At 37.6% G+C, this 71547-nt stretch overlaps 7 protein-coding genes and 1 pseudogene across 17 annotated transcripts; 6 read left to right on the top strand and 2 right to left on the bottom strand.

Annotated features, from left to right (window-relative positions):
- The first annotated feature begins 2779 nt into the window (after positions 1–2779).
- Positions 2780–22105, top strand: LOC110618879 (acanthoscurrin-1). Its single transcript, XM_021762153.2, has 2 exons — positions 2780–3461; positions 21923–22105. Exons 1-2 carry the CDS (start codon positions 3152–3154, stop codon positions 22021–22023), a joined length of 411 nt encoding a protein of 136 aa, XP_021617845.1. The 5' UTR covers positions 2780–3151; the 3' UTR covers positions 22024–22105.
- Positions 8067–14537, top strand: LOC122723948 (annotated as a pseudogene).
- A 13203-nt stretch (positions 22106–35308) lies between the features above and the next one.
- On the bottom strand, positions 35309–38141 carry LOC110618903 (receptor-like protein EIX1). Its single transcript, XM_043958096.1, has 4 exons — positions 37863–38141; positions 37181–37816; positions 36282–37123; positions 35309–36164 (listed from the first exon to the last, which is right to left on the bottom strand). Exons 1-4 carry the CDS (start codon positions 38139–38141, stop codon positions 35309–35311), a joined length of 2613 nt encoding a protein of 870 aa, XP_043814031.1.
- Positions 38142–40307: 2166 nt separating this feature from the next.
- LOC122723964 (receptor-like protein EIX2) lies at positions 40308–42572 on the top strand. The gene has a single exon (XM_043958095.1). It carries the CDS (start codon positions 40308–40310, stop codon positions 42570–42572), a length of 2265 nt encoding a protein of 754 aa, XP_043814030.1.
- A 2493-nt stretch (positions 42573–45065) lies between these two features.
- On the top strand, positions 45066–47687 carry LOC110606280. The gene is made up of 2 exons (XM_043958094.1): positions 45066–46770; positions 46873–47687. The coding sequence occupies exons 1-2, from the start codon at positions 45066–45068 to the stop codon at positions 47685–47687; spliced, it is 2520 nt and encodes an 839-aa protein (XP_043814029.1).
- A 570-nt stretch (positions 47688–48257) lies between these two features.
- On the bottom strand, positions 48258–50138 carry LOC122724061. Of its 2 annotated transcripts, XR_006351269.1 has the most exons (4): positions 49812–50138; positions 48981–49726; positions 48762–48837; positions 48258–48399 (listed from the first exon to the last, which is right to left on the bottom strand). XR_006351269.1 is itself a non-coding variant. In XM_043958463.1 (3 exons), the coding sequence occupies exons 1-2, from the start codon at positions 50073–50075 to the stop codon at positions 48983–48985; spliced, it is 1008 nt and encodes a 335-aa protein (XP_043814398.1). In that variant the 5' UTR covers positions 50076–50138; the 3' UTR covers positions 48342–48837; positions 48981–48982. The 2 variants fall into 2 exon arrangements, 1 of the variants encoding a protein (XP_043814398.1); XM_043958463.1 differs by having other exon boundaries at positions 48342–48837.
- A 5954-nt stretch (positions 50139–56092) lies between these two features.
- LOC122723963 (putative receptor like protein 25) lies at positions 56093–56788 on the top strand. Its single transcript, XM_043958093.1, has one exon. The coding sequence runs from the start codon at positions 56093–56095 to the stop codon at positions 56786–56788; it is 696 nt and encodes a 231-aa protein (XP_043814028.1).
- Positions 56789–57130: 342 nt separating this feature from the next.
- LOC110619813 (phosphoglycerate mutase-like protein 1) lies at positions 57131–62305 on the top strand. Of its 10 annotated transcripts, XM_043958464.1 has the most exons (11): positions 57135–57499; positions 58059–58129; positions 58284–58391; positions 58517–58596; positions 59779–59941; positions 60102–60176; positions 60328–60416; positions 60992–61111; positions 61800–61844; positions 61931–62075; positions 62165–62305. In XM_043958464.1, the coding sequence occupies exons 2-10, from the start codon at positions 58073–58075 to the stop codon at positions 62049–62051; spliced, it is 858 nt and encodes a 285-aa protein (XP_043814399.1). In that variant the 5' UTR covers positions 57135–57499; positions 58059–58072; the 3' UTR covers positions 62052–62075; positions 62165–62305. The 10 variants fall into 10 exon arrangements, with proteins under 10 accessions (XP_043814401.1, XP_043814404.1, XP_021619070.1 ...); XM_043958466.1 differs by lacking the exon at positions 62165–62305 and having other exon boundaries at positions 57131–57499; positions 61717–61844; positions 61931–62073; XM_021763372.2 differs by having other exon boundaries at positions 57136–57499; positions 61931–62305.
- Positions 62306–71547: the final 9242 nt, after the last annotated feature.

Genomic DNA, 71547 nt, shown 5'->3' with positions numbered 1-71547 from the left:
AGATGTTTTGTGTATATAATTGTACTTGATATTCAGGTTCAATGCTATTGAATGTCTTGTCTTATATTTGAAAGTTAATGTTTATCAGATTCAGCTGCAGATATGGATTGTCCAGGTCCAAGATTGTTCCCGTTGCATCGCTGCAAAACTCTTCACCTGGTTGGTATCAAATTTGTTTTTCAAATTATCTGCTGTGTCCATTGTGGATATGAAGTTGCTATATATTTGGTCTGAAGGGTGTCCACCATTGCCTTCTTTCCCGCAAATCAAGGCATTCTGGTCTTATAAAACCATGCATCCAGGTGAGGCATGCACAAGGGATGCACAATGTAGAGTGAGATAAGAATTACAAAGCTTACTTGTCTCCCCAATATTTTGATGCACGACTTACTCAACTTGGTTGGCAGCAGGTAAGACAAACTGCTAAATGCTTAACCCAAAAAAAGAGGAAAAATAGTTCTAGAAATGCTGCTAATGCTGTTCAGGAGAAGCACGGCGGTAATATGATAAAAATAAACATACAAGCCCATATCAAGAGAATTAATATAAAGGATGCTAAGATCTATAAAAAAAATTCAAAAAGATAATATCTTAACACCCTAAATCCATCAAGACCCAATCAACTTGACTGAAGGAAGAACAATTGTTACCGCCTAACTCTAAAGGAAAGAATCTGATTAGCATGTTGGTAAAAATAACCTAACTGAGTAGAAACTCTCAAAATTCTTGAAGGCTATATGAATCTTATTGAGGCGGAGGAGAGGAAAGAACTCAACTTACTAGCTCCAACTTTCATATCAAAGAGAGGAAAGAACTCAATTTATTAGTTTCAATTTAATTTAAATCGAATATTATAATTTTATTTTATTTTTAAAAAAATTTTTAAAATTTTTTAAATATTTAATAAAATTTAATATATTTAAAATGGGTATAAGTGAAAAGTTAATAAAAAATTAAAAAAATTATAAAATAAATGAAAAAACTTCATAGAAAATGTTTTCATTTCCTTTTTGAATTTGAATTATTATTTTTCTCAACGTAATTACACATTACCATTAGCGCCCGTTGTTATTTTCCAATTTCACACTAAAATAATGGAGTTTGAAGCGTAATTTAGGCTATTTTTATTTTATTTTATGTGGACTTTGTTTATTTTTTGAAAAATAACTCATATATATAATAAAATTTCAACGAAAACAGTTTAATTTTTCAATGAAATATATTTTTTTTCATTATATTAAAAAAATATATTAATGAGATCCATATATATAGAAAACTAAGCAAAATAAAAACTAGGTGATTGAAAACTAAATGCTACAGTAAACTTACCTATTGATGACCGTTGGATTCTTTCATCCCGGTCCAGGGCTTCGATCACAATCTAAAACCCACAAAGTAAAGGCCCACGTACTTGGCACCCAAAGCAGGTCCGGCTCATCCAACTTCCAAGGCCGGGCTCGACCAAGCCTCCTCACCCAGATTGACTCAGTCCGCGTAAAACAGGCCCTTTCCTCTCTGGTCCAACTCTCGGCCCGACCCAGTATCCAGAATGATACTCACCAGACAGCCTGGCAGATCCATTCGAACGTACGCACAGGGAGAATCAGAGGCCGTTACGCATGGGGCAGGCGCCTGATACCCTCGTACGCCCGAATCTGTATGACAGAGACGCGTGGCCCAATCCTGGAGAGACCTTTACACATCACCAGCAAGCAAGACGAAATGGATAAAAGGGGAGTTCCCTCCTCAGAATGTTTAAGCTTTATTCTCTAATATAAAAACTCTTGTAAAATCCTATTCTATTAGATTTCAGATCATCACCTAGGCTCACTTTTTTCTTTAATTTTTAGACAATTTTTTTATTAATAAAGTTTTTTAGTGTCAAACACTAAAAGAAAATACTCTTTTTGTTAAAATAAATATTTTTCTATTTTATTCATTCTAAATTGTAAGATGTTTTTCATTAGACATAGTAATTTATTAATTAATTTTTTAATATAAAAAATAAAATTTATGAAATAATACAAGTGAAGGATAATATGAAAAGGAAAATATATCATTTTTATTATTTTTAATTATATTAATTATTTTTTTTACTAATTTACGTGAAAAAAATTTCTATCATTTAGAATATATTAGTATATAACTTTAATGATTAATTTTTTATAAAGTATTAATTAATTTTTTAAAATTTTTTAACGATATTTAATTCAATATTAAAATATATTTAGTATAATAAAATAAAAATAAAAAATTTTAAAAAATTAAAATTTAATATGTCAAACATGATTTAATGTCATTTCGAATATTATATTGAGAAAGTTAATATATTAAATATGCACCGACTAAGAGTGATATATTAATTTAATATAAATTTTAATTTAAAATTAATTATATTTAATTAAAACTAATTATTATTTTATAATATATATTTTTTTTATTTTATAAAGTTTTTATTGTTTTAAAATTATTATTTATTTATTTTAAACTATAATAATATATAAATTAATTATTATAATTTTATTTAATTTTTAAAAAAGTTTTGTTATATTTTTTAATATTTAATAAATTTAACATATTTATAAGAATATACTTAAAAAATTAATAAAATTTAAATCAGAATGTATCCTAAAAAGGGAAATATTTTAAAAAAAAAATGATTTCGGATGACACGGAGGAGGTTAGAGCACGTGTAGACCGAAAAAATAAAACACACCAAAGAAGAAAGAGTCATTAATGGAGTAGGACAAATTTGAATATTGCAAAAAAGTCAATAAGCCAATTTCTAAACCTAATGATTGTTGGTGTGGTTCAAAACTCCTCCTTATCTTCCTGAAAAAAAAAAAAAAACAGGGGATTTCTTCTATATTAACTCTTGCAGGACACCATCTACAATCCACTAGTTCTTTCTTTGTTTCTTGGAAGATTACTCTGTTTCTCTGACACGCCTCGATTCTTGACTTTGATTTGGTTTCGCTCTTGATCAGCTTTTTAATTCTCTTTCATCTCTTATATAAACCATCTTAGTTCCACCCCGGAGATTGTCGTCTTCTTCTGCAACTATTCAAAAACAAAAATCTCTTCTTCATCAACAGGTGTGTCTCGGTTTCTGGGTTCTTGATTTTCTGCGTTTTTGTATCCAAATACGAATATGAAGATGAAGCTCTCAGGCACAAACATTGCAATGATAGTTCTTGTGGTCGCGCTTATTGCTTTGATGGTAACTTCAGCAGATGCTCAAAGGGGCGGAGGTGGTGGAAGGGGTGGCGGTGGCGGCGGTGGTAGAGGTAGTGCAGGTGGGGGTGCGAAAGGTGGTGGCAACAGCGGTGGGAAAAGTGGAAGTGGGAACAGAGGTGTAGGTAGTGGAACTAGAGGCAGAGGAATTCTAGGTGGTGGTGGTGTTATAGTAGGAACAGGTGGTGCTACTGCGGCTGGAGGTGGTGGTACGAGTGTGAACGGAGGTCAACACGCAAGCTCAGCGTCCGTGACATGTGGACCAGCTTCCAAACATGGGTACATTGCAGGGCTACCTTTAATGCTAGTAATTTTCTTGATGGTGTAAAGGTTGCAGACTGTCAGCTGTGCTTTCTTATTTTGGATTGTCAATTATTTCCTAAAATAGGTGAACAATGATGATGAATCTCTTGGGTATTTGCTTCTTTGCAGTTGTAATTTAGAGAAAAGAAATGAAATGTCAATACATACAAGCCAATTTTACCTATTGCTTTTGTATATCTTAACAAGATTATTAATAAAAAATATTTATCTGAATTAAATTTACATGCTTTGTATGAATATATGAGATTTTATATAAATTTTATATTATGGTTTTTTTATATATATTTATTTATATTAATATATAATATTTTATATAAATTTTATTATATATTATATATTTTAGTTTCTTATACATATTTATTTAAATTAATATATAATAAATGTATTTTTAATTGCAAATTACTTTACAAACTCTCCCAAGCATATGCTCCTCAACTATTATTAAAACAATAAAGTAAAACTTTCATTTAAGTTGCGATTTATAATTTTCTCACTTTATTTAGTCTTATTTAAATTAATGTCACGAGCTCAGACTGTGGCACTCACTTGGAATCGTGTAACACTTGACTTGAATACTATCAAGACAAGTTAGCCGATGTATCTACACGTTGATCTGCACAACGAAGTTTGTCGATTAGCTAAGAGACTAGAATATTATTAAAGCAAGCAATATATATATGTATTAAGCGGATTTCAGTATCAAACAAGTGTAATGGCATAAACAATCCAAGTATCGTATATAGGCATAAAAATTTTAATAAAAGAGTTACTCATTTCATTTTAAAGCAAAACAGTCATTACACAAATCGACACAACGATTCTCACACTATTTGCAGACAGGGGAATGCCTACAAGGGTGGAGACACAGTACAAAGACTCAATAGGTCTACGGTGGCCAGCTAGGCATTGGTGGCCAACTAGTCACTCCCCCTAAAGAGTTTTAGGAACAAGTTAAGTTGTGGCAGAAGTAAATATCAATATATCTAAGGTGACACCCCCCCTTAATAATTGCATGAAAATGAATTACAAGAAACTCACACGACTCTTTTGATACTACTATTTTATATTAATTTCTACCCATCTCGTTTCCAAGAAATCCCATGTTGGAAAAATTACATTTTAGTCTCTTAAAATCCTAGACCCCTAACACTCTCCCCCACTTAAATGGTCAACGTCCTCGTCGACTGAACCTATAGGAACTCTTCAATTTTCTATGAATGTTGTTGGAGGTTCAACTCTTTCTCCCAACTGGTTTTTTCAATACTTAGACTGTAACAACCCGGAAATCGGACCGCTACCGGCGCTAGGATCCAGATCGACTTAAGGTCGTCGGGACCCGTAGCAAGCCTACTATGCATCATGTACATCTGATACAATCCCATACATGATCATACATTTTCATAAAAACTTTAAACTTTCACATATACTAAGCTTGACCTGCATGCATTAAACTGTAAACATAAAACCCTTTACTGGAGCCCTCATCAAATGCTCCAGTTGGGTCAACATCTCATACATCAAGTTTGGTTCAACATACCATAACATTAAAACATTTAAATGAAGATCATGTACAACAGGGATTAACCATAAACATTAGGGCCAAGCACAATACTAATCACCATTACAATACTTTACATTATTTCATTTTACATTTCATTACATTACATGCAATTTCATCATGTCCACAACTATTCTATTACATAGACACCTCTTTTACTCTTGACGACCTCCCGGTCTATCTTGAACCTGCAAATCTGGGGGGTTAGGGGAAAGGAGTGAGCTACTAGAGCCCAGTGAGCAGAACAGTAAAAACAATTTATAAAGATATGCCATCATGAAATGCATCACAACACAAGTAAATCACCTTAAAATGGTATTGTCACCAATAGCCCTCTACATATCCAATAAATGCCCGGCCCTCGACGGAGCTCCTCAGGACTTCCTCTTAACATAACATAACATGTCCAACTGTGCCAGGGGCGATTAGGCCACACCTGGTCTTCTCTTACTCTGTGCCAGGGGCGATTAGACCACACCTGGTCTTTCCATCTCATATCATATCATATCACATTGAGGGCTAATGGGTCATCCAACATCCATCCACATCAACAATAAATAATGCAATGCATCATATTCGTGAATTCTAATGCAAAACAACCTAATACATATCATGAAATTCGTGATGCATGAGTCATGCTAAAAAGATTTCATTCCTTTAGAGTAAACAAGTTGTGTTCTACTCACCTCTGGCTGACGCTTTACTGACTCTGTAGCAGCTAGCTCACTGCTGACCTCCTCGGTCTCTCAGGTCCGATCCTACACAGGTGGACTCAAATGAGGGACCAAACATACTCTAACATAACTCTAAACATCTCTCCAAAAACCCCCTAAAACATCATAAAACATCCATAGAAAGCATGCAAAAGAAGGCTGGACAAGGCACTTTCGGCGGCACTTTCGGCGGCAGGTTCGGCGACCGAAAGTCCCTCCAGAGCCGAAACTCATACACTTTCGGCGGCAGGTTCGGCGGTCGAAACTCCCCTCCAGAGCCGAAAGTCCAACTTTCGAGGGCGAGTTTAGAAGGCCAAAACATGCCACCACAGGCAGGTTCGGCGGCTGAACATGGCTTCGGCAGCCGAACCAGAGTTCTTCCAGAATGGGAGAACTCAAGCCTCTCATGCACATTTGCCTCTCAAACCCTCCAAACTCATACATAACACTCCCAAGCATGCATAAACATACAAAAATATATTCTCAAGTATTTAGGGGCTTAAAACTATCCTAAACCCCAACAAACCTCACATTAAACATGCATTTACCATAAAGGGTACATAAACCCTAACACTTTAAATCTACTCTAAACATGCATCATATACCCTTAAAACCCCACAAAACTTACTTAAAACATAAGAGAGGGTGAGGATCTACTCTTACCTCTTGAAGATCGAGAGGAGAGGCGATCCAAACTTGGAGATGTAGAGAAACAAGCTCCTGAGGTCTCCAAGCTTCTAAAACCTTGATCTTAGCTTTAAAATCTTCAAAACATGGTAAAAACTCACAAAAACTCTGGGAGATTTGAAGGAAAACATAAAATCAACCATGGAGGGTCAAGAACTCACCTTTGCCCGAAAATGGAAAGAGAGAACTCGCCCATTTTCGGACATGGTGTAACGACCCGGAAATCGGACCGCTACCGGCGCTAGGATCCAGATCGACTTAAGGTCGCTGGGACCCGTAGCAAGCCTAACATACATCCTGAATACCTGTTAAATCCCATACATGATCATACATATACATAAAACTGTAACTTTTTCTTTCCTTTACCAAGTTTAACCTGTGCATACTCATAATCATAAACATAAACCTCACACTGGAGCCCTCATCAAATGCTCCAATGGGGTAACATATCATACATTAAGCTTGGTTTACATAAAATATCATTAACACATTACATAGATCATGTATAAGAAAAGGGATTAACCATAAATATGCTAGGGTCAAGCACAACTCTAAACCTCAATAACATCATTACATTACTTGACTGTTCAATACTTTACATTACAATAATCTCATGTCCACAACTAACTATTACATACATAAAACCTTCCTACTCTAGCTGACTTCCCGGACTATCTCGTACCTGCAAACCTGGGGTTAAGGGAATGGGGTGAGCTAAAAAGCCCAGTGAGCAGGACCATAATACATTATCATAAATCATGCTTTCATGGAATGCATTGTAATACCCGGCTAGACTCCGGTATCAGAATTCCTACCGTCCGGTGGAATCTCGGATTTTGGAAACCTCTAGAAGGGAAAAACCATGTTTTTATAAAATGTTTTAATGTATTTGATGATTTTAAGTAAGGAAGAAAATGAGTTTTGAATGAAAAAGGACTATGGAGGTATTTCCAGGTTCGACCGCCGAACATTGGATGGTTTAGGGGGGCAAGTTAGGCTTCCGAAAGTTTCAAAGGTTCGGCCGCCGAACCTTATGTTCGGCCACCGAACTTGCATCAAATATTCAATCAATTAAACCAAATCGAGTCAAATCAGTTCAATTCAAATTAATTTCTATCCAAAATCTGTTTAGTTTAGTTTTTATAAATTCTAAATTTCAGTTTTCATTTTATTCCGTTCGATTTGGTTTTAAATTGAACCAATCGAATGCTCACCCAACCTGCAGCTGATTTAATTATGATTTCTTTCTTTCTCATTCCAGACCCATCTCCATTTTCAGGAAACTATTAAGAACTTGATAGAATATGACTCACTTTTAGGTCTTGTTATTTTATTAGTTTCCCCTTTTCATTCTGCCTGCTAAGGGTACTCAAAGTCCAGCACTGCACATAAGAACACTGTTCTGATTAGTGAAAACAATGTGAGATTATTTTATCAGTAAAAGCTGACTCTTTACTTTTGCTGAGGACAATGGAATCTCCTTGCAATTCTGGATTCAAAATAGCCTATATATATATATTGGAATAACATTATTTGTACTCTACAGTCATTACAATACTTCAAAAATCTTATGCATAGTTATGGAGACAATTTCACAACTTCATATTGTATTGCCTGTTATCTGTTTGATAATAGGAGAATTTGCTCTCAATGGAAAAGCTCAAATGGTGGACTGCAATGAATCTGACAGAGAAGCTCTTATTGACTTCAAAAAGGGTCTTGAAGAATCTGAGGATCGGATCTCCTCATGGAGAGGAAGCAACTTCTGTCAATGGTGGGGCATAACATGCGATAACAATACTGGAGCTGTTGTTACTGTTGATCTCCACAACCAATATCCATCAGGTTATGATGCTTCTGGCAGGTATGGAAATTGGAACTTGAGTGGAGAGATAAGACCTTCACTGACAAAACTCAAGTCCTTGAGATATTTGGACTTGAGCTTCAACACATTCAATGGCACAATTCCTGATTTCTTATCCTCTCTGGAGAATTTACAATATCTAAACCTGTCAAATGCTGGGTTCAGAGGTGCAGTCCCTCCAAATCTTGGAAATCTCTCTAGGCTGCAATACCTTGATCTCTCCCTCAGCTTTCCTTATAATCTATCTGTCAATAACTTCGAATGGGTGACCGGTCTTGTCTCGTTGAAATATTTGGAAATGACTGGATCAAACCTTTCAATGGTAGGACTAAGATGGATTGAAGCATTCAATAGGCTTCCTCATTTAACTGAGTTGCATTTATCTTCTTGTGGTTTATCAACTTTCACTTCTACTCTTACTTTTGTTAACTTTACATCACTTGCTGTCCTGGACTTGCAAGGTAACCAGTTCAATTCCATGTTACCTAGTTGGCTTGTGAATATTAGCAGCCTTGTATCCCTTGACATCAGCTCTAGCAGCTTGTATGGAAGAATTCCACTTGGTTTTGGAGAACTGACAAATTTGCAGTCATTGAATCTTGGTAACAATGACAACCTTACGGCTAGCTGCTCTCAACTGCTTGGGGGAAGCTGGAAAAAGATAGAAGTTCTTGATTTTGAACTCAACAAGTTACATGGGAGCCTTCCTGCTTCCCTGGGGAACATGACTTTTCTCACTCGCCTCAACTTGTTTCACAATGGTATCAAGGGCGGGATTCCAGACTCGATCGGAAGACTTTGTAATCTGCAATATATTGACTTATCAGCTAATAATCTGACAGGGAGCATACCTGAAGGAATAGAAAACTGCCCCTCCAAAGGACCTCTACCCAGTTTGCAGCAGTTTATTGCTAGTGACAATCAATTGGTCGGTAACTTGCCAGACTGGTTAGGCCAGCTTACGAGTCTTGTAGAACTCGATTTGCAGTGGAACTCACTTCAAGGTCCCATTCCTGCTTCTTTAGGAAATTTGCAGCATCTATCTGAACTCAGGCTCGAAGCAAATAAACTAAATGGTAGTCTCCCTGAAAGTTTAGGACAACTCTCCAACTTGTCTGCCCTTGATGTTTCTATCAATGAATTAACAGGTGTTATCTCTGAAACTCATTTCTCAAGGCTAAGTAAATTGCAGCTCTTGCTGTTGTCTGAAAATTCATTCATTTTAAATCTCAATTCTCATTGGATCCCACCATTCCAGCTGTGGTATCTTGAACTGGGTTCCTGCCATCTTGGTCCTTTGTTTCCTGAGTGGCTTAGATCTCAAAAGGAGTTGAACTATCTTCATTTCCCAAATGCCAGTGTTTCAGGTTCAATACCAGAATGGTTTTGGGAAATGTCTGGCAATCTATCTGTGTTGAATATTTCATTTAATCAGTTAGAGGGTCAGTTGCCAAATCCATTTAATATAGCTCCTTTTGCACTTCTTGATTTGAGTTCCAACCTCTTCTATGGACCCATTCCTCTTCCAAGTGCTGAAATCAACTTGCTAGATCTTTCTAACAACCAATTTTCTGGTCCTATCCCTGACAACATTGGTAAAATCATGCCAAATTTGGTGTTTCTCTCTCTTTCAAACAATCAAATAACTTCTGAAGTCCCAGTGTCTATTGGAGAGATGAAATCACTTCAGGTCGTTGATCTTTCGAGAAATAATTTGACAGGAAGCATTCCTCCAAGCATAGGGAATAGTTCTTTGCTCTCTGTTCTAGACCTTCAAAAAAACAATTTGTCCGGCGAGATTCTAGCATCTTTAGGACAACTGAATCTACTTCAGACACTTCACTTAAACAACAACAGATTCTCAGGAGAAATCCCATCAACTCTCCAGAACTTGTCTTTTCTAGAAACTCTAGACCTTGGGAACAACAGGTTTTACAGGGAACATTCCACCTTGGATTGGACAGACTTTCCCACATCTTAGAATATTTAGCCTGAGATCAAACAAATTTTTTGGGGAAATTCCTCCAGTGCTTTCAAATTTGAGTTCTGTAGCAAAGACAGATATAAAGCTATATGAAAAGGGTTTAAAGAACTGGAATATATTGGACTTGGAAGCATACTTCTTCTTATTTACCGATGAATATTTATAAGGAAAAAACTATTTAACTACTGCTGCAAATAATCTGGAAAAAATCTAAACTAATCTCCTATAATTAAGCAACAAGTAAATCATGATTAAAGATTAAAAAAATCTATAAAGACTTAGTCAAATACTAAAGGCAAATTACTAACAATCTCCTCCTTGCCTTAGTATTTGCAGCTACAAAATGAACTTTACTGGCACAATTCATAAATCTTGACAGCAAACTTACGGCAAAGGTTATGTCCGGTCTTGTGGCTGTGAGATACATCAAGCAACCAATCAAACTCCTGTACAGCCCTTCATCCACCTTTTCAGCTCCATCTTCTTTACTGAACTTCTCCTTCAAATTCATTGGTGTGCTAATTTCTTTGCAATCTTTCATGTGAAACTTTTTAAGAATTTCCTTTGCAAACTTCTGCCGGCATATGAAGACTTCATGATCACTTTTTTTCACCTCTAGGCCCAAAAAATAAGACAATAAACCAAGATCTGTCATCTCAAAAGCTTTGAACATATCAGCTTTAAATTCATTCACCAATTTTTCATTGCTTCCTGCAACAAGCAAATCGTCAACATAAATAGATACCACAATTATGTTAGTATCAGATTTCTTCACATATAAGGTGGCTTCACTTGGACTTTTTTCAAATCCAAGACTTTGAAGATAAACATCAACTCTGCTGTACCAAGCCCTGGGAGCCTGTTTCAGGCCATACAAAGCCTTCTTCAGTTTGTAAACTTTCTCCTCCTTTCCCTTGACTAGAAATCCCTCAGGCTGTTCAACATAGATTTCTTCTTGAAGAAAACCATTTAAAAAAGCCAACTTAACATCCAGCTGATAAAGTTTCCAACCCTTTTGTGCAGATAAAGCCAGCAACATCCTTATAGTCTCCAAACGTGCAACCGGAGCAAAAGTTTCTGAAAAATCTACTCTGAAGACTTGATTGTACCCTTTCGCAACTAATCTGGCTTTATGTTTGTTTACAGAACCATCAGCATTGAGTTTGGTCCTATAAACCCATTTCACACCAATGATCTTTCTATTTTGAGGTCTGTCCACCAACTCCCATGTGTCATTCTTCTCGATCATTCGTAGTTCATCTTTCATGGAATCTATCCATTTGTCATCCTTCATTGCTTCATTGAATTCTGCAGGCTCAAAAACAGCAACATTACTCCTTGCATAGATATCGGACAATAATCTTGTGCCACGAACAGGAACATCATCTATCTTGTCATCAAGTTCTTGAGAGAATTCTGAAAATTCTCTTTTTATTGTCTCATCCCAAATCCATTGCTTGTCCTCCATGAATTTGACATCACGACTTACAATAATTTTCCCATTTTGAGGTTGGAAAATTCTGTAAGCTTTAGAAGTGCTGCTGTATCCGACAAATATACCAGGTTCTGCCTTCTTATCAAGTTTATCTCTCTTCACCTGTGGCACATAAGAAAAACATAGGCAACCAAAAATTTTTAGATTTTGTAAATCTGGCTTATAACCAAACCAGGCCTCAAATGGTGTTTTGCCTTCAATAGCTCTAGTCGGGAGCCTATTCAGCAAGAACACTGCAGTACTTGAAGCTTCTGCCCAAAGATTTTTTGGCAACTCTTTTTCATGCAGCATGCATCTTGCCATCTCCATGATGCTCCGGTTCTTTCTCTCACTTACGCCATTCTGCTGGGGAGTGTAAGGAGTTGTGAGTTGGTGCTCAATACCTGCATCCTCACAAAATTTATCAAAAATTGCATTCTTGTACTCTGTCCCATTGTCAGATCTTATTGTTCGTATTCTGCAATCACTTTGATTTTCCACCCAATTTTTAAACTTCCAGAATATGCTAGCAACCTCAGCTTTGGATTTGAAGAAGTAAATCCAACAAAATCTTGTGAATCATCAATAAATGTAATATAATACTGATTACCATTTAAAGATGATGTTTTCTGAGGTCCCCCAACATCTGAATGCACCAGCTGCAGCTTGTGTGATGCTCTCCATACGATTCGAGGAAATGGTTTCCTGACCTGCTTTCCATATTGACAAGCCACACAATCAGCTAGCTCTTCTTCGAGTGGTGGGACACCCTTCACAAAATCATTTTTCTGCATAGACAGTAATCCAGCATGATGAAAGTGTCCCAACCTTTTGTGCCACAACTCTGCATTGCTGAGGTGACATACAAGTGCTGCTTGTCTATTTTCCAGTAGATTCAAAGCAAAACTCTTAGACTTCATCATGACCTTAAACACATTTATGCCCATTGCATCTTTAATAAAGCATTTATTATCTTCAAAAAAAACTTTGTAGCCTTTTTCAAGAAGCTGCCCAACACTCAACAAATTTTGGTCAATATCAGGCACATAAAGAACATCAGAAATAAGTTTTAAACCTGTCAAGCTCTCAATTTCCACTGTGCCTTTTCCTTTGACTGGAATAAGCTGGCCATTTCCAATTCTCACTTTAGATATAAAAGTCTTATTGATCTCTATGAAGCGAGTTGGATCGTTAGTCATGTGATTGGTGCAGCCGCTATCTATCAACCAAGAATCACTTGAGTTGTTCTTAGCTGCAAAACACGTTGCCACAAAGAGTTGTTCTTCATCATTTTCTTCTATATGAGCTTTTGCTACTTCGGAATGTTGGGATTTGCACACTTTCTCCATATGTCCCATGATACCACACTTTCTGCACTTAATGTCAGGCCTCCACCAACACTTCTTTGGATGATGATTCAACTTTTTGCAGTGTGTACAAGGTGAACTAGCCCCTTTGTTGACATTGCTGCTCTTATATTTTTCAATAAATTTCTTGTCTTTGCCTCCTGAACTTTCTGACTTGGCCTTCAAAGCATCCTCCACATTTTCTTCTTTTCTCATTATCCTTCTTTGCTCTGATACCACTTTGTAGCAAAGACAGATATAAAGCTATATGAAAAGGGTTTAAAGAACTGGAATATATTGGACTTGGAAGCATACTTCTTCTTATTTACTGATGAATATTTATAAGGAAAAAACTACTTAACTACTGCTGCAAATAATCTGGAAAAAATCTAAACTAATCTCCTATAATTAAGCAACAAGTAAATCATGATTAAAGATTAAAAAAATCTATAAAGACTTAGTCAAATACTAAAGGCAAATTACTAACAAGTTCCCTGCAAGTTCTTGACCTGGCAGAAAACAAGTTGAACAGCACAATTCCTGCCAGCTTTGGAGATCTTAAAGCCATGACTCAACAACAAACTGTAAACATCTATTTGTTCTACGGATCTTACATGACACAATACTATCAAGAAAACTTCGCTGTGAATATGTACGGCCAGCCTCTTGTATACACCAAGACTCTTTCCCTTCTAACAAGTATAGATCTTTCCGGAAACAATTTACATGGCGAGCTCCCAGAACAAATAACAAAATTGGTTGGCTTGGTGGTTTTGAACTTGTCTGGAAATCATATCAGTGGCAGGATTCCCAATAGCATCTCAGAACTACGCCAATTGTTATCTCTTGATCTCTCAGACAACAACTTCTCAGGTGGGATTCCTCCAAGCATGTCTTCAATGACATTCTTGGCATATCTGAACGTTTCAAACAACAAATTGTCAGGTATAATCCCTTACACAAATCAGATGACAACTTTTAATGCAACATCCTTTTCTGGGAACCCAGGTCTATGTGGAGGTCCCCTTACAGTGAAGTGTTCAGATGGTGGAGTGACAGGTGACTCAGACGGCAGAAGGAATGCAGACTCTGACAGGGATGACAGCTTCATTGATAAGTGGTTCTACTTGAGCATTGGGCTGGGATATGCAGCTGGGTTATTGCTTCCTTATTTAACTTTTGCAATCAGAACATCTTGGGGGGACATATACTTTGGTTTTGTGGATAAAATTGTTGCAAAGTTGCTTGAATTCCTGTAAAATCTGGGCAAGTATGTTACTTTTCTTGCTTGTAAACAGATCCCAGATTTTGTAATGAAGAAATAAATCTCACTGTTAAAACAATTTGATTTCGAAATGTCCTGACCATTTTAAAGTATTGAATGTATAAAACTCAATTTTTTATGCCCATTGATTTTTTTATTGGTTTAAATTTAATAGTATTCGCTCCTAAATAGAATTTATTAATTTTTTTAAGGGTAAACTGTAATTTAGTCCCTCTGATTTAGTAAAATGTAACCTTTTGTCCCTCTGTTTTAAAAAATCTTCAATTTAGTCACTGTGATTTTTAAAAACTATGACATTAGTCCCTCCCGTTAGATTTTCAGTTAAATCACCGTTAATTTTAGTTAAAAAGACTAAAATACCCATTCTCTCTTCTTCTTCTCCTTTCCAATCTCTTTCTTCTGCTTCTTTTTTTCATTATATCCATCATTTGCACCTTCTTTTTTTTTTCTGGTTTTTATACCACGAGTACAAAATATTTACATTGACATAATGGAGAAACTCTCCCTGTTGTATACAATACTAGCAAAACACACAACCCATTGGTGTTTTGATACCACAGTATTATTTCTCATAGTACTCTTCATAGAACAGTGAACATCGATCCCCTAACCGATAATCATACAATTAGAAATGAGAAAGAGAAAAAAAGCCCATGAATCCAAAGAGCATTTTGAATTCGACCTTCAATACAATATTGTAACGACCCCAAAATGGACCGTCACCGGCGCTAGGATTCAGGTCAGTTTAAGGCTGCCAGAACCCGTAGCAAGCCTGCTATACTCTCTGTGTCCCTGTAAATCTCATACATGATCAAACATAATCTGTGAAAAAAATACAAACTCTTTTCTCTGTACCAAGGCTTAACCTGTGCATGCACTATCTCAGTACCCTGTACTCTGTACCCCTAACTAGAGCTTGCTCTAGATGGGTTGTATCCTACCTGTTAAGCCTGGTTTTTCACATATTCTGTAAAAACATATACATCTACTGTCACACCCAATCCCCAAACTGTAGAGACTGATATGACCCGAAAAACTGACAGAACTTCCCCTGATATTTATACATATAAAAACATGTAACCTGCTATAATTCCAAATTATAAAACATATAAGAGAAAAACTGATAGTTGGACCTGTCAATCCCTCATATATTTACAATAAACAAAATACATTCTTCACTGGGCTGTACAATCTATACATGATATATCAAAAGTACAAAAAAGAAACGACAAAAGGCCTAGGATTGGTCCGACCTCCTCTAAACTCTGAGTGGACGATGTGGAAGGAATGACAAACTAGGAAATGAGGACTGCTGAGCAGATCACCCAAAAGGAACTGAAAGATGAAAAGAAATATAAGGGGTGAGTACAAACTACTCAGTGAGCGGATAAATAAATAACAAAGGGGAAAAGATAAGTTTAGGTACTTAAGAGTACCAAATATTTAGCTAAAATAAGTCAGCTGAATAAATACAATTTAATTCCATCAACATAAAATAAACTGTGAAAAATAGAATCCGTATACACTCATAATATGTGCCCTGCAGATAATGCTGGCATCTCAGGTGTAATAACATAATAACAGCCTGAGAGCAATGCTGGCATCTTAGGCTCTATAATGACAAGTTTGGCCCAAGAGCAAATCAATTACTGGTCATACACATGTGCAGAGCTACCCCCAAAGGGTGACCACCTGACATACGCCCCAAAGGCTGTCTGTATATCAAGCGCTGTCCCAAAGACAGTATACATATATATCATGCTGAAAATAAATCACCTGTCATCAAGGTGTTATCTGTTCGGTGCATATACAGAGTGTAATCGGCTATTTATTCAGGTGTGCTTTAAATTCAATTTTCATTCATTCAAGACATATAAATTATCTTTATCCTTTCCCAACTTTAAATAAACAAAGTAACATATACACATATAAATATATTTAAAAAAAATATCAATGTTATATATTTATCGACTTAGGTCGCAGGAGGACCCCTAGTATCTATCCTGGAAGCTGGATCCTCTCCTAGAATTAAAAAGAACATAAAATAATATATCAAATAATAAAAAAAAATGCTCTAGAACAATAATATAAAACGTAAAATACGAAATTTTATATATATTTTATATATATTTTAAAACAATTTCGGCAGTATTTCGGCATAGTTAGTCCTCCCAAAAATACCCAAACTCAACAAAAATACTCAATAAGCTGTAAATATTATTTAAATCAACCTATTGGATCTAACTAAAACATATCCTCAAATCACAAAAATCACTATTAAAAGGTAAAGAAAATAAATTATATCGTAAAATTGAATAAAAGGGATAAAACTCACCTACCCAAATTTTGGAGCCTCTGGCAGAAATTATTGAATTTTTAAGCAGAATATAGGTTTAATCAGGATCTAGCTGAAGGATCTTAGAAGTTTATGGGTTGATTGGGTTGAGGAGGTGGAGATTTGGATTTAAAGAAAAGGAAATTTTTTTTTTTAAAACTAACAGACCAAGCTCTGTTTCTGGAGGAGGGAGACAGTGGCTGGGGTTTCGGGATCCTTCCCGAAACCAAAGCTTTATTTGTTTTTTGTTTTTTTTTTTTTTTTTTTTTTTTTTTTTTTTTTTTTTTTTTTTTTTTTTTTTTTTTACAGGCCTGGGCCTGGGCCTGATAATTCTCTCCTCCTAAAAGAAATTTTGTCCTCGAAATTTTACATACCTGGTGAAGGGAATAAATGTGGGAATTGAATTCGCATATTCTCTTCTTTTTCCCAGGTAGCTTCTTTAGCAGAATGGTTACTCCACCGAACTCTAACCAGGGGTATTATCTTGCTCCTTAAAACCTTCTCTTCTCTGGCAATGATCTCTACTGGCTCTTCTTCATATGTTAAATCTTCCCTCAACTCGATAGGCTGTTTCTGGAGGATGTGGGAAGAATCACGTCTGTATCTCCTTAACATAGATACATGGAAGACATCATGAATCTGAGATAGCTCTGGAGGTAGTGCTAAACGATAAGCAACTGGTCCAATTCTCTCTAAAATCTCATACGGTCCTATGAATCGCGGACTCAATTTTCCACGTTTGCCAAAACGTACAATCCCTTTCCAAGGAGAGATCTTCAGAAATACCTTGTCGCCAACATTATATTCAATATCCCTTCTCTTCAAATCTGCATAACTCTTCTGTCTATCTTGTGCTGTTTTTAACCTACTTCTGATCATCTGAATTTTATCTGTAGTGTGTTGTACTAGTTCTGGACCTTCTAATTGTCTTTCCCCTACCTCATTCCAACACAATGGCGTTCTGCATCTTCTCCCATACAAAGCTTCGTAAGGAGCCATGCCGATACTCGAATGATAACTATTGTTATAAGAGAACTCCATTAAATGCACATACCTATCCCAACTTCCTTTAAACTCCATCACACAAGCTCTCAGCATATCCTCCAAGGTCTGAATCGTTCTTTCTGATTGACCATCAGTCTGAGGGTGAAAGGAAGTACTAAACTTCAACTTGGTGCCTAAAGCATTTTGCAAGCTAGGCCAAAAACGAGAAGTGAATCTTGGATCTCTATCTGAAACAATAGAAACTGGAGCACCATGAAGTCTTACAATCTCACTGACATAGATCTCTGCTAACTTGTCTAAAGAGTAATCCATCCTGACAGGCAAAAAGTGTGCTGTAATACCCGGCTAGACTCCGGTATCGGGATCCCTACCGTCCGGTGGGATCTCGAACGTCGAAAATCTCTAGAAGGGTAAGAACATGTTTTATAAAATGTTTTCATGTATTTTAATGTTTTAAGTATGAAAGAAAATGAGTTTTTACATGAAAATAGCATTGGAGGAAAACCCAGGTTCGGCCGCCGAAAGGCAAGTTCGGCCGTCGAACATGCATGCATTTTGGAGGCACGTTAGGCCCCCGAAAGCATAGGCGAGGGAAGTCCAGGTTCGGCGGCCGAAACTCATGTTCGGCAGCCGAACATTGCATGAATGCAGAGGCATGTTCGGCCCCCGAACGTGGCCTGGCCAGCCACCTATAAAAGGGGCACTTAGCCGAAATGGGCGAGCTTTCTCCCATTTTCGGCCACAGCAAGCTTCCAACCTTCCCTTTGCAAATCTTGTGCTCTTCCTCCAAATCTCTTCCATTTTTCTTGAGTTTTAAACTCACATTGCAAGTTTTGAGCATTCAAACCAAGTTTTGGAGCTTTGGGAACTCAGGAGCTCATTTTCTTGGATCTCCGAGTTTAGGTCGTCTCTCTCTCGATCTTCAAGAGGTAAGAGCCGATCTTAAGCTCAATGTATGTTTTAAGTAAGTTTTAAGTTGATTTATGGGTAAAGATGCATGTTTAGGCTTATTGATGAGTTTATGGGTTTTGATGCTTTGATGAACAATGTAGCTTGTTTTTGTTGATGGAAGTGTTGTAGATGGGGTATATGATAGTTTGGGACCCCTAGGTGTGATGTATGTGAAGTATGCATGTTGTAGAGCAAGTTTTTGCATGATTTGAGCTTGGGAGGCGAAATGGGCATAAAAGAGCTGAGTTTCTGCCCTTTGGCAGAAACCAGGTTCGGCCGCCGAAGGGAGTTTCGGCCGCCGAACCCCCTTTGTGGAGGCAGCATTCGGCTGCCGAAGTTGCCCCCGAAAAGAGACTTTCGTCTCTGTCTGGGACTTTCGGCCGCCGAAGGTGCCGCCGAAAGTGCCCGACTTTCGGATCTGTCCAGGACTTTCGGCCGCCGAAGGTGCCGCCGAAAGTGCCCTGTTCAGCCATTTCATGCATATTTCTATGTAATGTTTCAGGATGTTTTAGGGGGTTTTTGGGGAAGTTTATTAGAGTTATGTTTATGTATGATTGGTCCCTCATTGGAGTCCACCCGTGTAGGTTCGGACCCGAGGAACCGAGGACCTCAGCAGTGAGATAGCTGCTTCAGAGTCTGTAGAGCTTCAGCCAGAGGTGAGTGGAATGAACCTTAAGTTTTTAAATAAATGAAATATAACTTTTTGGAGCATGTTCATGCATCATATATGCCATGTGATATTTTAGGTTGTTTGCATTAGTATTCACGAATATGTTGCATTGCATAATATGATGTGGATGCGGATTTGCTATTGGATGATCCTCTAGTCCTCCTATGGTATGATATGATGATGATACGGTATGGATTGCCAGTGAGGCCCATTCTACGCCCCTGGACTATGTTAAGAGAAAGACCAGTGAGGCCCATTCTACGCCCCTGGCATATTGGAATGTTATGTTATGTTATGTATGTAAGAGAAAGACCAGTGAGGCCCATTCTACGCCCCTGGCACGATTGGGCTATGTTGAGGACTATAGGTGACAATACCATCCTTATGTGATATGTTTGTGATGTGTTGCATTTCATGGAAGCATGAAATATTTAATATATGTTTTTCTCTATTCTGCTCACTGGGCTTTATAGCTCACCCCTCTCCCCTAACCCCAGATGTGCAGGTACAGGGTAGACCAGGAGGTTAGCCAGAGTTTGCAGTGATGTTATGTAATAGTTAGATTGTGGACATGAAAATTGTATTATGATGTAATGTAAAAGAGTTTTAAGTTATGTTATGTAATTTGAATATTGAGGATAGAGTTGTGCTTGACCAATACAGATTGTTAATCCCACTTGTATGTACATGGTCTTTATGATATGAGATATGAGGTTATGTTTCAACCAAGCTTATGTATGATGAGATACCCCATTGGAGCATTTGATGAGGGTCCCAGTGGAGGTTTATGTTATGTTTATGTTTATGTACAGGTTGAGCTTGGTTGTTATATGAAAATGTTTACAGGTTTATGAGTATTGTTGATCATGTATGGGATTAAGCAGGATTACAGGTTATGTCAGGCTTGCTACGGTTCCCGGCGGCCTTATGCCGATCTGGATCCTAGCGCCGGTAGCGGTCCGAATTTCCGGGCTGTTACAGAATGGTATCAGAGCCCTAGGTTCATATGATCGGACCTAGAGTGTCGGGCTCATAGAGGTATAGAAGGTCAAGCACAATAGGAAAGGTCATGTCCACTAGGATAGGATGTAGAGTCCTGTCTTGAATGATGATGTGATATGCCATGATTATATACATGTGCATAAATGATATGCTATGCTATGTGATGTTTGTGATGAGGATTCATGTGTGCCCACATGAACCATATGATGCTGATGTTTGTGCTATGTGTGGTTTTTCAGAAGACAGGATGAGAGGAACTCGTCGATCTGCAAGATTGACTGGAGTGCCACCTGAGGATGAGGGCATGAGCGCCCGTCCTCCAGCATTGCCTAGGGCAATGTCTAGCAGGTCCAACAGGGACCGAGCAATGAGAGACCCTAGAAGGTCTTTGGATTTGGACAGAAGCAGATCTGTGAGGGGAACTGTACAAGGGAGAATGTCAGTGGATGTGGAGGACAGTGTGGATGTAGAGCAGAGGAGGGATGGCAGTTTGGGGGTTAGTATGTCAGAAGAGGGAATGGGAGAGTCCCAAGGAGGCACTCAGGCCTCGGGATTTGTTCAGCCACCCCACTACCCACATTTCTCGCAACACCCCGGGTATTCGATGGGAGGCACGTCGGATTACCCTAGTTTTAGCCCTTACCCCACACAGATGCCACACCCACCATACTACCCACCATACCCACAGTATCCTATGTATCCACCACCACCCTATCACCCAAATCCAGAAAACCCTACCACAGAAAATGTTGCCCCACCTCCACCACCTACAGAACCAGCAGCCCCAGTTACTCAACCTCCTAACCCTAGCTCATCCAGAGGGAGCAAGGTCAAGATGACCGACTACATGAAGCTGGGTGCTCCCCAATATGATAATGGTGATGACCCATTTGTATATCTGGAAAGGGTCAAAATGATAACAGACGAGATAGGGGCGGACGACAGTAGAGCCATTCAGATGGCTGGGTTCACCCTAAAATGCAAGAAGGCCCGTGAGTGGTTCAAGAACTACATCAAACTGATTCTTGCCTTTGATTTAGGCTATTTTTATTTTATTTTAAGCGTATTTTATTTCTCTGACACGCCTCGATTCTTGCCTTTGATTTGGTTTCGCTCTTGATCAGCTTTTTAATTCTCTTTCATCTCTTATATAAACCATCTTAGTTCCACCCCGGAGATTGTCGTCTTCTTCTGCAACTATTCAAAAACAAAAATCTCTTCTTCATCAACAGGTGTGTCTCGGTTTCTGGGTTCTTGATTTTCTGCGTTTTTGTATCCAAATACGAATATGAAGATGAAGCTCTCAGGCACAAACATTGCAATGATAGTTCTTGTGGTCGCGCTTATTGCTTTGATGGTAACTTCAGCAGATGCTCAAAGGGGCGGAGGTGGTGGAAGGGGTGGCGGTGGCGGCGGTGGTAGAGGTAGTGCAGGTGGGGGTGCGAAAGGTGGTGGCAACAGCGGTGGGAAAAGTGGAAGTGGGAACGGAGGTCAACACGCAAGCTCAGCGTCCGTGACATGTGGACCAGCTTCCAAACATGGGTTCATTGTAGGGCTACCTTTAATGCTAGTAATTTTCTTGATGGTGTAAAGGTTGCAGACTGTCAGCTGTGCTTTCTTATTTTGGATTGTCAATTATTTCCTAGAATAAGTGAACAATTTTTTTTAAAATGAGATTGAATATTCGTAAATTTATTTAAATGCATTTATTATTAGGTTAATACTGTGTTAGTGCTAAAATATGATGATGAATCTCTTGGGTATTTGTTTCTTTGCTGATGTAATTTAGAGAAAAGAAATGAAATGTCAATACATACAAGCCAATTTTACCAATTGCTTTTGTATATCTTAACAAGATTATTAATAAAAAATATTTATCTGAATTAAATTTACATATTCTGCATGAATATATGAGATTTTATATAAATTTTATATTATGATTTTTTATATATATTTATTTATATTAATATATAATATTTTATATAAATTTTATTATATATTATATATTTTGGTTTCTTATACATATTTATTTAAATTAATATATAATAAATGTATTTTTAATTGCAAATTACTTTACAAACTCTCTCGAGTATATGCTCTTCAACTCTTATTAAAAAATAAAATAAAACTTTCATTTAAGGTGCGATTTATAATTTTCTCACTTTATTTAGTCTTATTTAAATTAATGTCACGAGCTCAGACTGTGGCCCTCACTCAAAATCGTATGACACTTGACTTGAATACTATCAAGACAAGTTAGTCGATGTATCTACACGTTGATCTGCACAATGAAGTATGTCGATTAACTAAGAGACTAGAATGTTATTAAAGCGAGCAATATATATATATATATATATATATATATATATATATATATATATATATGTATGTATTAAGCGGATTTCAGTATCAAACAATTGTGATGAGTGCTGGATTTCTTCACCCCGGTATGGGGCCAGACCCATGATATCAGCCCATTATCCAGAGACCCTCAAGTCTCTCACTCGTATCAGGCCTGATCCCCTCAAACCCTAGGGTCGGGCTCCAGTCAATTTCATCAATCAGGCCGAGCCAACTCCACAGCCCATCGAGCAGATTTATTCTAGGTTTAGTTTCAAACTTCTCTTCCGGCCCAGTTCGGAATCAAGAAAGAGTTCAGCCCATTCGTCTTGGGGGACCATCCGCATGCGCACCTGGGGAGCATCTGAAGCTATTACATACGGGGCAGAAATCGGATATTCTCGTACGATCGTATCAGTATAGCAGGGACAATGGCCCAATGGGAGCCAGACTGTTGCACGTCACTGACAGACAATGAAAACAGATAAAAGGAGGATTGCCCTCCCCTAAGTTCTAAGTTTTTCCAATATTATAAAAATCTCTGTAAAACTCTATTTTTCTGGATCTCAGATTATCAATTGGCGCCGTCTGTGGGGAAACGAAAGAGATCTTTTCATCACCAGAGTTCCACTCTTACAAAACCCACTGAGATCCACGATGGCTAATTGTAACGATCCGAAAATCGGACCGCTACCGGCGCTAGGATCCAGATCGGTTTAAGGCCGCCGGGACCCGTAGCAAGCCAAACATTCCTCCTGTAACCTGCTTAATCCCATACATGATCAACACATACCTAAAAATTTTGAACTTTTCTTTCCATTCAATCACCAAACTCAATATGTGCATGCACTATTTATAAACATAAACATTAACCCCACCTTGGAGTCCTCATCAATGCTCCAATGGGGTGACATAACATAAATTAAGTTTGGTTTACAATAATCATCATTAAACATTTAGATCATGTACTAAAAAGGGATTAACAACATACTATGGTCAAGCACAGCTCTAAACTTTCATAAGCATCATTACATAACATTTCTATATCATACTTTTACATTACATCATGTCCATGTCCACATCTAGCTATTACATAACACATGACTCTACTCCTGCTGACCTTCTGGTCTACCCTGTACCTGAAAACCTGGGGGTTAAGGGAGAGGGGTGAGCTATAAAGCCCAGTGAGCAGAATAATTAAACATTCAATTTAAATTTCATGCTTCATGAAATGCAACATATCACAAACAATCCACATCAAGGATGAACTTGTCACCAATAGCCCACTACTCATTCCAATAGTGTCAGGGGCATAGACTGGGCCTCACTGGTCTTTCTCTTACATTACATTTATAACATAACATTCCAATATGCCAGGGGCGTAGAATGGGCCTCACTGGTCTTCCATACCGTATCACATCATATCATAACGTAGTGCGGCTAAAGGATCATCCAACATTCATCCACATCAACAACATATTATGCAATGCAATATATTCGTGAATTCTAATGCAAGCACCTTAGTATATCTCATGGCATTCATGATGCGTGTATCATGCTCATAATTTATTTATTTACTTTGAAACGAATTAAGGTATTCCACTCACCTCTGGCTGAAGCTCTAACAGACTCAGAAGCAGCTGAACTCACTGCTGGTGTCCTCGGTTCCTCGGGTCCGAACCTACACAGGTGGACTCAAATGAGGGACCTAACATACATAACATGACTCTAAAATACTCCCCAAAAACCTCCTAAAACACCTTGAAACAATCACATAAATCATGCAAAGGAGGGCTGAACAGGGCACTTTTGGCGGCCAAAAGGCCCTCCAGAGCCGAAAGTCATGCACCTTCGGCGGCACTTTCGGCGGCCGAAGGTTCCCTCCAGAGACAAAACTCATGCATGTTCGGCGGCACCTTCGGCGGCCGAAACTCCCTTCCAGAGCCGAAAGTCCACTTTCGGGGGTAGGGTTCGGCAACCGATACATGCTACCAAAGGCAGGTTCGGCTGCCGAACCTGAGTTCTTCCCAAAAGGGCAGAAACTCAGCTCAACATGCATAAACGCCTCCCAACTCATTCAATCATGCATTTTCCTATTCTACAACATGCATACTCAAGCATACAAGCTCCTAGGGGCTTCAAACTATCCTAAACCCCATCTACAACACATCAAACATGCATATCCAACATACATTGTTCATAAACACACAGTAAACCCATAAACTCCACATAAACCTACATATGCATTTCTACCCCAAGAAACTTCATAAAACTTACTTAAAACATTAAAGGAACTATGGATCTACTCTTACCTCTTGAAGAACGAGAGGAGAGACGATCCAACTTGGAGATGGGAGAGATCTCAACTCTTTGGTCTCTAAGCTTCCAAAACTCGCTCTTTTGTTCAAATATCTTCAAATCAACATAAAGCTTGTTAAAACATGAAAGATCGAAGGAAAAACATCTAAAATGAACCATGGGAGAGCAAGAACTCACTGTAGCCGAAAATGGGGAGAAAACTCGCCCGTTTCGGCCATGAAGCTCTTATATAGGGGCTGGCAAACCACCTTTCGGCAGCCTAAAGTGCCTCCAAAACTCATGCAAGTTCGGCGACCGAACCTTTGAAACTTTCGGAAGCCTAACTTGCCCCCCTAAAACATCCCACGTTCGGCGGCCGAACTTGAGGTTCGGCGGCCGAACCTGGAAATGTCTCCTTGGTCTTTTTCTTTTAAAACTCAATTTCCTTTTTGCTTAAAACCTTAAGATACATTAAAACATTTTATAAAAACACGATTTTACCCTTCTAGAGGTTTTCGACATCCGAGATTCCATCGGACGGTAGGAATTCCGATACCGGAGTCTAGCCGGGTATTACACTAATCATAATGAAAACAACAATCTTAACACTCCTAATGACCAGAGCTCTGCCCAGGAGGGGCAGCAGTTCTCTTTTTCCAGTCCCACGACTCCAAACAATCAACCACCCATTCCTTTCAATCCCTCGCCGAGTCTGGCAGGAAACGTATCTGCCGCTGCCTTGTCCAACCAGGACCTTCAAGCCATGGCCCTCCAGCTACAAAATACCGCCCACTGGCTGGGGTAGCTAATGCAACAGCGGGGCCTCAGTACCCCGGCAAACGTATTACCAGTGGTCGAAGAGCCCAGAACCAATGAACCACACCAACCTACCCTCAACCCTCCTCAAACAACCAGCCGAGAAACCGGAGAGAGGGACAGGAGAACCGGTGGAGAAGTAGAGCCAGAGGCCAGAATTCATGGGAGAAGGGTTAGGGAGTTAATAGAGAATGACGAGGCAGATAGTCGTTCTGTCGAGCCAACTGGAGCAACAGGAAGTGAAACATGGGAGGAGGAATACCGTCGAGAGAAAAGGCCCAGGCAAGAAGAGGAGAATGTAGACCAAAAGCTGCAGAAGCTGAGGGAACAGATCCTGGCCGAGCTGGGAGCGAAGGATCAGAATCAAGCTCTCCTGCCCACCACTTCACCTTTCTCGAAATGGGTGCAGCAGGAGACCATCCCTAAGAAGTTCATGATGCCTCCTATGGTAGCATACGACGGAGCTGGTAACCCGAGGGAGCATGTCTTGAACTACAAGACCTTCATGGAGCTGCAGGCTTTGTCGGATGCCTTGATGTGCAAGGTATTCCCAACGACGCTCTCGGGGCCAGTGCGGGCATGGCTTAACAGCCTTGAGGCAGGAAGCATCAGCAGCTTTGGAGATTTGGCCACTCGCTTCATTAGCCAGTTTATCACCGGGGTGCCCGCGGATAGGAAGACGAGCTACTTGGAGATGATCAGGCAGAAGAAAGACGAATCACTCAGGGAGCACGTCGCTCGTTTCAATACGGAGGCCCTGCAAATTCCCGAGCTCGATGAAGGAAGGGCGGTGGAGGCCATGCAGAAGGGGACGACCTCTGCAGAGTTTTTTGGCTCATTGAGTAGGAAGCCTCCTACTACGTTGGCAGAACTGATGAAGAGGGCTGAGAAGTATATAAGGCAGGATGATGCCTTGGTGACAAGCAGATTCGCCAGGGGAGCGATTGACAAGGGAAAAGCCCTGGAGGAAGGGAGACCGGAGAGGCACGAGAAGAAGCATAGCAAAAGGCCTGAGCCCTACAGACAGCCCTGGGAGCGAAGGGACCAAAAACCCCTACCTCCTGGGGCTTCAGAACAGAGACCGCGGCCCTCATGGGTCCCTGAGAAGCCGACCCCGCTCAATGCCTCAAGAGCCGAAGTGCTCATGGCCATCCAGGGCAATGAGTCCCTACAATGGCCTAAACCCCTGAGAACTGAAGCGGACCAGCGAAATCCTGACAAATACTGTCAGTTTCATCGCACTCATGGCCATGACACCAATAACTGCTTCCAGCTGATCACTGAGATCGAAAGATTGATTAAAAGAGGTCACCTACGGAACTTCATGAAGAAACCAGAGGGACAAAGGCCTCTGCCTCACCCAGCAGTCCAAACTCCAAGGAAAACTGGAGTTAACCCAGTGAATGATGGATCCAGTGGGACCATCAATATGATCGTCGAAGGCACAAGAGGTCGGATGAGCCGAAGAGGGATGAAGAAGTAGAGCCAGAAGCCAGAGTTCATGGAAGAAAGATGAGGGAGCTGATAGAAAATGACGAAACTGACAGTTATTCAGACTTGGTGGTAGAGCAACGCCCCTCAGGTATCGGGGCAACAGGGAGACGATAAGAAATGATCAAATGACCAGGCCGATCGGGATGGATGAGCTCGGACTCTGTATAACATCCAATTTGAAGACGAGGACTACCAATGTTTTCGCTGGACAAAGCATTGAAAGGACGCTTGATCAAGACATCAAGGAACCTGCATCATGTGAATGGATTAGCGAGAACTGCACTTACCGTCATAAACCCGCACCCACTCAACCCTTGAGAACCTGCACCCATTTGAGGTGCCGCTCACCACATTTTGGATAATCATGCCAAATCGATGTTGGAATAAGGTACGCATAACTTGCCACGTGTCATTAACATAATTACTATTGGAAGAATTTACACACGCGATTATTATTTATTGAATCTCTAAATTGCATGAGCTAATAGTTACATTCATCCGGAATATGGAACTAAGTGATATATGCGACATATTATAGATGAATATTATCGAAATTAACAATGAGCATTCTCGTTATATACATTATGTGCAAGCTTTTATTTTGCAGAAAAATCTTGAATCTCGCTAGAAGACCTCACTGAGATATAGAGATCTCAGGGAGGTAAAAGACCAGGATCCCCAAGATCTCCTGGCACTAGAAGACCTCACTGAGATATAGATATCTCAGGGAGGTAAAAGACCAGGATCCCCAAGATCTCCTGGCACTAGAAGACCTCACTGAGATATATATATCTCAGGGAGGTAAAAGACCAGGATCCCCAAGATCTCCTGGCACTAGAAGACCTCACTGAGATATAGAGATCTCAGGGAGGTAAAAGACCAGGATCCCCAAGATCTCCTGGCACCATAAACCGACCTGAGGTATAGAGACCTCAGGGAGGTAGAAGACCTCCTTGAGACATAGAGACCTCCTAGAGGTAGAAGACCGGGATCCCCTAGATCTCCGGCTACAAGACCAGGACCCCCAAGATCTCTTGTCATCGAAAGAACTCGCTGAGGTATAGAGACCTCAGGGAGACAGAAGACCAGGATCCCATAAGATCTCCTGGAGCAAAAACGGTTGGGAGGATTTCCAAGATCCCTTGATGTTACAAACAGAAAAAAGCTCATAAAAACACAGTCCCGATCTCGCATAAAAGATCAGAACAGGAAACCATAAATAAAAAGCTAAGCTCCGACCTCCTAAAAGGAGCTCGAGCCCTGAGGTAAAGAGACTTTGATCTCAATAGCCAAAAGCGCCAAATCGCCAAGCCGACCTCAAAAAGGTACCAAGGTATAAAATAAAAATCTGAATCCGACCTCTCGAAAGAGCTCGGTTTACAGGCTAATAAGACCTCTATCTCGAAAAATAGCCAGCATCGAAATTAAGCTAAGGCTCCCCAACACCTGTATCATATCACAATACAACCTACTAACAGCCAATGTAAGGCTCGCGGCGTCAAAACGCCAAATAGGCAGACCGAACTAAGGTAAAGTGAATCCTAAAAGGCATACCAAAATACAGAGTCAAATAGAGAATCAGTGGCAATCGTAAGAGGCACCGACCTCGAAAATTGACTGCTAATACTAAGTCCACTCAGCTGGCCCAGAGAGAGGTCCAGACAACAAAGAGCCCAGCAAAAACGCTTGAGAGCGGACAGCACATAAGCACTCGGGAGCAAAAAACCCAACTAACCGATACATGCACGAAAGCCAAACGCTCAGACAAAGAATCAAGGAGACAGGAGCCATATAAAAAGCCAAATAAACCATTCCGAACGACCGAATGGGGCCGTTGAAAGCCCTGTCTTATTATGATACCAAAGAATCGAATCGCAGTATAGTCAAGTCCAAAACAGATAGACCGACCTCTCCAATCCAGGGCCGATCTCCCCAGGAGCTTGGAGAGGCCTCATATCTGGACCAGCAAGGCTATAAATCTATAGAAGAAAAGTTAAAGCCGAACAAACAAACAGTCAGACTGAAACATAGCTCGAATAAGGCTCGACCAGAAAATAAAAAATTAAGTCCAACTTCGCAAAAGAACTCGGGGCACCAAAATGAAGAAAGTAAAATTCTGAACTCCTGAGCGCGGTGTAGACAGCATCACAGGTTGCAAGCATAAAAGCCTAAGCAAAAAATCGAGCTCCCTCTATGAAAAGACCCACAAATGCAGAAATGCATAAGAGGATAAACGAAGGCAAAGGACCGTGCTCACATCTAGGACTAACCCGCAATAAATAGACATTTAACGAAGATGACCCAGGAGGAGAAAAACAACAAAAGGCCGAGCTCTCTATCCTAGTGGGGCATGTAGCTCAAAACGTGCTGACTGCTAAAATGTTATCTCAAGAGGGATAAGGTATCCGAGCTCATAACACGAACGAGATCATGAGTCAAAAACAGGAATGCCCTTATGGAAGTGAGAAAAACTCGCAAGCCAAAAGCTTAACCGGACTCTGAGCTCTTAGCCCAGGTCAGTTCAGCAAGCGAAGTCCCAGCAGAGCCAGTCTGGCCCATCAAGTAAGAAAAATTGACAAAGCCAGAAGAGAGTCTGAGTAGAAAATAATGATAAGACACAGGCCGAGATGAAATGTCATTTGTCATCAAATATACGCCTCCATATCGCCACACATTCAAACATCAAGATAGAGAAGCAGAGAAACAAAAAAGCAGGGAAAAAACGCTTTTGACAGGAGCTGTTCTCGGGCCATGCGGTCATATATAGAATTCAAGGATTTGCCTCCTCGCCACTCATGAAATAATGGCCGAGGAGCTAAAAGGGCCCAAAAGGAGAACAATAGCTCAAAGCCTGCCAAGCCCTCCTCAAGCAAGATCAATTCAGTGTCCCAAGCCTCGACCGGGGTATACGCGGTAAGTTAAGCCCACCATGGATCGGAATCCAATAAGAAGAAGTCCAAAAGTGTTAAAACAAAAATGAGAATACTTAAATCCGAACTCAGATTACCGGCTAATAGAACACCGAGTTGAGACACAGAGACCCAAGGGAGGTAGAACATTAAGATCCCCAAGATCTCCCAGAGCAAGGAGCCGAGCTAAAGGAAACAAGAAACCAAATATGCCAGCCTAAAAACGCGCAAACATAAACAATTCGGATAACCAAACGGAACCGAGCTCAGAAAGCTCAAAGGGCAGACTGAAGGCAACGAGCCTTCTGCAATTTGAGAGGAAATCCATTGACATGAGCAGAAACCAACCAGCCTCAATTCTTATTAGAGCAGAACTAAAAAGAAAAGGTCGGCCCTGCTCGCCACCTCAAAAGGTACAAGATCTAACTTATTGTTATCATGCAAAGGCCATGTGCCCGAGCTCATATTAGTAAAGTAACGAGCAGACAATGGATGATGTTCGGTCAGCTATTAAAAATCGAGCTCGGGATGAGGACTTGACATGGTTAAACTGTGTGAGGGATTAAATGGATTCACAGCTTAAATATCATCATCCCTAAGGTTAGTCCAGCTCGGAAAGAGCTTACAACTGAGAACACCTCAGTGGAAAGGAGAAATTTATAAGGCAAAAAGTACAGTCAATTAGTAGAACCGTAGTTCTTATGATCCTGAGAGCAAGAAAGGAAAAACAGTATAGTCGATTCCTTAGAAGGATTACAAGGTACATGACCTAAGTTTTCATTCTTGACAAGTTAGATCGCTTAATGCAATAAGTAGCCCGGTGAGGCCGAAAAAACAAGCAGAGGTAAGAACAGCTTGAGTAGGAATGAAAAGCAAAAAAAAAAAAGAGAATTCAAGCAAATAAAAATAAAATTCCATTAAAAGAAAAGTACATTGCAGCCTGTCACAAGTACCTACTCTATTGAAGGAAAAGCCGTCCTTGAAGGACTTACATGCCTAGACGCATTATCATCTACATTTACATCACTATCGCCTACGCTACTATTTTAAGCTTTCAACTCCGGAGAATCCTTATAGATCGGGAGACGAGCTTCGCAGGCCTGCTGGATTCCCCCTTAGACACTCCTCTCAATCCAGTTGAGCTCGACCTCGTTATTATAGGAGAACTGAACAAGTTGATTCCCATAAGCATTTCTCACTGTTCCATCACCTGTTGTGTGTATATCACGCATGAAGAAAATAAGTCTTCGGGTCAAAGTCCCAGGAAGATTAGCTGTGCCGCCCTTTTGTTTATTCAGAGCAGCACAAGAATGTTGGCGAGGCGTTCTGAAGGGCAATGGAATAAGTGAATGTTGCAAACCTACACACATACTATGTTGGACTAATTTTAGCAGATTACCCTTGCTTCCTGATTTGAACATAAACCTTGATGCATTGTCCTTACTTGCATATTCATAAGCTGAACTTTTAATATCACGAAACACATGTTGGAAAGCATCGCCAGAAAGCGGGGCAGGCTTCATTCCCGTCGACCTGCAGTCCCCGATTGATCTCGAAGTCTGAGAGGACTTGAGAGCTCGAACAGCTCGAGCGGCCGAGACTGACTCGCCACTACTGTGCAGCCTTGAAAATTCGAAACCTCGAGAGCTCGGCGTTGGAGCTCGGGTAGGAGCAGGGGGAGGAGGCCATCTGGACAACCTGGAAGATATAATTTCGGCAACTTGTCGAGTAACCTCCCTCGCCAATCGCCCCACTAGGAGGATGTCCAAAGCAACGTTTAAGCTCCCTATGGGCAGCGTAAGAATCTTAGGGGGCTTAATCCGATTCATCTTCATCCCAAAGGCAGCAAAAATCACAAAAGCAAGGTTAAAATAGACCCCATGAGAGGCAGAGCAAATTCGAAAGAAAACATAAGGAGAGTGAAACCAGGGGCCAGCGTTCGAGAAACAATCCCGAAATATTGGAAAACCCCATTGAAAGAAGGGGATAAGGGAAGGATAAACCATACCTCTTCCGCATGACAAAGAAAACTAAACCTGCGTCTTTCTGGAGATCGATTGAACCAGAGGGAGGAGGATCGGAAAGAGAGATTTCGTTGTTCCGATAAGGGGCCTGAGGGTGAGAAGGAGGTGTTATCAATATATAGCCAGAGGCTGAGGTTTTAATGTGAGACAGGGTGACGTTATACTCTAGGCTAAATGCATCAGAATCCTTAAAGGCTATTCACAAGAGAGGAAAGAAAGCGTACCTGGAAGATAAAGGCAGGAAAGTGAAGATAGCAGTGTGCACGAAGAATATAGGAAAGCCAGAAATAGAAAAAGACAGAGAGGATTTAAAGCTCCAAATGACAATAAGATGAAAGGGCGTTATGGAGCAAGCTGAATTCAAACAGGCGCGGTCATGATGATTCTTGGTATTTACCCCCTCGACAGTTGGGACAATAACTGCCGAGAAGGTAAAGGGGCAATTGATGACCGCTGGATTTCTTCACCCCGGTATGAGGCCAGGCCCATGATATCAGCCCATTATCCAGAGACCCTCAAGTCTCTCACTCGTATCAGGCCTGATCCCTCTCAAACCCTAGGGTCGGGCTCCAGTCAATTTCATCAATCAAGCCGAGCCAACTCCACGGCCCATCGAGCAGATCTATTCTAGGTTTAGTTTCAATCTTCTCTTCCGGCCCAGTTCGAAATCAAGAAAGAGTTCAGCCCATTCGTCTTGGGGGACCATCCGCATGCGCACTTGGGGAGCATCTGAAGCTATTACATACGGGGCAGAAATCGGATATTCTCGTACGATCGTATCAGTATGGTAGGGACAGGTGGCCCAATGGGAGCCAGACTGTTGCACGTCACTGACAGACAATGAAAACAAATAAAAGGAGGATTGCCCTCCCCTAAGTTCTAAGTTTTTCCAATATTACAAAAATCTCTGTAAAATCCTATTTTTCTGGATCTCAGATTATCAAATTGTAATGGCACAAACAACCCAAGTATCGCATGTAGGCACAAAGATTTTAATAAAAGGGTTATTCATTTCATTCTAGAGCAAAACAGTCATTACACAAATCGACACAGCGATTCTCACACTACTTGCAGATAGGGGAACGCCTACAAGGGTGGAGGCACAGCACAAAGACTCAATAAGTCTACGGTGACCAACTGGGCACTGGTGGCCAACTAGTCACTCCCCCTAAAGAGCTTTAGGAATAGGTTGAGTTGTGGCAGGAGAAAATATCAATATGTCTGAAGTGACACCTCCCTTAATAATTACATGAAAATGAATTACAAGAATCTGACACGACTCTTTTGATACTACCATTTTATACTAATTTCTACCCATCTCGTTTCCAAGAAATCCTATTTTAGGAAAATTATGTTTTAATCTCTCAAAATCCTAGATCCCTAACACTCTCCCCCACTTAAACGGTCAACGTCCTCGTCGACTGAGCCTATAGGAACTCTTCAATTTTCTGTGAATGTTGTTGGAGGTTCGACTCTTTCTCCCAACTGGTTTCTTCGATACTTAGACCTTTCCATTTGACAAGGTATTCTTTATAAGGAAGACGCTTGGTAGTGTTCACAACTCGTTCCGCTAAGATTTCTTTAACGCCTTGATTCACTGGTGCTGCTCGTGAAACAGCTGGTCTTGAGGGTTTGTTTTTAGTATGCCTTGAGTCTACTCACATGAAGTACTTGGTGAATCTTCATCCACTGTGGTGGTTCCACTTTATATGCTACAGGCTCAACTCTGGCAACGATCGGGATTGGCCCTTCGTATTTGCGCACCAACCTTTAGTCTCGGTTGTGAAAGAATCGCAGTTATTCTGGTAGTAGCTTGATCATCACAAAGTCTCTTACTGCAAACTCTTAAGGCCTTCGATGTTCACCAGCCATCTTCTTCATGTATTTGGATGCCTTCTCTAATTGAGCTCATGCAATATCCGCATTCCGCTTCCACTACTTCGTGAATTAGTATGCTTTAGGGTTTCTCCCTGTGTATTGCACATTGAGTGTATGTGGTGCCAGCGGTTATTGATCTGTAACAATCTCAAAAGGGCTTTTGTCAGTAGCAGAGCTCTTTAAGGAATTAAAACAAAATTGTGCAACATCAAGCAGCAAAGCCCAGTTCTTTTGGCTGGTACTGACAAAGTGTCGCAAGTACTCCTCTAACAACCCATTGAATCTCTCTGTCTATCCGTCGGTATGAGGATGAAAGCTTATTGACACATTTAGTTTTGTGCCTAAAATGTTAAATAGCTCAGACCCCTGTGAACCACCCATCTCTGTCACTGACAATACTTTTAGGAACACCTCAATACTTCACAACATTCCTAAAGAAAGCTTTGGTTGTTTCTTCAGTTGAACAATATCTCGATATTGATATGAATGTGGCGTACTTTGAAAACCGATCTATAACCATTAAGATATGATCATATTTCCCGACTTTTGGCAAGCCAGCGATGAAATCCAAGGAGACACTCTCTCAATGCTTGCTTGGAATTGGTAGAGGTTGTAGAAAATCCGCCGGTTTTTGTCTATCTACTTTGTCCTATTGGCACACCAAACAAGTTTTTGTGTACTCTTTCACATTATCTTCCATGCGAGGCTAATAATAGCCATGTTTTAGCAAAGTTAACGTGCTCCGCCAATCCAAATGTCCAGCCTATAGGGTATCATGACACTCCTTTAACAACAATCTTCTGACGTTCCCTACCTGTGGCACGTACGCTCGGCTTTTCCTCGACAAAATTAAATCATTATCTATTCAAAATTGACGAGTTTTCTCTTTTTGTGCTAAACTCTACAAGACCATTGTTTGGGGATCTTTCTTCAAATTCTTAAATTTAAAAAATAATAAGTATAAAAAGTTAAAAAAATAAAATGAGTATCTCATAATTTTATATAATACTAATAATTAAAAATAATACCCATATAACTCACAAATATAAAATGTATTTAAAAGTATAAAAAAAAAAAGTATAAAAACAAAAATGTGGAAGATCGAAGAGAAGACAAATTAACGTCGATGATAACAATGGTTCCTAAAACAAGCTGATGTTTTGCAACGCAAATATAATAATGCATCAGCAACTTTGTCCACAGAATCAAAGTACATGTAGCTCCAAGTCCTTTTAAATGCCATAAGCAGATAAGGAATCAGCACACCAGCTGCAAATCCCAGCCCAATGGCAAGGTAAAGCCACTTATCAACAATGTATCCATCGCCATTATCAATCTCACCATTGATTCCTGGAATAGATGGACCAGAATCAGAACATTCAACAGCAAGAGGAGCACCACAAAGTCCAGGATTCCCAGAAAAAGAAGACGCCTCAAAAGTTGACATTTGTCCTGCGTAAGGGATTCTTCCTGAGAAATTATTGTATGACATGTTCAAGAACTCCAGAAAGGACATTGAGATGATGCTTGAAGGAATTGGACCAGAAAACATATTACATGATAGATCAAGTGATGCCAACTGATGCAATTCTGAAATGCTCTGGGGAATTTGACCACTGATTTGATTCCTTGACAAGTTCAAAACCACCAATCCTGCCAATTTTGTTACTTCATGTGGGAACTCTCCATGTAAATAGTTCCCTGAAAGGTCTATGCAAGTTAGAAAGGAAAGAGTCCTTGTGTATTCTAAAGACTGGCCTTTCGTATTCACAATTACATTTTCTTCATAATAGACACCAGCCACCCACCCATAAATTAAATCCTGCTTAATATTTTGTTCTTGAGTCATGGCGTTGAGATTACTCATTCCTGGAGGAATGCTTCCACTCAGCTGATTTTCTGCTAGATCCAGGATTTTCAAAGAAGTCAAATTCAACAGTGCAGAAGGAATTTTTCCTGAAAAGGCATTGGATCTCAAGCTAAGAACTTTTAGATGTGGAAAAGCATCTCCAGGCCATTGTGGGATTTTGCCTATTAATCTATTGTATCCAAGGTCCAGAGTTTCCAAACTCCACAAACCTTTGAAAGACGAAGGGAGTTTTCCTGTGATAATGTTGTCCCTCAGATGCAATGTTTGAAGATCAGATAACTGACCCAAAGACCTTGGAATTTTTCCTGATAAATTGTTGTTCTGAAGATCAAGGACCTCCAGGTAAAGGCAATTGCCTATACTCTTAGGAATGCTTCCTGTTAAAGTGTTCCTTGAAAGGTCAATGACACTTGCTACCTGCAGTTCCCCTATAGATGTTGGGATTTCACCAGAAATTTGGTTATTTGCAAGAGAAAAGAAGCTAAGGAATGACAAGTCACCAATATTTTCTGGGATAGGGCCAGAAAAATTGTTATGAGAAAGATTTAAAATTATAATTTGGTTAGTTGGAAGAGGAATTGGCCCTTCAAGGAGATTGAAACTCAAATCAGTGAATGCATTAAAATGTACTTTGAATTTATTTGGTAATTGACCCCATAATGAATTGGAAGAAAAGTTTAACAAAGAGAGGTTGCCAGAAATATCCCAAAACCAACTGGGTATAGGGCCTGACATATTAGCATTTGATAAATCCAGATCAAGAAGATGCCTTTGTGATTTAAGCCATCCTGGAAATGAACCTAAACGACATGAAGACAGCATGAGGGACTCAACTTGAAATGGTGGATCCCAATTAGGACTAATTTTGAAAATGAAAGAATTCCAAGAAAAGCTTAGGACTTTGATTTTTGTTAGCTTTGCAAAATGAGATTCAGAGACAATACCAGTGAGACAATTGGAAGAAACATCTAGGAATGACAATTCAGAAAGCTTGCCCAAACTATCAGGGAGTGTTCCAGTCAAACGATTGGAAGAGACATCTAGGATGGACAAGTTTGAGATCTGCCCCAAGTTATTTGGAAGAGTTCCATTCAGTTCATTCTGTTTAAGTATCAGGACAGCTAAATGTCTCAATGTCCCAAAAGCAGCAGGGACAGAACCATGGAAGAAATTGGAATCCAAATTTAGTTGAACAAGATTTTGAAGTTGACCCAACCAATTTGGCAATATACCAACCAAACGAGTTCTGGTCAACACCAAGTTCTGCAAATGAGGCAATGGACTTTCATAAAGATAATACTTTGTCCCTTCAAGGTGTTCAGGTAAACTTCCTGTTAGATTATTATATGATAAATCAAGATATTCCAGACTGCAAAGCTTGAAAATTGAGTTCGGAATGTTGCCCTCTATACTATTGCCTGGCAAAGCAAGATGAGTGAGAGATGTCAAGTTTCCAATAGAAGGTGGTAGCTTACCCTGCACAAAATTGAATCCCAATTGAATAACTTCTATTTTGCTCCAACTCTCCTCGAACAATTGATAGGTGCTGACCATGAGACCGTTGCCCCTAAGATTCAAGAACCGCAGATTTGGCAGCTTTGTAAAACCAACTGGAATGCTATCCCAAATGGAGTTAAAGCTGAGATCAATGTACATGAGGCTGCTGACGTTCACAAGCCATTGAGGGAATGAGTGAAAGATGTTATGACTAAGGTCTAACACAGCAAGTGAACTAAAATTAGTAAAGTTAAGAAACTAATGATGATCTAATTTCCCCACGCAACCCACAGCTTTCTGGAACTTTATCTGGGTTGTGGATATCAACAACAATAACATCTCCTGTCCAATTGTTGCAACCTACTCCCCACCATTGACAGCAATTGCTCCCTTCCCATGATGAGAGCAGGTTCTTTGGATCCACGAGTCCGTTTTTGAAGTCAATAAGAGTTTCTCTGTCAGATGCTTTGCAATTCACTAACTGGGCATTGCCATAATCGGCAAGCCATCCTGTCATCAAACAGATGACTGTAACAAATGTGTAAAGAAGAGACGATGTTTCCATTGAACTATTGTGAGTCATTATTTTTGCATTGACCCACAACATATAGTATCCATATACATCAAAAGAAGGGTGAGTTTGCATTGATATAATCATCAGAGACTCATCAGCTGATCTCTCATTTCTGATAATTTAGCATTGAACTTGTTCTGTTCACTTACATTCCAATTAAAATCATATCGAAATCAACTAGAGGTCTAGATTAAGTTCCAAATCCAATTGTTCTTAATTTATTATTTTTTTTATGATGTATGCTGCGATATCCTTGCCACTGCTGGTCCCTGTGCCAAAAAGCCCTTTGAAAAGTGGGATTTAGAGAGAACACCATCCATCCGATTCGAAGAGACATCTAGGTTTTTCAACAAAGAAAATTTGCCTCAACTTTCAGGAAGCTTTCCAGTCAAATGATTGAAAGAAACATCGAGGATTGACAACATTGAGATTTGTCCCAAATTGTCTGGATGAGTTCCATTTAGTTTGTTTTCTTCTAGTCTGAAAATCGTTAGACGTCTGCATGATTGAGCTCAACAAGATCTTTGAAGTAAATCAATCTTCTCGAAAATACATCAAACTGTTGAATTTTATATTAATTTGAGATATGATAATGTGATCTTTATAAGAATTTTAAATTCTCCCTATATTGAATCCGCCGTAATTATGTCACACTCATACAGTCCTAATCGCCAGGAGAATGTCACATTCTATATCATTTAGTATTTTTTTAAAAATATTTTACTGATATTGACTTAATTTATTAAGATTAAAATCTCATTAATAAAAATTTTATCCTAACAAATATTCACTTTATTTATAGGAATCAAATTATCAATTTCAATTAAAGAAGAAAATATAGTGACACATAACCTACAGATGACAGTGCCATTTGTTAATAAATGTCATGACTCCAATCCAAGAAACTGAATATATATAAAAAAGTTGGCTGAATTTGTCATTGATCTCACTTTCAAGACATTTTCTTTCATGTTGCCTCCTAATAAGTAATTTTTCAAAGTTGCATTAAAAATTTTTGTCTCATTTTATTAATCAAGGTTTGATTTTTGTTCTTTCCTAGTAAATATTTCATTTTTTTACTTGTTTAAAGATCAACAGCAATAATATTATTTTAGTTATTAGAGTCCAAGCTTTGGTATGATGAGATATGTAGAGTCAAAAAAGCCAAATACATAATGGCAGAGTTGACAAGGTTATGAAAGAAAAATTATTGATGAACATTAACCTAATGCTCTTCCTTTCAATAAAACAAAAGGTGGTAAGCATGATATGCTTTTTAAATCAAAGAAAGAACCTGGAAATATCAAATATGTTGAGGTGAGTGAGATCTTTTTTTACAATGTGATTGTTCACAACAATGAAAATAAAGTCTCACCTAACATAGTAGCACTATATGTTGACTCCACCAGCAGTTAGGGGCCGAATAGTATTCGGTTCAAATTGAAAAAATTAATCGAACTTAATTAATTTAAAAATTCGATTTAATTTTTCATTTTTCGGTGCGATTTTTATTTTAAACAATTTTAATTATTTCCATTCGGTTCAATTTTAATAAAAAAAAAAATTAGTAAAATCGAATCGACGAGTGACAATAATTTATTATTTTTAATAATATAGAGAAATATTAAAATACTAAAAATAAAGTGTAAAAAGTAAAAAGTTGAATCAATTAAACCGAATCTGAGTCAGACCAGTTCAATTCAAATGAATTTCTATCCAAAATCTGTTCGGTTTAGTTTTTATAAGTTCTAATTTCAGTTTTCGTTTTATTTAGTTCGATTCAGTTTTAAATTGAAAGAATCGAATGTTCATCGAACTTGCAGCGGATTTAATTATGATTTCTTTCTTTTTCATTCCAGACCCATCTCATTTTCAGGAAACTATTAAGAACTTGATAGAATATGACTCACTTTTAGGTCTTGTTATTTTATTAGTTTCCCCTTTTCATTCTGCCTGCTAAGGGTACTCAAATTCCAGCACTGCACATAAGAACACTGTTCTGATTAGTGAAAACAATGTGTGATTATTTTATCAGTAAAAGCTGACTCTTTACTTTTGCTGAGGAAAATGGGATCTCCTTGCAATTCTTGATTCAAAATAGCCTATATATATATTGGAATAACATTGTTTGTACTCTATAGTCATTACAATACTTCAAAAATCTTATGCATAGTTATGGAGACAATTTCACAACTTCATATTGTATTGCCTGTTATCTGTTTGATAATAGGAGAATTTGCTCTCAATGGAAAAGCTCAAATGGTGGACTGCAATGAATCTGACAGAGAAGCTCTTATTGACTTCAAAAAGGGTCTTGAAGAATCTGAGGGTCGGATCTCCTCATGGAGAGGAAGCAACTGCTGTCAATGGTGGGGTATAACATGCGATAACAATACTGGAGCTGTTGTTACTGTTGATCTCCACAACCAATATCCATCAGGTTATGATGCTTCTGGCAGGTATGGAAATTGGAACTTGAGTGGAATGATAAGACCTTCACTGACAAAACTCAAGTCCTTGAGATATTTGGACTTGAGCTTCAACACTTTCAATGGCACAATTCCTGATTTCTTATCCTCTCTGGAGAATTTACAATATCTAAACCTGTCAAATGCTGGGTTCAGAGGTGCAGTCCCTCCAAATCTTGGAAATCTCTCTAGGCTGCAATACCTTGATCTCTCCCCCAGCTTTCCTTATTATCTATCTGTCAATAACTTCGAATGGGTGACCGGCCTTGTCTCGTTGAAATATTTGGAAATGACTGGATCAAACCTTTCAATGGTAGGACTAAGATGGATTGAAGCATTCCATAAGCTTCCTCATTTAACTGAGTTGCATTTATCTTCTTGTGGTTTATCAACTTTCACTTCTACTCTTACTTTTGTTAACTTTACATCACTTGCTGTCCTGGACTTGCATGGTAACCAGTTCAATTCCATGTTACCTAGTTGGCTTGTGAATATTAGCAGCCTTGTATCCCTTGACATCAGCTCTAGCAGCTTGTATGGAAGAATTCCACTTGGTTTTGGAGAACTGACAAATTTGCGGTCATTGAATCTTGGTAACAATGACAACCTTACGGCTAGCTGCTCTCAACTGCTTGGGGGAAGCTGGAAAAAGATAGAAGTTCTTGATTTTGAACTCAACAAGTTACATGGGAGCCTTCCTGCTTCCCTGGGGAACATGACTTTTCTCACTCGCCTCAACTTGTTTCACAGTGGTATCAAGGGCGGGATTCCAGGCTCGATCGGAAGACTTTGTAATCTGCAATATATTGACTTATCATCTAATAATCTGACAGGAAGCATACCTGAAGGAATAGAAAACTGCCCCTCCAAAGGACCTCTACCCAGTTTGCAGCAGTTTATTGCTAGTGACAATCAATTGGTCGGTAACCTGCCAGACTGGTTAGGCCAGCTTACGAATCTTGTAGAACTCAATTTGCAGTGGAACTCACTTCATGGTCCCATTCCTGCTTCTTTAGGAAATTTGCAGCATCTATCTGAACTCAGGCTCGAAGCAAATAAACTAAATGGTAGTCTCCCTGAAAGTTTAGGACAACTCTCCAACTTGTCTGCCCTTGATGTTTCTATCAATGAATTAACAGGTGTTATCTCTGAAACTCATTTCTCAAGGCTAAGTAAATTGCAGCTCTTGCTGTTGTCTGAAAATTCATTCATTTTAAATCTCAATTCTCATTGGATCCCACCATTCCAGCTGTGGTATCTTGAACTGGGTTCCTGCCATCTTGGTCCTTTGTTTCCTGAGTGGCTTAGATCTCAAAAGGAGTTGAAGTATCTTCATTTCCCAAATGCCAGTGTTTCAGGTTCAATACCAGAATGGTTTTGGGAAATGTCTGGCAATCTATCTGTGTTGAATATTTCATTTAATCAGTTAGAGGGTCAGTTGCCAAATCCATTTAATATAGCTCCTTTTGCACTTCTTGATTTGAGTTCCAACCTCTTCTATGGACCCATTCCTCTTCCAAGTGCTGAAATCAACTTGCTAGATCTTTCTAACAACCAATTTTCTGGTCCTATCCCTGACAACATTGGTAAAATCATGCCAAATTTGGTGTTTCTCTCTCTTTCAAACAATCAAATAACTTCTGAAGTCCCAGTGTCTATTGGAGAGATGAAATCACTTCAGGTCGTTGATCTTTCGAGAAATAATTTGACAGGAAGCATTCCTCCAAGCATAGGGAATAGTTCTTTGCTCTCTGTTCTAGACCTTCAAAAAAACAATTTGTCCGGCGAGATTCTAGCATCTTTAGGACAACTGAATCTACTTCAGACACTTCACTTAAACAACAACAGATTCTCAGGAGAAATCCCATCAACTCTCCAGAACTTGTCTTTTCTAGAAACTCTAGACCTTGGGAACAACAGGTTTTACAGGGAACATTCCACCTTGGATTGGACAGACTTTCCCACATCTTAGAATATTTAGCCTGAGATCAAACAAATTTTTTGGGGAAATTCCTCCAGTGCTTTCAAATTTGAGTTCTGTAGCAAAGACAGATATAAAGCTATATGAAAAGGGTTTAAAGAACTGGAATATATTGGACTTGGAAGCATACTTCTTCTTATTTACCGATGAATATTTATAAGGAAAAAACTATTTAACTACTGCTGCAAATAATCTGGAAAAAATCTAAACTAATCTCCTATAATTAAGCAACAAGTAAATCATGATTAAAGATTAAAAAAATCTATAAAGACTTAGTCAAATACTAAAGGCAAATTACTAACAATCTCCTCCTTGCCTTAGTATTTGCAGCTACAAAATGAACTTTACTGGCACAATTCATAAATCTTGACAGCAAACTTACGGCAAAGGTTATGTCCGGTCTTGTGGCTGTGAGATACATCAAGCAACCAATCAAACTCCTGTACAGCCCTTCATCCACCTTTTCAGCTCCATCTTCTTTACTGAACTTCTCCTTCAAATTCATTGGTGTGCTAATTTCTTTGCAATCTTTCATGTGAAACTTTTTAAGAATTTCCTTTGCAAACTTCTGCCGGCATATGAGAGCAATTTTTCAAATCATGTATAATATAAAAAATATTTTTAAAATCATGCAGGATCCGAAAATATTTTCGGATCCTGTGTGTCAACGCTGATAGTTCGCCAGTCATACTGGCGAACATTCTTGTTCGGCACTTATGTTGCCGAAGAATGAAAAGTTCGGCACCATGGGTGCCGAACTACGCTTGTTCGGCAATATGAGTGCCGAACAAGCCTCATTTGTGCCACCGAAGCAACGAAGCTGCTCCCGTGGCTCTCCCGTGGCTGCAGGGTGCCGAATACACACGAGGGAGCTGCAGGCGTGGCATGTTCGGCACCCAAGGTGCCGAACACGCACGAGGATCAAGGCCTCGTCAGAGATAGGATCAAGGCTTCATCAGGAATCTCTGATGAGATTTTGACCGAAGAAACTGTTCGGCACTATAAGTGCCGAACCCTTTATCTTTAGCTGAGTAAAGATGGCTTGCACGGCCCTGCAGGCCCTGTATGCATGCACGTGCATTGGCTTAGGTGCATGCAGGCGTGACATGCTACAGGAAAATTTCTGAAGCATGAAAATAAAATATCTAAAATAATTATAAATTTAAAAAATTAAATTAATTATAAATGTAAAAAATTAAATTAATAAAATATATTAAAAAATTAAAATTTATTTATTGCTATCAATTAAAAAATAATAATATTAATTTTTATATATTTAAAATTATATATTTTTTAACTATCATATATTTTAAATAAAAATAAAATATAAAACAAAACAAAATGATAAAAGAATTTTTTAACTATGGGGCATAGGAAATTGTTTGGCATAACTACTGCCGAATAAATTTCTGTAGCCTGAAAAAAATATGTATAAAATAAATATATATTCAAAAAAATTTACAAAAATTAATAAAATATTATAATAAATTAAAATTATCTTTTAATATTAATTAAAATATATTAATATTATTATTATAATTTATAAATATAAATTTTCTAATTTATTATTTAATGAATTTATATATTTGAAATTAAAATAATTTCTAAATTTAAATATTCTACGAAAATAAAATTTATTTGACTGTTAATAATAAAATTTAAAAATTTTTAAATAAATATAAATTAAGAAATAATAAAATTTAATGGTTATTTAAAAATATAATGTTTTAATTTTTGAAAATATTTAATACGTTTTATTTTTTATTTTAAAATTATTTTATATTTTATTTTAAAATTATTTTAATAAAGCGTTCCAATTTTAATTTTAAAATTATTTTGTTTTTTATTTTTAAAACTATTTTAATAAAGCGTTCTATTTTTTATTCAAGAAGAAAGCTCTTCGGCAGAAGAGCTTACTAGTGCATGCAGGGCCGTACGTGGCCCCCCAAGAAAAAAAAAGCAGAGAGGCATGCATGTACCAGCACGCATGCATGTACGGCATTATTGCACGCTGGTGCATGCACGTGATTTTACGGTCCGTGACCCTACTTCGGCAGGGTTAGTGCCGAACTCCCCGCCTATAAATTCCCCCTCCGGCGCTCTATACATCATCCCATTTCCAATCACTCTCATTTTTCATTTCCGATCACTTTTATTTTTGATTTCTCTATAAAATACGCCATCCATTCCAATCACTCTCATTTTTCATTTCTAATCACTTTTATTTTCAATCTCCCTATAAATTACTCCATCCATCACTTTATAATTTATTTTAAATCTGCATTATATCTCAATAAATTTCATTCTATAAATTATTTCTTTCCCTCTATAAATTTCACAAAAATTTTATTTCTACTCTTATCGATTCGACTACAAAAGAAGAAACGCAGGTAAGTTATAAATATTTTATATTCTAAATTTTTATTTTTTTATATATATATAGTAAATGGTGGTAAAATGAATTTTTTTTTTTTTATCAGAGAAATGGCGGTTCCTGCATATGCTAATATTCATTGGGATGGTAATATTATAAATAGTTGTAATGGTTACGATTATGAAGGAGGTTTTTCAAAGATTATTCCAATGGGTAAACAGATAAGTTTTAATCAACTTGTTGGTAAAATTGCTCGTGCAATTGGAATATCCGGGAGTAATGAATTTATAGAGACAATTAGTTTTAGAAAGCCTATAATTGTTGATGGATCCTTGAAATTTGAATGTATGGAGATATGGGGTGAAGATGATATATCTAGTATGTTTAATTACTTATATCTAATTGGTGGTATACCTGGTATTGAAATATATGTTAAGATACTTCGTTATGTTGATACTACAAATGACGATGCTGATATTGGTCCATCTGGAACTGCTGTGGAATCAAATGATGAACCATGTGAAGAACAAAATGTTGTTCATGATTATGGTTTATCTGATAGTCTTGCAGGGCCATCAATTAATTTATCTGATACAGTACAGAATGAGAACGAGGATGAGGACGAAGATGATGATGACGATGACGATGATTCATGGATGTCTACTGAGGATGATGATGATGACAATGGTCAGGAGGATCGTGGGAGTGAGTCTCGATATTACAACACACAATTTTCTAATCCTATTGTGCCTGTTGTTCATCCCCCCCCATATGCAGAAATAGACTTCGATTTGCTGAGGGTAGATCCTTATGATAGGCCAGAAGGTCGTTCCTTTTGGGATCCTTCTAAAGAGTTTTCAGTTGGGATGATATTTTCTTCGAGAGATGCAGTGGCTGCGGCTGCAAAAGAATATCATCTGAGACATCATCATCAATTTTGTTATCATGAAACAAGAGAGAAGACTTATTCCATAAAGTGTAAAGACAAAGACAGTGGGTGTGCATGGAGGCTTCGAGCATCCAAGAAAGAAGGAGAGGATGTATGGAAGATTACGAGATACAGTGGACCACACACATGTACGAATCCTCAGGTGACAAAAAACCATAGCCAATTGGATGAAAATTTTATTTGTTCATTTATCTTTGCATTAATTGAACAGCAGCCCGATATAAAAATTGCTGCCCTACAAGCTGAAGTGCGGGATAAATATGGATACGAGCCGTCTTATCAGAAAACATGGAAAGCTAAGCAGAAGGCAATTGCAAGGCTTTATGGGGGTTGGGATGAATCATACAGTCGTTTGCGTAGATTCATGACTGCTCTTCATCACTTTAACCCAGAAACAGTATACATGATTGAAGATAATCCACATTGGATAAATGAACGATTAAATCCAATGTGTCGTGTATTTGACCGTATGTTTTGGGCTTTTAAGCAATCGATTGAGGGATTTAAACATTGCCGACCTGTTATCTCAATCGATGGGACATTCTTATACGGAAAATACACCGGGTGTATACTGTGTGCAACCGCACTTGATGGAAATAATCAACTATTTCCATTAGCTTTTGCCATTGTGGATAAGGAGGACGGGGACAATTGGTCATGGTTTATGGATTGCTTAAGGATCTTTGTAACCAACCGAGAAGATTTGTGTGTAATTTCAGATCGACATGCTGGTATTTTGAAGGCGATGCAGAAAGACTGGTGGCAACCTCCAGCTGGTCATCATCGTTATTGCATAAGGCATTTTTTGAGTAATTATAATAAGACATTCAAAAATGCAGCAATAAAGGAAGCGTTGCGCAAGGCAGGTATGTTTCATGCTTCAATACAAATTATGCATAATTTTAAAAATTTAATGTCACATCTTACTTATGCTAATTTTAATTTTATGAACTTGTCCTTTATATCAGCGAATGAAAATCAGAAAAGAAAGTTTTACGAAGCAATGAATAATATTCGGGAGGTGCATCCTGAATCATACGATTGGGCAATGAAGACAAATTTAGAGAAGTGGACAAGATCACACGATGGTGGACAGAGGTATGGCGTGATGACAACAAATATGGTTGAATCTCTGAATGGCATGATGAAAGGATTTAGAGCGTTGCCTATAACGGCAATGGTGGAAAAAATATTTTTCCAATGTGTTCATTATTTTGATACGCGGAGGACAACTTTTTTGGAGCAACAAAGTAAGGGCTATGTTTTCACTCAGTCTTGCAGTGAAACTCTGCGTGCTAATGCCATTAAAGCCAATGGACATAGAGTTAGACGGTTCAACAGTCAGACCATGGTTTGTGAAATAATTACAGCAAATGGTAGGCAAAAACAAGTGGTCAAACTCATGGATCAAACATGCACATGTGGTAAATTTCAGGAGATGAGGATACCATGTTCACATGCAATTGCCGCATGCATGTCCCATTCAATTGACTACGAACAGTTTATATCTGAGTATTATAAATTAGATCGTACCATGCAATGTTACGCGTACACATTCCACCCTCTTGGACACCCTGACTATTGGCCTCCAACAGATGGACTTCCTCATGTGCCTGACATTTCTAGAATCAGAAAGAAGGGACGTCCGAGATCTTCTCGAATACGTAATGAGATGGACTGGAGGTCAAACAAAATAAATGAAACATCCAGAGTCCATTGCTCAATATGTGGCAGGGTAGGGCACAATAAGAAAACATGTATGGGTGGGGCACCAAGTAGATAGATATTGTAAAGAATTCAATTAAATATATAAATATGTTCCTTTTGGGTTAAAAACTGATTTATTTGCCGATTATAGTTAGCATTAACTACTAGAATAATATGCGGAATTATTTTTATATTTGTTTAATTTTTTAGTAAAATCTTCCATATTTTATAGTTAATTAAATTATAGTAACATTGTGAATACTAGTGGCATATGATTTTAAATAATTAAATTAAATTTTGAATAGTCTTCCATAATTTGAAACGACTAGTAAATATTGAATGATAGAACAAATTTCTCCTACCAAAATGTACCCAAACTGTCTCATTTAACTCAAAAAAAGCAAAAGCTTTAAGCTTATATTCTAAACTTATAATTTTAATAAATTAAAATTAATTTTTTACCATTTATTATAATTTTATTTATACATTTAAATTAATTTTATTTATATATTTAAATTAAGTTAATTTATAAATTTAAATTAATTTTAATCAAAGTTTAATTTATAGATCAACACAATGTATTATATCAACACATTTTCAATCAACAAAATTTTTTATATGACTAATAAATAATTACTAGAGTTTGCAACCATTAATTGAAAAGCATTAAAACATTTAACATAACATAAATTATTATTAAGCATATGATTACAACTCAAACTCATTCTATTATCAGCAGTCATTTCCAACTTCACGCCAAGATCATCTGTTGAGTAAACACCAGAAACCTACAGAAGCAACACAAAATGAAGTAGTAATCACATGGTATAATTGGTAGCATTTAAATCATGCTCAATTATGAGAATATGTTTATTGTTCATTTCATTTTTAAATGTAATTCAATTCCCTTTTTCTTCTTATACCAAAAATCCGGCAGAATTTCCCCTGAAATATGGGTTTATTTCCACCTGTGAATAGAAATAGCACACTTCTATAAACTTCAACCTTATTTCATACACCTATTCTTACATCAACACAATCTCAACACAATCTCAACACAATATTTTATACAACACAAAATCAATACAATAATTACATAAATAACACAATCTGAACACATAATTAAATCAATAGAAATAATCTCACGCACCATTTTGACATCTAGAACGAACTCAAAAGCACCTTCCTCTAGTTCCCCAGAAAAACCTATCATGTATAATTATCACCTGCATTTCCCAGAATAAAAGTGAATCGTAACACTCAATCAATATCTTACAATAGGCTCAACTAATAACACAGCAAGAAATTAAACTAATCGTAATGCAAATAATTTAACTAAAATAAATTATTTTATACATATTCAACTCACAGTCAGTGATGACCACCAGTACCACAGCCTCGATGTCTCCTCTCATGTGGAGCCCGTAAGCGACCTCGCCATGGTCCTGGTGCCAATAACTGTTCAGGATCAAGTTCTTCCTGTGCCGGTGCGTTTACGTCTAGATCTTGCACGACAGCAGCAGAAGGATCTGAATGTCTAAACTGACCGACACCACTCGGGCCATATCCTAATCCAGCGTTATATCCCGAAAAAATATTTTGTGCACTTCCGCCTGACATATGAAACTGTCTCGAAGACGATGGTGCATGCATAGGCTCGGGCGCAAATGCAGGAAACACTGATCCCATTGGCGTGTACGGGACACCATAAGCACCGGGATTAAACATAGAAGGCACATGAGATGAGATGGGCACGTTAGATGAACTGGGTTGATCTTCGTGGAATGATTGCGACCGATGATACTCCATAGGGGGAGGCACTGGATTCACATCCCTATCACCTTGTTCAGCATGGATGTGACCCCTTCTTCGGCCCCTACCATATCCACCAGCCCTACCCCGACTACCACGTGCCACAGAATCGGGAATAGGCGGGTTATCTGGGTCATCCATGTTGGACGGTGCAGCAGGTGCTCGATGTGGAGCTGGCAGTTGTGTTTGCCGCCTCTCTTCCATCATACAGAATGAAACAGACTGTATGAGGTCACACATAGCTGTCATACTCCCCGTGGTCGGGTTTGTAGCAATAGCGTACATGTGCTCCAGACCATCCTCCTGCACAACATAGAAGAAATTACATATTTTAGAATATGCAGTTATTAATGTTGAAAATGACAAATCAAAATCAATTATTTTTTACCCCGGTTCCCATTGCCGCTCCTTTCACTGAAATCCAGCGTCTGGACACCCTACGGTACCACTCCATATACTCTGAATGGAAATGGAGTGGCTCTGTTGCTGGCGGGCCAGTGACTATTCTTGTATCCCGTGTGTTCCAGCGCGCGATCCAATGAGAGTGGACTTCTGCCCAGTTCGTGTCGCTTTTACGCAAATCCACATCGTGTAGTGCAGCAGACTGATGAGGTTCAGCAGGAATATGCTGCTGCATCCCAAACTGTCGCATGACACGATCCGGCTGATGCCACTCCACAATATGGAAGCAGATAAGTGGGACAACAGCCCTCCAAATGTCCCATCCTTGGCGACAGTATTCGGGCAGCGACTGAATCAGGCCATCACTGTACGGCTCCCAAAGTACCTGCAATGAACATTTAATTGTTATGCAATAATTAATGTAGGTTCAGAATATTAGTTCATTTATTAATATTAGTACCTGCTCGGGTAATAATCTATCAAGCTGATATCGCAGCTCCACGAGCACGTGGGTGACTACCTCCGTAACATGTCTGGCATTACTCCACCTGCACAACAATTTATATTAGCAAATATTTATTTAAATATTTAATATTAAATATGAAATAAAATTTAACGATTACATAATATCACATACCTGCTGCCTAGTGGAGCATCATGATGTGGTGCTCTGTCTGACAGTGCCGGCGATACCGCTGTGATCCGGTCCCATGCCCATATCTGAACTATAAATAAGGGACCAGACATTTGCATAACTTCAGGATTTGTCGCCTTACATAACTGTCTATACAACCATGCCAGACATGCCCCACCCCAGCTATAATTACCAGCGTCCTCAAGATCGGCTAACAAAGGTAGAAACATTAAGTTCACCCGCGACGCAGATGTATCACCAAATATGGATCCAATCACTCTCATCATGTATGCTCTTGCAAACCTATGAACAACTTCCTCATCAGCATCATCGGGAAGTTGACTAAATTCCTCAGCAAGCCAACTTAGTTTCAAATAACACCCTCTAATGGCATTATTAGGTGGAACGACACCTAATAACGCCTCACAAACTGAAGGCCAATGGTGGCGTGATCGGCCTGTAACAGCTGCACCATTGACAGGCAACCCGGTTATTAGCCCCACATCCTGAAGGGTTATAGTCATTTCTCCTTCAGGAAACATAAATGTATGCGTCTCTGGTCGCCACCTCTCAACAAGAGCCGTAATTAAGTGCCAATCTAATGCAAAAAAACCTAACCGGATTACACCATAAAAACCCGACTGTCGTAGATAAGGTATTATTTGATCTGGTATTTCACCCAAATGTAAAACTGTACCCGTTCTTCTACAACCTATTGCCCCACTTTCTATATTTTGTTGCCATATAGCCTCAGACCTATGTTCGGCTTGTCCATATAGCAACGATGGATCATTGGGACCAGGTAAAATATAATCGCGTCTGTCACGACGGTTGCGCCTTTCTTCCATATCTAATTATACAAATTCACACCACAAAAAAATGTTATACTAATACACATTCACCAATTAAACAATATTCAAACATCATTTACTCACTAAATAAATGTATATAATTTAACACTACAATAACATACATATTCTACACATATTATACCATAAAATCACAACAAATACAACCACTTCAAAAATATTCTATCCAAAAATCATAATAAATATTCTATTAAAAATCTCAATAAATATTCCATCACACCAATATTTCATCCTAAAATCACAACATAATTTCATTCATAACTAAGTCTAAATTTAACAGCACATTACAAATTTAAAAATAAAACAATACATAATATTTTTCTAATATTTTGAGTTTACAATTAAAAAAATTATTAAATTTTATTACATTTTTAATTATATTCATTTAGCAAAATTAAATTTCATTACATATTAACAATTATTTAAAATAACTTAAACATAAATTAAAATTATTTCTAATCAATATACATAATATTATAATACAAAAAAAAATATATTTAAACAATAAAAAAAATCTATCGGATTACATAATTTAAAAAATATATATATATATATTCTTAAAAAAATTTCATATTTTTTTCTTTGAAATTATACTTTTTAAAAAATCTTAAACTTTATTTGATTTTCGAAAATATTTACATAAACTGAAACATATAATAAAATTACTATTATATAATTTATTTATTAATATGATATAAAAATAAAATAAATATTAATTTCAAAATAATAAAACATTATTACAGATGAAATATTTTCAAAAATAATACTATAATATTTAAAAAAAATATTAAATTTTATTATTTATTATAAAATATTTAAAAAACTTCAACATTACATAAAATTAATAATATATAATTTATTTATTATTATATTACAAGAATAAAACAATAAAACATTATTACGGATGAAAAATTTTTAATAATAAATTTATTATATTTATTAAAAAAATTATTTCTTTTAATTTTCTTAATTATTATTTATTTTAAAAATCTTTAATTTTATTATATATTTAACAAAATTTATAATAACTTAAATATAAAATTAATTTATTATATTTATAACAAATATTATTATAACTATAATATTAACTCATTAAAAAAATTAACTATTTAATTTATTAAATTTAACTTTATTTAAATTTTTAATATTTATATAACCACTTATATTAATAATATTTTTGGCTTTTATTTTTTGCTTTTCTAAAAATAATTTCTAATAATTATATAACAACTTCTTTTTATTTTATCATAATTTAATATTTTATTTTTTGTTTTTATTTTTTATATATTAAGTGAAAAAATTATATATACATATTTAAAAAAAAAACAAGATCAATAAAAAATAAGATCAATAAAAACCTGGTGGAAAGAGATCGCTTGTGCTGGAGAAGAAGATTTGCTGGAGAAGAAGATTTGCTGAAGATGAAGGCTTCCGGCGATGGAGCGAGAGAAGAGAGCTGCGCAGAGGAGAAGGAGGATAAAAATTTTCAAGGGGGAAAGAGAAAGAAGAAGAGCGAGACTTCGGCTTTAAAGCCAAAGTCTCCTCTGTCCAGGACTGTGCATGCAGAGCCGCGTGGCTCTGCATGCACAGAAAAGAGTTCGGCACTATCAGTGCCGAACTCTTTTCGCGGTCAATGCTTCGTCAGGAATCTCTGACGAATCATTGAATTATGCATGTTCGGCACCATTATTGCCGAACATGCCACGCTGCAGCCACGCGAGCAGATTGCTCTGCTCATGTGGCACGGTTCCACTTGTTCGGCACCATGGGTGCCGAACAAGTTATGTTCGCCACTCATAGTGGCGAACATCATGAAGTTCGTCATTATTGATGGCGAACTTCTGGGTTCGCCAATATGACTGGCGAACTATCAGCGTTGACACACAGGATCCGAAAATATTTTCGGATCCTGCATGATTTTAAAAATATTTTTTATATTATACATGATTTGAAAAATTGCTCGGCATATGAAGACTTCATGATCACTTTTTTTCACCTCTAGGCCCAAAAAATAAGACAATAAACCAAGATCTGTCATCTCAAAAGCTTTGAACATATCAGCTTTAAATTCATTCACCAATTTTTCATTGCTTCCTGCAACAAGCAAATCGTCAACATAAATAGATACCACAATTATGTTAGTATCAGATTTCTTCACATATAAGGTGGCTTCACTTGGACTTTTTTCAAATCCAAGACTTTGAAGATAAACATCAACTCTGCTGTACCAAGCCCTGGGAGCCTGTTTCAGGCCATACAAAGCCTTCTTCAGTTTGTAAACTTTCTCCTCCTTTCCCTTGACTAGAAATCCCTCAGGCTGTTCAACATAGATTTCTTCTTGAAGAAAACCATTTAAAAAAGCCAACTTAACATCCAGCTGATAAAGTTTCCAACCCTTTTGTGCAGATAAAGCCAGCAACATCCTTATAGTCTCCAAACGTGCAACCGGAGCAAAAGTTTCTGAAAAATCTACTCTGAAGACTTGATTGTACCCTTTCGCAACTAATCTGGCTTTATGTTTGTTTACAGAACCATCAGCATTGAGTTTGGTCCTATAAACCCATTTCACACCAATGATCTTTCTATTTTGAGGTCTGTCCACCAACTCCCATGTGTCATTCTTCTCGATCATTCGTAGTTCATCTTTCATGGAATCTATCCATTTGTCATCCTTCATTGCTTCATTGAATTCTGCAGGCTCAAAAACAGCAACATTACTCCTTGCATAGATATCGGACAATAATCTTGTGCCACGAACAGGAACATCATCTATCTTGTCATCAAGTTCTTGAGAGAATTCTGAAAATTCTCTTTTTATTGTCTCATCCCAAATCCATTGCTTGTCCTCCATGAATTTGACATCACGACTTACAATAATTTTCCCATTTTGAGGTTGGAAAATTCTGTAAGCTTTAGAAGTGCTGCTGTATCCGACAAATATACCAGGTTCTGCCTTCTTATCAAGTTTATCTCTCTTCACCTGTGGCACATAAGAAAAACATAGGCAACCAAAAATTTTTAGATTTTGTAAATCTGGCTTATAACCAAACCAGGCCTCAAATGGTGTTTTGCCTTCAATAGCTCTAGTCGGGAGCCTATTCAGCAAGAACACTGCAGTACTTGAAGCTTCTGCCCAAAGATTTTTTGGCAACTCTTTTTCATGCAGCATGCATCTTGCCATCTCCATGATGCTCCGGTTCTTTCTCTCACTTACGCCATTCTGCTGGGGAGTGTAAGGAGTTGTGAGTTGGTGCTCAATACCTGCATCCTCACAAAATTTATCAAAAATTGCATTCTTGTACTCTGTCCCATTGTCAGATCTTATTGTTCGTATTCTGCAATCACTTTGATTTTCCACCCAATTTTTAAACTTCCAGAATATGCTAGCAACCTCAGCTTTGGATTTGAAGAAGTAAATCCAACAAAATCTTGTGAATCATCAATAAATGTAATATAATACTGATTACCATTTAAAGATGATGTTTTCTGAGGTCCCCCAACATCTGAATGCACCAGCTGCAGCTTGTGTGATGCTCTCCATACGATTCGAGGAAATGGTTTCCTGCTTTCCATATTGACAAGCCACACAATCAGCTAGCTCTTCTTCGAGTGGTGGGACACCCTTCACAAAATCATTTTTCTGCATAGACAGTAATCCAGCATGATGAAAGTGTCCCAACCTTTTGTGCCACAACTCTGCATTGCTGAGGTGACATACAAGTGTTGCTTGTCTATTTTCCAGTAGATTCAAAGCAAAACTCTTAGACTTCATCATGACCTTAAACACATTTATGCCCATTGCATCTTTAATAAAGCATTTATTATCTTCAAAAAAAACTTTGTAGCCTTTTTCAAGAAGCTGCCCAACACTCAACAAATTTTGGTCAATATCAGGCACATAAAGAACATCAGAAATAAGTTTTAAACCTGTCAAGCTCTCAATTTCCACTGTGCCTTTTCCTTTGACTGGAATAAGCTGGCCATTTCCAATTCTCACTTTAGAGATAAAAGTCTTATTGATCTCTATGAAGCGAGTTGGATCGTTAGTCATGTGATTGGTGCAGCCGCTATCTATCAACCAAGAATCACTTGAGTTGTTCTTAGCTGCAAAACACGTTGCCACAAAGAGTTGTTCTTCATCATTTTCTTCTATATGAGCTTTTGCTACTTCGGAATGTTGGGATTTGCACACTTTCTCCATATGTCCCATGATACCACACTTTCTGCACTTAATGTCAGGCCTCCACCAACACTTCTTTGGATGATGATTCAACTTTTTGCAGTGTGTACAAGGTGAACTAGCCCCTTTGTTGACATTGCTGCTCTTATATTTTTCAATAAATTTCTTGTCTTTGCCTCCTGAACTTTCTGACTTGGCCTTCAAAGCATCCTCCACATTTTCTTCTTTTCTCATTATCCTTCTTTGCTCTGATACCACTTTGTAGCAAAGACAGATATAAAGCTATATGAAAAGGGTTTAAAGAACTGGAATATATTGGACTTGGAAGCATACTTCTTCTTATTTACTGATGAATATTTATAAGGAAAAAACTACTTAACTACTGCTGCAAATAATCTGGAAAAAATCTAAACTAATCTCCTATAATTAAGCAACAAGTAAATCATGATTAAAGATTAAAAAAATCTATAAAGACTTAGTCAAATACTAAAGGCAAATTACTAACAAGTTCCCTGCAAGTTCTTGACCTGGCAGAAAACAAGTTGAACAGCACAATTCCTGCCAGCTTTGGAGATCTTAAAGCCATGACTCAACAACAAACTGTAAACATCTATTTGTTCTACGGATCTTACATGACACAATACTATCAAGAAAACTTCGCTGTGAATATGTACGGCCAGCCTCTTGTATACACCAAGACTCTTTCCCTTCTAACAAGTATAGATCTTTCCGGAAACAATTTACATGGCGAGCTCCCAGAACAAATAACAAAATTGGTTGGCTTGGTGGTTTTGAACTTGTCTGGAAATCATATCAGTGGCAGGATTCCCAATAGCATCTCAGAACTACGCCAATTGTTATCTCTTGATCTCTCAGACAACAACTTCTCAGGTGGGATTCCTCCAAGCATGTCTTCAATGACATTCTTGGCATATCTGAACGTTTCAAACAACAAATTGTCAGGTATAATCCCTTACACAAATCAGATGACAACTTTTAATGCAACATCCTTTTCTGGGAACCCAGGTCTATGTGGAGGTCCCCTTACAGTGAAGTGTTCAGATGGTGGAGTGACAGGTGACTCAGACGGCAGAAGGAATGCAGACTCTGACAGGGATGACAGCTTCATTGATAAGTGGTTCTACTTGAGCATTGGGCTGGGATATGCAGCTGGGTTATTGCTTCCTTATTTAACTTTTGCAATCAGAACATCTTGGGGGACATATACTTTGGTTTTGTGGATAAAATTGTTGCAAAGTTTCGAGCTTGAATTCCTGTAAAATCTGGGCAAGTATGTTGCTTTTCTTGCTTGTAAACAGATCCCAGATTTTGTAATGAAGAAATAAATCTAACTGTCAAAACAATTTGATTTCGTAATGTCCTGACCATTTTAAAGTATTGAATGTATAAAACTCAATTTTTTATACCCATTGATTTTTTTATTGGTTTAAATTTAATAGTATTCGCTCCTAAATAGAATTTATTAATTTTTTTTAAAAATAAAATAAAAACAACAATCAAAGCTCAAAGATAAGCGGCCCGACCCATTTTGTTGGCTGCTCAAGAAACCCTAGCATTTAAAGGGACCGAGCAAGAACCGACCCGTCTTCAAATAACCCAACATTTCTACCTCGCAATGGGGTCGAAGAAACCTACTCTTTGAAGAAGACATGGCCGATAAGGCTCGGAGAACCAACAAATTTAAATATTAACTACAAGGATTTTTTTTTTTCTTGCGTAGGAATCTTCAGATCTGGGTGGGATGCCCACTGACATGCTCTTACTCTAGGGACAAACCACAAATCAAAAGAAGGGAAAAAAGAAAAAAAGAAAAAAAGAAAAAAGGGCACTTTTACTTGCAAGTGCAACTTTATCAGTCCAATCAACCATCACTGATTCTCCACCCAATTGGTCATTATCTGTCCATCTTTTTTCTACTACTTGGGTCACAACTCAGCTCCCTTTCTTCTCATCTTCCTCTTCCTTCTCAGGTGACTTCACGACCACCCCTTCCAATCTCAGCCCGTAGTTGAGAACTTCTCTATACTGATTACTATGTTTATCTGTTACTGTTACTGTTACTGGGTTCCTTTTTTTTCTTCTGGGTATTTTGGATTTGTGGTCTTTGGCCTTTGGCATCTGATCCTCTGCTTCTTTCTGTAATTCTAAATGTGTATTGTGTTTGTTTTGCTTTTTCTCTTCTGGGTTATTTTGTTAGATTTGATTCAGTTTGATTGATTTTATGTTGAAGAAGATCTGTAACTCCAACCAGAGTTTCTTTTGTAGTGGAAATTTGAAATACTTTTAAGAATTTGGAACTGTTTTGATCTTTAATTGATCACAACACAGTTTACATAATTTATCTTACGCTATTGCTCTATCTGTTAAAAGCTCTGATATTTTTGTAGTTCCTCTTCCACACTTGCTTATAGTTTCCTCTTCTTATTTTTCCTTCGGAGCTAAGATGTTTTGTGTATATAATTGTACTTCATATTCAGGTTCAATGCTATTGAATGTCTTGTCTTATATTTGAAAGTTAATGTTTATCAGATTCAGTTGCAGATATGGATTGTCCAGGTCCAAGGTTGTTCCCGTTGCATCGCTGCAAAACTCTTCACCTGGTTGGTATCAAATTTGTTTTTCAAATTATCTGCTGTGTCCATTGTGGATATGAAGTTGCTATATATTTGGTCTGAAGGGTGTCCACCATTGCCTTCTTTCTTGGGTTTTGCCCGCAAATCAAGGCATTCTGGTCTTATAAAACCATGCATCCAGGTGAGGCATGCACAAGGGATGCACAATGTAGAGGGAGATAAGAATTACAAAGCTTACTTGTCTCCCCAATATTTTGATGCACAACTTACTCAACTTGGTTGGCAGCAGGTAAGACAAACTGCTAAATGCTTAACCCAAAAAAAGAGGAAAAATAATTCTAGAAATGCTGCTAATGCTGTTCAGGAGAAGCACGGCGGTAATCTGATATTAGTCCTATTTTGCTTCTGTTGTAGGTTGGCAATTTGCATAAGCATGTTCGAACATGTGGCCTTTCCAAGAGGATTGAGTTGGTTATTGCATCTCCTTTGCTAAGGTGCTGAAGCTTGCATCCCATGCTCCTATTTAAGCTGACATTCCTGCTTTTATGGTTTGTTTGTCCTATGCCTAACAATAAATTAAACATTTTTTATATTGAAAAACGAAGTCTATAAATTTTTGGAGCCGATAGGAAGAAGAGTCCTGTTTGTTTTCAGTGATGAAAATGTTCATCTAGGAATTTGTGCATATCTGCATTTGAGAGGCTGATGTAGTTTGCTGGTTAGGAAATTCACCTTATGCTTAATGAAAAATGTAACTTGTTTCGGTCAACTTGTCCTCGCATTTGCTCCTAACCTTGTTGACTTCTAATGTTTAATTAGATTTCTGGACATTTTTCATGGTTGTATCCAACTAGAAAGCAGTGGACATCTCTAGTTTATTACTTGTATTCTCCTAGTGAAACACATGACATTGATGTGTGCACAAACAGTATTCTCAAAGAAACTTATATTCTCTTGAATTTATTTTTATGTAAACTTTCAGCCAGATTGATGATAGAATGAAGTATCGGTATTCACCATCAGAGTTATTTGTTTTCAACTTTACCTCAACTTCTTTTGTGAGTAGAGTAGCCCTCATGAGCTACTTTACTGCTTTTTTTTTCTTGCTTGTTTTATTTTTGCTTCAGATAGTTTTCTCAGTTTACTTACAACTCCAAAGTACATATGCCATTTTTGTATGTTCTTTATGATCATGCCAAACACCCTTCTCACAGATTTTCTTGGTTAGTGGATTTTGAGTTCTCCTCTTGGGGTTGAAAATTCATTTTATTTTATGTGACCAAAATTCCTGGAGTTTAAGTATAGGACTTTTGTTTTTCTTATTCCACAAAAATGAAGAGTTGATTGCTGAGAATATTAACTCCTGGCTGTGGTTTCAATAACCTCCAAGGACTAGTGACGAGAGCTTTTTCTTTTTAGTAGTTCCTTTTGTGTAGTTTATTTTACATTTTAAAATTTCTTACATTCATAGCTGGAGTTAAAATTGGTGGTACTGTTTCTAGAGTTAAGTTATTATCAGGATTGTGTTCCAAAAATCATATATTGGATATAAGTGTAGGAATGTAGGATTTAATCTTTCTTTTAGAAAATTTGGTTTGTTCATATTCAGTGCCCTGTAAAAACAAATGCTTTTGTCAGATCTTCTCTCGTTAAGCAATTATAACTATGGCTTTTAGGACATTGCAAACAGCTGTTGGAGTTTTTGGAGGTGGCGGCTATACAGATAGGACAGATGCACTGCCACTTATGGTAGCAAATGCTGGAAATAGTGGTCAAGCTGCAATTTCAAGCCTCAATTCCCCACCTTTCATTGCTGTAGAACTCTGCCGAGAACATTTTGTATGTTCTCTATGACATTTTCTTGTGTTGAGACTTTATGTAATAGATGCTTCTAATTGAAAGAATGTTTAAACAAATTGTTAAGAACTGCGTAATTTATTACCCTTGCAGTCCATAAATGGAGCCTTACAATTCTCTTACGAGTCATATTGGTCTGCAGGGTGTGCATCCTTGTGACAAGAGGCAAAACATCAGTGACTATCAATTTCTTTTCCCTGCAATTGATTTTTCATTGGCAAGTACTTGGATGCTTCAGATAAAGTGAAAAATTAACCATTATAAGCTTCTCTATAATTGAGTTATCTTTCAGTAGCTTTTCTAGGTCAGACTAATTTCTACCTATTGTCTTGCTGTCCTGTTTAACAACCTTTGACGCTCTGTTTCAGATAGAAACTGATGAGGATGAAATGTGGAAGGCCAATGTGAGAGAGACAACTGAAGAACTTACTGCCAGGGGATTAAAGTTCATGAACTGGTACATATTTGCTCATCATTGATTGAGCTCTTTTTCCATTCTTTTGAGAATCTCTTAACTCTGGAAACAGTATGTTCTTTAGAATGTAACTGCAAAAACTGTGAACCTTTTTGCTTTGAAACCATCTAAAACCAGGAACATTAGCTGATCTGGGCTATAAAAATCAACTAAATACCTTCTGAACCAGAAACGTTATACTGTTGTCTCATCCTCATTTTGATTGTAATATTTAATTTTCTTTCCTCTTATATTGCTCTTTAACCCTTTCAAGATCTCATCTTTCACAAGAATGCTATATAGCAAATCCTTTTCCAAAGATTCTCGTGACTTGATTTTTAACATCATTCATAGAGCCAATAGTTTTCAGCTAGGGAGCATGCGCACCGTAAAATTATGGCCAATTTTTGTCTGTAGAGATAATTTCTTGCATGTTGCAGTCCAATTTCTACTGTAAATTTAATGAGTGGGACTGTGGAAGGGAAGGGGGAGTGCCATATGTGTGTCTATATGTGTAATTTTATGTATGTGTCTGTGTGCTGCCATTGCATCTTGCACCTCAACAATTCACTTTGCAGGTTGTGGACAAGGAAAGAGAAAGAGATAGCAATAGTTACCCACAGTGGGTTCTTGTTTCATACCTTGAATGCATTTGGAAATGACTGTCACCCATTGGTGAAAAAGGAAATATGCAATCGGTAAGTGTCAACGATGCCTGTTACCTGAAGATATCACCTGACACTCTCTGCATCAACTTTTAGCATAGTAGATTGTTTGTGCAGGCTTCTGAGTGTCTGTAGGGTGGGATTCTGCAATTTCTTTGGATTTATTGATGACAACTTCTCACTTTGCCTTTTCGTTATCTTTCGTCAAAAGTCAAGTGTCAATGTTCCTTTCAGTTCAAATCTGTGCTGGAAAGGGGGAAAAGGGATGTTGGAACCTTTTGTTTTTTTGGCCTACAAATTTCAAGCTGAAAGCTCATGCTTGCCCTACCACTAACACAAATGATTGCAGCTTTGGTCCTTTATTCTCATGCTTTTGGCTTTTATATTGTGTCATGAAAGGCAAAATGCTTTTTTTGCTGCATTGTTTTTGTCTGTTTTTGCTTTTGCAATGCATCCTCTTGTTCTGGAGAAATTTTATAATACAATCATTATATATACTAATGGTTTTATTATAGCCATTGATCACGGTGGACTCATGTAGGTCCTACCATAATCAATGGTTAGCATATAATCATTGTACATGCAACTGTTGCGTGGAATAATTTTTCTTTGTTCTGATGTAATATCCATTGGTTCAGAGGTAGACTCTGCTGTTTTCTTGTGGATTTTTACCGTTCTACCTATCTTAAAGCTGGAAATTACTTGTTGCATGTACTTGCAGCTTTGCGAATTGTGAGCTTCGATCCATGGTAATCGTTGACAGAAGGTGAGTTTGTAATCTTTTATAACGTATAAAGAGACATTCTTGTTATCCAGTTGAGGAATTTTACAAATTTACAATTCTTCCTTCAGTATGACAGAATCAGATCCTGCAACAACTAACTATCCTGGAAAGATTCCTCGAGGGCTGGATCTTCCGAGTGATGCTCCAGAGGAGGATGGAGGTGGACCCAAAACAAACTCAGTCATCTAAGCAGTAAAAGGGTTGAAATTTGAGTTGAGCATTCATAATTTGAGTATTGGCATTCTTGGAGAAAACCAATGGCTTCCATGTTCTGAAATGTTTACTTTTGTTGTCCAGAACAGGATGATACTCAGAGTTCTGCTAATTACAACAGATTCAAGCTCTGCTTGTTTGAAATGAAAACTGGGATGACTTGTTGCTTGAGATGTTACCTTTGTTATTATTATAATATAATATGAAACTTTGTTATTCAAGCGATCAAATAAGCATTTATTTAATATAATATTATTTTTTTAATAATAAAAATATTTTTTATATTTAAAATTTTATTTATTATATTTATATGATTTTTTTAATTTTGTAGTAAATAAAATACTAAATTTTTTATTTTTTAAATTATAAAAAATAATATTTACTTATTAAAAAATATTATTATATTATGCTAAATGGAATTAATTAGCTCAAACTTTTGAATTCACCTCATTTACCTCTTGGAGATTAATTGAACTTATTTCTAAATATAAATTCTATCAATTATATAAATTCATATTATATCATATTCTCTAAACAATAAAAAATTTTCAGAAAATTTAAGTAAATTTGATTATTTTCTATTATTTTTTTATTTGAATGAAAAATCTTATTTTTTTAATTTATTATTAAAAAATAATCACACATAATTTTATAAAAAGTTAATGGAAAAAAAAATTTATACCTTTGATTTTATTACAATTATATTAGGTATTATTTTTACCGATTAAAATCTTATATTTTAAAATTCAAATGGTACCGCCATTATTTATGTGGTTAAAAAATTAATAAAATTATCGTATTTTATCATATCAACGCTTTGTCACAATACCTCACATTAAATAAAGTTTAGAATTAATTATAAAAGAATAATATACTTTATTTTGTTATAATTCTACTCTATATTTTTATTTTTTTTATCCATTAAATTTTATTATTTTAATATCTGACTAAATGCAATTTATCTTATATGGTTGAAAACTTATAAAATTATTAATTTACTCAATTTATTATTATATATATTAAAAATTTACTATTTATATTATTACTTAACTTTTTTAAATTTTTATCAATAATTTTATAATAATAATTTATTTTGATATTATTTTAATTAAAATTAAAATTTTTTTAATCTGTCTAATATATTTACTATTTAGTATTACTTTTAAAATTATTGTTAAAAAAATTATTAAATACATTATTTATAAAGTATTAAAAAATAATTTAAAATAATATTTAACCTAATTCAATTTAAAATTAATAAAATAATTTTTTTAAATATATTTTTTAAATTATTTTTTTAACTCTCAAATATAATACTAATCCACTAATTTGTTTAAATTATATTAAGATTTAGAGTAAATTTTAAAAATATTAATAATACATAGATTAAATATTTAACTGTCTAGTCTGATTAAATTAAATAATTAAAAGTATATATAATTTCAATTGAAAAACGTTAAATTTTAACTGATAAAAAATATAAATTATAATTATAATAAAATTATAAGTAATTTTTTTTTATTATTAACTCTTTTATAAAAATATATTTCAATTATTTCATTTGAGATTAAATTATACTAATAATTAGGCAAAGGGGTCAAGTAGATGATTAGCTCATTCATACTTTAAAGTGTCCATATTGCATTCACAAGTTTCATTTGCTGTCTTTCACTTCCAGTCAGCAGATAAAGATTAGGAATACAATGCTTCAATCAAACACAAAAATCATATTTTTAATTATTCTAAATTAATGCCATCTTTTTTTTTTACAAGAAGAATATGAAAAAAAAAAAAAGAAATTAATAATTAAGACATTATTTCTCGTTCGGGTCCGTTTTGAATTTTTTATAAATATCATCCATACTCACTTTATATTTTTTATTTGTTTAGAGTTGTCTTTTTAATTTAATTATTATTCATTGATAAAATTTTTGAATTAGTATTAAACTTTAAAAAAAAAAGAAAAAGAATTTGTTTAATTTACTGTGTTGTCAATCTTGTGATAGAGTTCTAATTTTGTCTGTTATTTTTCTGACTTGCTAAAAAATTCTCTTTTTAGTAAATCTGGTTTATATTAATTAAGTTATTTTAATAATTAAAAAAATCAAATGAATTTTTATAAAATTATATAATTTTAACTTTTATTAATTTTTGATGCGATTGAAATAGAATTGTGTTGTAATTGATCAATTCTGCAAAAAAGAGAACGTAAAATGATTGGCGTTAACGATATCCACTCTAACGCTAAAGTTAATAAACTAAAAAATGAGGCGAGTATAAATAATTACTTAGAACTCAAGAGCAGTTGTATAAGAATTGCGTAACTTGATCTATGTGATCATTAACTTTTATATTGTAAGAGATAGAGTTAATTGTTGTATATTTTGAAAATCCGGTGGGATCATCAGTTAATTGATAGGAGATCCCACTGGCTAATTGATTGGAAATCCAGTGATTACAGGCATAATGGGTATCTACTTGATTGTTTTATACTAACGGTAACTTTACATGAATACTCGACTTATTCAAGAAAGGCTGAGTCTTTATGAAAAATCGAGTACTACAGTGTCTGAGTCTTCCTTTTCACGAGTGAGACTGAGTGTCAATTTATCAGACTTTTACCACGTAATCATGTCTTATGGTGACAACTCACGTGACCCTGTCTTCGATTCTTCAGATTCGAAGGTGACAGTTGTCTTGAAAATTTGGGAAACATGGCCTGTTTAGATCAGCCTTTCGTGCTTGTGTCGTTTTACCTGCTCCTGTCTATAGATGACAATTGCCTTATTTTTAATGATGAATCTTTCCTTCTATCCCTTTCCGTCATTATTTTTGTTAGGTGCTTATATGCTCGATACTCGACCATACTCCTCGTCCGACCATAGCCAAATAATAATTTCTAAAAAATTGTTAAGGGGTTAACACGCGGCCAAAAGAGAACTTGGTAATCATTACCTTTACTAGAAAGTGACTAAAATAGGCTTACTAACCGGACTTATCACTCGATCCCTAACCTAACTAGTGGCCATAAAATAATTTTGAGAAATTTGTAGAATGGAATTAACATCTGGACATGTGGTCTGGCGGTTACCTGTCTTGTGGTGTTTTTCGGTAGAAATTTACCTTAGCCTTTTGGGACTAATCACTCGATCATGTGGCCTGATGGATACCCGTATCATGGTTTGAGTATGTAATGCCTTCAAAAATTTTCACAAAACGGGACTAAGACCCCGTCTCATAACCTGGCTAACACTCGCCTCATAACCTGGCTAACACTCACCTCATAGCCTGGGTATAAAATGCCTTTAGAAACTTTTTATAAAGCGGGACTAACACCCAGTCTCATGGCCTAATGGATTCTCACCTTGTAGTCTGTGCATGCAGTGCCTTAGAAAATTTTTTAAAAACAGGACTAACACCAAGTCTCGTAGCCTGGCTAACACTCGCTTTATGGACTGAGCATAAAATGTCTTTAGAAACTTTTTGTGTAGCGGGACTAATATCTAGTCTTGTGGCCTGATGGATTCCCACCTTGTGGCCTGAGTATGTAGTGCCTTAGAAACTTTTCACGAAACGAGACTAACACCCAGTCTCGTAGCCTGACTAATACTCGCCTTATAGTTTAGGCATAAAATGCCTTTAGAAACTTTTTGTGAAGCGAGACTAACACCCGATCATGTGTTTGACAAATTTTCGCCTTGTGGTCTTAAAAATTTTATTTATCGAGACTAACACCTAGTCATGTGCCTGGCGGATTCCCGCCTTATGGCCTTAAAACTTTCGTTTATCGAGATTAACACTCGGTCATATACCTGGTAGATTTCCACCTTGTGGTCTTGGCATGAAATGTCTTAGTTTACGGGAACTAACACCTGGATTAGAGCCTGATGGATTCTCATATTGTGGCCTGGTATAAGATGCCTTAGTTTACGTGACTAACACTCAAATTATGGCCTGATAGGTTTTCATCTTGTGGCCTAACATAAGATATTTTGTTTAGTGAGACTAACATCTGAATTATGGCTTGATGGGTTTTCACCTCGTGGCCCTTAATGAATACTCTTTAATCTTTTTGGAGAAGGCAGTTCTAACGTTCCTTGTTACTAAAGAATACAACACATGAAAAAAATACCTCGTTAACCATTATTGATAAAATTTTTGTAGATTATAAATATTCTAGGAATGAAAAATGACTCGACCACCTAACTTGGCCAGCTTATAAGACCCTGGATGAATAACCTTCGAGACCCTAAATGTAGGGATGAGCATTCGGTCGGTTCAGTTCAAAATCGAATCGAATCGAATAAACCGAAAACCAAAATTTTAGTGTTTATAAAAACCGAACCGAACTGATTTTGGTTAGAAACCGAATCGAACCGAACCGGTCTGATTCGGTTCAGTTTGATCGGTTTCAATTTTTACTAATTTTTTTATTTTTAACACTTTATTTTTAATATTTTAAAATTTAATTAAAATATTTTAATCTTAATATGATTTAATTTCTCTATATTATTGAAAAAATATATTATTATCACTAATCGGTTCGGTTTGATTTTTTTGATTTTTTCTGATCAAAACCAAACCGAACCGAACCGAAATGTATAAAAAAACCGAACCAAATTTTCAAATCGGTTCGGTCGGTTTTTTTCGATTTGAACCGAATACTGCTCACCCCTACCTAAATGGTCTTTTCAATTTTCCCCCAACTTACCAGACCCGGCATTACCGAATGTTACGTCTGTTCTTTTAAGGACAAAGTCCCCAATATTGAAAGCACGTGGCCTGACTCTACTATTAAATATTCTAAATATTTTGTTTCTATAAACTGCCATTATGATTGCAGCCTTTTATTGTAAAGATTCGGCTTGATCCAAATTAAATTGTATTTCTTCAGAGTTTTCTGAAGTCTCAAGGTGTTGTGTCCAGAAACTGCTTACCCGAATTTCTACTGGGATCACTACCTCGGCCCTATACACAAGAGAGAAAGGATTATTAATAAGTCTAGAATTGATTCTTCCTGGGTCGATGCCCGAGCGGTTAATGGAGACGGACTGTAAATTCGTTGGCAATATGTCTACGCTGGTTCAAATCCAGCTCGGCCCAATAATTCACTGATCCGCTATGAAATGATATAACCCCTTTGTTCTCTCAAAATGCCTGATACGGAAAAAAATTCAAAATTTGTGATATATCTCTACATGTTCTTTATTTGATTTGTGTTCTTCCGTGACTATTCTCGGGATCGTTTTATATGCCCAAATTACTTGAGATAATTCCTCAGGTCAATTGCCATTGACTTTATTAAGTCTTTCTTTAGCCCTTTTAGAATAATCATATTTATAACCTCTGTCATTTCATTGGTCTATGGGTGATAGGTCGAATTGAACCTTAAGTCAATCACCCATTTTCTGTAGAAATCTTTAAACTTAGAACTCGCAAATTGAGTTTCATTATTAGTGCTTACTACTTTTGTTATTCCAAACCAAGTAAAGATATTTTTTCTTACGAAAGAGATCGCTTATTAGGTGGTAATGGATTGAATTGCCTCAGTGTAATACCCGGCTAGACTCCGGTATCGGAATTCCTACCGTCCGGTGGAATCTCGGATGTCGGAGACCTCTAGAAGGGTAGAATCATGTTTTATAAAAATATTTTCATGTTTTAATGGTTTTAAGTATGAAATTAAATGAGTTTTTGCATGAAAAGTCCTTGGAGGAAAACCCAGGTTCGGCCGCCGAAAGTCAAGTTCGGCCGCCGAACATGCATGCGTTTTGGAGGCACGTTAGGCCCCCGAAAGCATGAGTGAGGGAAGTCCAGGTTCGGCCGCCGAACCTCATGTTCGGCCGCCGAACATGGCATGCATGCGGAGGCACATTCGGCCCCCGAACGTGGTCTGGCCAGCCACTATAAAAGGGTCCCTTAGCCGAAAACGGGCGAGCTTTTTCCCACTTTCGGCCAAGGTGAGTCTTCGCCGTCCCTCACCCATTTTTGATGTTCTTCCTCTAAATCTTTCAAGATTTTCACTTGTTTTCACTTGGTTTTGAAGATTTAAGCTTTTGAAACAAGTTTTGGAGCTTTGGGAACTCAGGAGCTCATTTTCGTGGATCTCCAAGTTTAGGTCGTCTCCCTCTCGATCTTCAAGAGGTAAGAGCCGATCTTAAGCTCCTTATGTGTTTTAAATAAGTTTTATGCAAGATCTATGGGTAGAAATGCATGTTAGGTTATATGTTGAGTTTATGGGTTATATTGATGATTTGAGCAATGTATGTTGATTTTTGTGTGTTTGAAGTGTTGTAGTTGGGCTATATGATAGTTTGAGGCCCCTAGGTGTAATGTATGTGAAGTATGCATGTTGTAGAACAAGATTATGCATGATGGGAGGTTTTGGGAGGCAAGAGGTTCGTTTGAACCAAGTTTCTGCCCTTCTGGCAGAAACCAGGTTCGGCCGCCGAAGGGAGTTTCGGCCGCCGAACCCCCTTTGTGGAGGCAGCATTCGGCTGCCGAAGTTGCCCCCGAAAAGAGACTTTCGTCTCTGTCTAGGACTTTCGGCCGCCGAAGGTGCCGCCGAAAGTGCTTGACTTTCGGCTGCAGAGGGACTTTCGGCCGTCGAACCTGCCGCCGAAAGTGCCCTGTCCAGCCATTTCTTGCATGTTTTCATGTGATGTTTTCAGGATGTTTTAGGGGGTTTTTGGGGAGTATTTTAGAGTCATGTTCATGTATGTTTGGTCCCTCATTTGAGTCCACCTGTGTAGGTTCGGACCCGAGGAACCGAGACCCCCAGCAGTGAGCCAGCTGCTTCAGAGTCTCTTCAGAGCTAGCCAGAGGTGAGTGGAATAAACTTTAAGTTTTAAAGCAAATTAATGAAATGTTTTAGCATGATTCACGCATCATGAATGCCATGAGATATATTAGGTTGTTTGCATTAGAATTCACGAATATGTTGCATTGCATACTTTGTTGATGATGTGGATGAATGTTGAATGATCCATTAGCCCTTGTGTATCATGATAGCCTATGTGAGTTCAGGTGTGCCTGCTACGGCTCTACGCCCCTGGCACTATGACAGATTATGGAAGTCCGGGTGTGCCTGCTACGGCTCTACGCCCCCGGCATGTATAAGTAAGAAAGATAGGGGCTAAATGGTGACAAGTTCATCCTTGTTGTGAAATGTTTGTGTTATGGCGCATACATGAAAGCATGATTTAAACTGATGTTTTATTATTCTGCTCACTGGGCTCTAGTAGCTCACCCCACTCCCTTTATCCCCAGAGTTGCAGGTACAGGATAGATCAGGAAGTCGGCTAGAGTGAAGTTAAGTCATGTATGTTGTAATAGATAGTAGTGGACATGAACATGATGTAATGAGTATTTATGACCATGTAATGTAATGAATGATTTGATGATGTATTGAGGATTATAGTAGTGCTTGACCTAGAAGTGTGTGAATCCCCATTATGTACAGAGTGTTTAATGAGTAATGATGTTAATGACCATGATTATCCAAGCTGATATGTGTGATGATGATACCCCATTGGAGTATTTGATGAGGACTCCAGTGTGGGGTTTATGTATGATTTTGTGCATGCACAGGTTTTGCTTGGATAAGAGAAAAGAAAAAATTTTTTACAGATCATGTATATGTTGTTATGTATGGGATTCCACAGGTTTACAGGAGGTATGTAGGCTTGCTACGGGTCCCGGCGGCCTTAAGCCGATCTGGATCCTAGCGCCGGTAACGGGTCGTTACAGAATGGTATCAAAGCCCTAGGTTCATATGGTCGGACCTAGTGTGTCGGGCTCATAGATGTTCTAGAAGGTCAAGCACCCTAGGAAAATCATGTCCACTAGGATAGGATGTAGAGTCCTGTCTATATGATGATATGATATGCCATGATGATATGCATGTGCATAAATGCTATGATGTGATGCTATGTATGTGATGAGGGTTCATGTGTTTCCACATGAACCATATGATGCTAATGATTGCTTGTACTATGTGCTGTTTTTCAGAAGATAGAATGAGAGGAACTCGTCGATCTGCACGATTGACTGGAGTGCCACCTCAGGACGAGGGCACTGATGCCCGTCCTCCAGCATTGCCTAGGGCAATGTCCAGTAGGTCCAACAGAGACAGAGTAGCTAGAGACCCTAGAAGGTCTTTGGATCTGGGTAGAAGCAGATCAGTAAGGGGAACAGTGCAGGGAGGAATGTCTGAGGATATGGAAGTAGATCAGAGGAGGGATGGCAGTCTTGGTGTGAGCATGCCGGAAGAGGGCTTGGGAGAATCAGAAGGAGGCACTCAGGCCTCGAGTTATGCCCAACCACCTCACTACCCACCCTATTCACACCATCCAGGGTATTCGATGGGAGGTACATCGGATTACCCCAGTTTTAGCCCTTATCCTCCACATATGCCATACCCACCTTACTATTTTATTATTTTATCGATAGACAGCTTATGGGTGATAAGAGTTGGGTTCACCCCTATCACATCTTCTAGAGACCAGGCGAAAGTGGTTACTCTACATCTTAGTAGTTCTGTTAAACGGTTTATTGTTTCACCAGTTAATACAGTATCGAACCATACCTTTCGATCCTTACCTAACTGGACCTCTTCTACTAGGTTTGCACCTCTTCTACTAGGTCTGCTGGCTCTTATTTTATGTGAGATTCAAGCTTCTCTAGCAAGTCAATGGGCATCTTCGCTTTCCTAGGGCTTTTTGTAGAGTGTTTGTAACATTATTGGGTTGACTTTTGGTTGCTTCGGACTACAACTAATCACCCTGAAGCTGGTAGCTTAAGACACATAGCACCCATATTAATAATTATATCATGACAGTTTAGAACCAGGCGACCGAGTATCACATTGTAAGCAAGCGGGATATCTACCACCGCAAACTTCTCATACAACTCCCACTTATATTTCTCATCACCCCAGCACAAGAGGGAGGTTGATGGTGCCAAGTACTGCCATGGTTTTATCTCTTAATTCTACTAACGGATAGGAGACTTGAACAAGGTTATTTTTATCCAAGCCCAACTTATTAAAAATCTTTAAGATGAGGAGATTAACGAAACTATCTGTATCCAGCAAGACTCGCCTCACTTCATACCTGTTTAGACAAATGTTGCCAACCAATAGGTCATTTTGAAAAAATCTTGTTGCTTTGTCTGTAGGTCTGAACCTTACTTCTTGTTTGGCCTATGGTTTCTGCTCGACCAACAGAACATCTTCTGTGACGCGCTTTTTTTTTCCTTACCATTGTTGGGTTCTCTTGCAATTACATGTATAACCCCTATAGGTTCACTATCCAAAGGAGTTTAAAGAGTTGTTACCTCAAGTTTGGGCCTCCTCTCTTCTCTATTTTTTCTGGTGAACTTTCAAAGTGTGTCGTCCCTAATTAATCTCTTGATCTCATCTTTCAACTGCCGGCACTCCTCTATTATATGTCCGTGGTTTTTATGAAAATGG

Source organism: Manihot esculenta, chromosome 7, assembly GCF_001659605.2.
Source record: "Manihot esculenta cultivar AM560-2 chromosome 7, M.esculenta_v8, whole genome shotgun sequence".
In the NCBI taxonomy this organism is placed as follows: domain Eukaryota; kingdom Viridiplantae; phylum Streptophyta; class Magnoliopsida; order Malpighiales; family Euphorbiaceae; genus Manihot; species Manihot esculenta.
Note: the sequence above shows the minus strand (reverse complement) of the source record. Positions and strands in the feature narration are given on the sequence as shown.

Coding starts and splice junctions, on each gene's coding strand:
- LOC110618879 (XM_021762153.2), top strand. CDS start 3,152: ATGAAGATGAAGCTCTCAGGCACAAACATTGCAATGATAGTTCTTGTG. Junction 3,462..21,922: donor TGGTACGAGTGTGAACGGAG/GTCAACACGCAA, acceptor GTGGGAACGGAG/GTCAACACGCAAGCTCAGCG.
- LOC110618903 (XM_043958096.1), bottom strand. CDS start 38,141: ATGACTCACAATAGTTCAATGGAAACATCGTCTCTTCTTTACACATTT. Junction 37,817..37,862: donor ATATCCACAACCCAGATAAA/GTTCCAGAAAGC, acceptor GATCATCATTAG/TTTCTTAACTTTACTAATTT. Junction 37,124..37,180: donor GGACATTGAGACATTTAGCT/GTCCTGATACTT, acceptor AACTTGGGGCAG/ATCTCAAACTTGTCCATCCT.
- LOC122723964 (XM_043958095.1), top strand. CDS start 40,308: ATGGAGACAATTTCACAACTTCATATTGTATTGCCTGTTATCTGTTTG.
- LOC110606280 (XM_043958094.1), top strand. CDS start 45,066: ATGGCGGTTCCTGCATATGCTAATATTCATTGGGATGGTAATATTATA. Junction 46,771..46,872: donor GGAAGCGTTGCGCAAGGCAG/GTATGTTTCATG, acceptor CCTTTATATCAG/CGAATGAAAATCAGAAAAGA.
- LOC122724061 (XM_043958463.1), bottom strand. CDS start 50,075: ATGCGACAGTTTGGGATGCAGCAGCATATTCCTGCTGAACCTCATCAG. Junction 49,727..49,811: donor GAGCGGCAATGGGAACCGGG/GTAAAAAATAAT, acceptor TATGTTGTGCAG/GAGGATGGTCTGGAGCACAT.
- LOC122723963 (XM_043958093.1), top strand. CDS start 56,093: ATGACTCAACAACAAACTGTAAACATCTATTTGTTCTACGGATCTTAC.
- LOC110619813 (XM_043958464.1), top strand. CDS start 58,073: ATGGATTGTCCAGGTCCAAGGTTGTTCCCGTTGCATCGCTGCAAAACT. Junction 58,392..58,516: donor CTCAACTTGGTTGGCAGCAG/GTAAGACAAACT, acceptor CTTCTGTTGTAG/GTTGGCAATTTGCATAAGCA. Junction 61,845..61,930: donor ATGGTAATCGTTGACAGAAG/GTGAGTTTGTAA, acceptor TTCTTCCTTCAG/TATGACAGAATCAGATCCTG.